This window comes from Solanum pennellii, chromosome 11 (assembly GCF_001406875.1).
Source record: "Solanum pennellii chromosome 11, SPENNV200".
NCBI classification, from domain to species: domain Eukaryota; kingdom Viridiplantae; phylum Streptophyta; class Magnoliopsida; order Solanales; family Solanaceae; genus Solanum; species Solanum pennellii.
In genome coordinates, this window is record NC_028647.1 from 9,011,116 (window position 1) to 9,066,659 (window position 55,544).

Here is a 55,544-nt window from a genome sequence, read left to right on the forward strand (position 1 = left end):
GGTGTCAACATCATCTTCCAAATAAGTACTTAAACTAAGTTGATCATTCATCTTGAAAGGATGTTTCTTCTGCTTTTCACCACAACTATGCGGGTAAGTGATCACAATATCTTCATACTTACAATTTAATTTACAACAAGTAATGATTTTATTCGCAAACTTATCATATTCAATATCTCAATGCACAATCGTCGCAATTATCGCGACCAATTCTTTACTTTTTCAGCGTCAAATATAATGATTGTTGAACTCGACCCATTCACCATTACAATCAACAGATACTACTATCCTCTCTCCCATTAATGATGTCGAAGATACCTGAAAATATTGTAACTTAAAAATAATAAATTGATCATTAAAAAATTATATTAAAATGTCACAACTGTGGTAAGTATTCAACAGCTGCTGAAACAAATATAGCAGTTGCAGCAATTTATTCAACAACAACATTCGTCAATTGTTGTAAAGTACTGAAATAGTCATATCAGTTGCTGAAAATTATTATACATCAATGGCAAGAACAATAATACAAAAATATTTGTTCATACTACCATTTGTTGACCATAAAAAGAGGTATGTCCTCTCATTTTTCAACTATAATTTTTTTTATCTTCTACTCTTCTTGCATTTAAATTTTTTTTGTGTGATTTATTATCATTGAGTGATTTCGAAGTTTAGTGGAATATGAAGCACCATTGTTCTAATTTTAAAAAAAAAGTACCACTATTCTGATGAAGTAAGTCGTTCGATCCTAAAAGGTTATATTCCATAACCTTGAGTACTTAAGAAAATTAAATTTGATGATATAATTATTATTTTTTTGCTTAATATATACATTAGTATGTAATGTTTCAATATATGAAGTTAACATGATGTAGTCTAAATTCATATATTTTTGTTAACAATTTCTTTTGTGATGTAGATATATTATGCTTATGACAAAAGAATGACTTTATTTATCAATGCTACTTACGTAATTTAGATTGTCACGAAGTTTAGTTCAAAATAATTATTACTGTATAAATATTGCCCTTTTTTTTACTTATTTACTACAGTATTTTTTTTAATATTTCAGCATTTTAGACGAGGAAAAGTTTATATAACTTGTAATAACGTCATTTGAAGTTTGTATTAGTTTAATTTTTATTATTTATTAATAAGCTAATTTTTGTGAGATAAATATTTTCATAAATGCAAATATAATATAATATATTTATATATCAAATCTCTCACTTTATACAAACACAAATTATCCATTGTATTTTGTATAAAGCGGGAAAGAAATAAAGACAAAAGAAAACTAGGCAGGAGGAGATTTGTATTTGTGTAATTATAAGTGTATAGGACGAAAATATATGCATTTAAATTTGTATATACAGTTCTCTCTCGTTTTATACAAACACCAACACAATTTATACATTTGTGTTTGTACAAAGTGAGAGAGGCAAAGGAGAGTAGTAAGCGAGATTCAAGGGGGGGGGGAGGCGAATTAATTGAAACTATGGTTATAACATTTATTTTGAATTAATAGTTTGCTATTTTATATAATTCTCCCATTATGATCTTTGTTTGCAACTTATTACATACTTCAACAAATAGACATTTGCAAGATGCAAATTCTGCAATTGCAGTGTCTATAGGCATTCATAATTTGGATATGCTAATTTGGAGCAGAAGGTGAGGGTGTCCAGCAGGGCCTTCTCTGGCTTTCCCTTTTAGCGACGTACTTCATTAGTCGCGAGAATTTCCTCCCTCTCATGTTGTCTCCTCACTAAGCACTCTTCTTGTCATTTCATCCTTTCTTCATATCGTATTTGGCCTGAAGTGTTTCTTTAGCTATGTTTGGAAGGATATAAAGGTACTAACATACATATAGATGGTTCTTTGGTTTGGTTTTTTCATTTACCAAATCAAACAAGCTATGTCGGTTCTATAACTTCATAAACCAAATCAAATCAATAGAAGTGTTGGTTTTTCGGGCAAGGGGTGTCAATTCACTCCCTTTGAAGATGATGCTGATGATAGAATTTGAGATAACTAGCAAAGCGCATATTTCAAAGTTAGACAATAATAACCGGTTAATGAGTACAGAATGATTGTGATCTTATTATATGTATGCATACACTTTCTTTCTTTTGTTTTTGCACACATATAGCTTGAGTCGAAGACAATAGGTTCAGTTGAACTCATAGAACCTGTAGGAGCTATACGCCTTTTACTTGTTTAAGATTGCGGAAGAATGCTCATGGAGATACTCTCTTGCTGTTCTGTTTCCAATGTGAATTCTGATATGTATTACGTGAAGTCTATTTTACCTGTGAACTTTGCTGTTTTGTTTTCAATGTGAATTCTGATATGTATTACCAGAAATCTATTTGCTGAAACAACTAAAAACCACATTGTCTATTACTTTCACAAGACAGGGAGTTCACATAAACAGAAAAGTGATCCTTTTAGTCCATATATACCGTGTAATCGAAATATATGAAAAAGTGATACACAAAGGGCGGTGGCGGGAGGAAAAAGGCCACTTTTTCTATACATTTCGATTACGAGGTTATATATAAATGACTAAAATAGTCTAACCCCAAATATTAAGGACCATTTTGATCATTTAATTGATAACCTTACAATCATTTTTATCTGGTTGTGAGCAACTAATATCAATATCAACAGCTTCGCCTCCACCAAATCAGAACATCTGATCAGTGAACAAGTCATGCAGATCAAAAATACCTTCACAGTCAACGGGAGTTTAGCCGAGGGGGCAAAGGGAGGTATGAGCAGGAGCTGCCCCTGCAGCTGCATATATAACCGGATATTCCGCTATGAGCAGTTGGTGCTTTCCCAACAGAACTGATATCATTGTCTTCGTCCATGGGCTAAGTGACTAATGCTCCTTTTTCGCCTCTTCCTTACCTATAGGAAAATCTTCTCTTACGTCCTTCACCCCCTGCCCCGAAACAAAGAATAGACAGAGATAGAAGGGAAAAGAAGTAAACATTTAAGAATTACCTTTGCCAAATGATTGTTTAGCTATTCAGATGACGAAATTCGCTTATAACCAACTTCAACGCGATCTTTTCTTGTGATGCTATACAAAAAGAAACCAAGGTGTTAAAGCATCAATCTTGCACATTTGTATAATTGTAGTTCTTCACCGGACAATTTGGATGTTCTTGAATGTTAGAATCTGATATATTTAGATATATCATATCACCCCATGTGGACATGTGATGGAATCTCGAGCACCTTATTTCTACATCTCAATTCCTAAGTCTCTTGAAGATTAAGGATGATTCAGGTGGCACAAGGAAGATTTATGCTCCAAATTTGGTATCGCTAGAATATACAGGACGTCTGATTCCTGAACTGAAAGTTGCAAGAGAGTCAAGACAACTAAAGCACTCAAAAATAGATTTGCTTTGCCATAATTTAGATTAGGCATGACTTTGTAAGTTGAACAAATTCCTATCAAACTCGTACTCTTGGTCTCAAGTTTCCAGTCATTTTGACAAAGAAGTAAGTTCCAAGCTGACATTTTAGATATATTAGATATATAGAGCCTTACTTGAGGAGTTTCCAGTGCTTGTGACTGCTTTGCTATTGAGTTGTCATCAGAGGAGACTTAACCTGCAATCAACATGTGATATGGTTATAGTTTCACAGATCGTTGTATATGAAGAATTTGAGTCAGTCTACTTCTCATGAAAGCAAGCCTAGCCATTGACGATTAAATTACTGAGCAGTATCAAAATTCCAATATATGTGAATTTGAAGGTTTGTGATCAGATATATCAATTGTTTTCAATCCTTGAAGCAGTTGACTCTATTTTGAGGTTGGCGTTATGTGCACACAATGTTCTATAGTTCCCTTTCTTTCCTCTTCCTCAACATCTCGGAGCTCAGTTACTCCTTCCTGTGATGAATATTGACATTTAAAATTTAGTACAAGTACCCACTAATAAGGGTAGGTTTGTTTCTGTTGCAGCTTCACAAAGGAAAAAAATTGACTCCTACTGGATCATAATAGGGAATAATAACAAATAGCATTAATGTTATCCTTGAATCAGTCCACTCTTTATCATGAAGTGACAATATGTTTGGTTTATATCTTGAAACCAAACATCAGGTGTTTCAAGTATTCCAGAAGTTCCATGCTATGGTGATAAGGGAGACCAGGTAGAAAGCTAAAGTGTCTCTGCACTGACAATGGAATTTGAGCAGTAATATTCAAGTGTAACTGAGAGTAATTTTTACCATTGTTGAGAAGGATTGCTCAAAAAGGCTAAACTGCTCAAGCAGTTGACTCTATATAGTGGATTCGATTTCATAACATTAAGAGACAAGAAGAGTTGTAATATTTGAGCCATAGCACTTAAGTATAAGCACACTTTCATGAAATGAATGTTCATTTGTGTTGGTCCTCATTATGAAAGACTAAAATAGTCCCACCACATACATTAACCAGCATTTTGATCATTTGATCGATAAAAAAATCTCAACGCTCCAGACACCCTACCCTCATCCCACCCCACTATGAAAACAAACATTCAACTAAAAATGAATCAATCTACAATTATAAGTATATATATGTGTGTTATTCCATTTTGATTGAATACTTATTTTCATAGGTGATACAACTTATAACTGTTGATAAATTCCCTCAGAAGTTTGCTTAGATTGTGCTTTGTGATCATCAGCTAGTTGTGCTCACGTTTTTTGGTACTCTTCTTTAACATGCTTTGTGTTTAGGAAAGTTAATTTTTAGGGATATGGATAGTTCTTCGAAGGGAAAAAGTAAGATCTTTTATGTTTTTCCCTATAAGATTTTTTGTCATGGTTCTTTAAAGCTCTTTTTTTGATCTTCTTTTGATATGCTTTTCCTTGAGTTGAGCATCAGAAATGACCTCTCGACCTCCCAAGGTAGGGTAAGGTCTAGACACTCTACCCACCCTATACCTCACTTGTGGGATTTCACTAAATAGGATGTTGTTGTTGGTTTTGTAAATTTTCTCTTTCTCTGATCCGCTTGATATGTGTTTCCTTAAGCCAAGTGTGTATCGGAAATAGTATCTCTACCTCTCAAGGTTGCGGTAAGGTTTACGCGCACTCTACCGTACCCTTCCCAGACTCACTTGTGGGATTACACTTGGTATGTTGTTGTTTGTTGGTTCTGTAAATATTCTATTCAAATGATCAATAATTTGCTATTTCATGATGTATAAAGGTCATGACACACAAGAGAATGTGTAGTCAATCACAAATGGTTGATTTATATATTGTTTTTGGTGTAGATTCTGAAGAGATCCTAAGTATCAAAGTGATACTGACCTACTTAAATATAATGAGATTCATCTTGTTTCTATCTCAAGAGAGAAAAATTGTGTCAACATTTTCTAGGGACTCTTCTTTAACATGTTTTAGTTGTTGAAAATTAATGTGTAGAGATTTGAGTTTCTCAAATAGGAAAAACAAGAATTGTATAACTTTTCTTTTGATTTCTTGTCTAGGATATACTGTCTTAGCACATTCCCTAGTTTTAAGAAGTTAGATTGTGTTACAAGGGAATCTGAGTTTGTTTATTTTTTTTGAGACAGTAACAACTTGTATTCTATTCCAAAACAAAAACAAGAACATGCCACAACAAGTTACAAATTCCTAATTACAATTGCGGAGCACCAAAAAAAACAAAATTAAGCAGTTCATCTTAATCTTCCGGACGGAATTGCTCTTGTTTTGGAAGCATCTGATATTTCTTTCTTCCCACACAAACCACCAAATTCAAGCCGGAATGATTTTCCATCTTTCTTTATGCCCGGAAATGCCTGCATAACTTCTCTATAACTTCAGAGTCTGCGTAACTTTCCTAGGCATAACCTATTTCATGTCCTTTTGCTTGATAAAGACATTCCACAAAATGTTGGTTATTCTACAGTGAAGGAAGTGACGGTTGACAGTCTCTACTTCTTCTTCACCACATAGAAGGCATCTACGACTCAATTGAATATTTCTGTTCATGAGATTTTCCTGGGCCAAAACTGCCTGCTTAGCAAGGCGCCAGGAAAAACAAGACACCTTGTAGGGATTTTAGTTTTCCATATCAACTTCCATGGCCACCCATTCCACTGACTGTTACAAGGATTAAGTTTTTTGTATGCTCTTCTAAAAACATTTAAATTGTCCCGATTGTGATCTTGCCATCCCAAACTATCTTGTGCATCAATTGTTCCTTTGAACTACCCTAAGACCTTGTAGAACTCCACCAACCTTTGGATCTCCCAGTCATTTTGAGGTCTCTAAAGCTCAGATTCCACTCTTGGTTTGACCACATCTCTGCTTTAGTGGCTCTTTGCTGGTTTAGGGTGAAAATATCCGAGAACATGGTTTTTAAAGATACTTGTTCTAGCCATCTATCTTCCCAAAAAGAGGCTTTCCTACCATTCCCAAATTAAATATTGCAGTTTTCTCTGAGCTTTGACCAATGTTTTCTGATGGCTCTCGAATGACATGATCCGTAAGTGCTAGTGACCGTTTAAGTTATCCAGAGATCCTCCAGTTCATATTTAGCCTGTATTACATCTTTCCACAACTTAAGCAAATCTCCGTAGCCACTTCATCATAAGACACTGATTTTGAATTTTTAAATTCCGTATCCCCATCCCCACAACATATTTACTCTTAATCGAAGTATCCCACTTTACCAAGTGGAATTTCTTGGTTTCACTATTTCCTTCCCACATGATATTCCTCCTCAAAGCATCAAGTCTGTGAATAACACCATCAGGAATAGGGAAAAGTGACATCATATATGTAGGCATAGAGTCTAAAACACTATGGATGAGTGTTAATCTTCCTCCTAAAGAAAGGTACTGGAACTTCCAATTCACCAACCTTTTTTCACATTTTTCAATCACCCATTCCAAATGCCTACAGATTTGCTTTTGGCTCCCGAGGGCATCCCCAAATATGTAGTTGGTAGATATCCTGTCCTTCTGCCCAAAATCTAGCCAGAGAGGGTAATTCAGGGACTTCATTTACTGGATACAAGAAACTCTTGTTCCAATTGATGTGAAGCCTAGAGATAGCTTAAAAAAGAACGAAGATTACCCTTAAATCTTGAGTTGGTTCTTGTTAGCATCACCGAAGACAAGACTTCATGTTTTAAGTGGGTAATCTCCAGATCAGCCCCCACTCTACTGGATACCCTAAAACCTCTCAGCCACGACTTTTCTTGAGCGAAATTCAACATATCATTTAGTCCCTCCATATCATTTCTTGAGTGATTTTCAACATTCATTTTTTCTTTTTCTTTTGATAGCATATGTTGGATTGGCAGGATTTCTTTCCCATTATGTGGTACAAGGCCATAGATTTTTTTTTTGCATCACTAGCAAGAACAAAAATATATATACACAATGATATAATTTTTTCTTATCTTGAGACAAATAGTTTTCTTCTTTTACTCTTCTTTGTTGTTATAAAACCTTCCGTTCGATAGAAAAGGTAAAAAATGCAAATGCTTTCGTAATTGCTCCATATCTCTCAAGACTTGTAGGGTAGTATAACACATGTATCTTCATGTTTGTTCCTTTTACTAGTCACTCATTATTTTCTTAGTATCCATAACTGATTTAAAAGAATGTGTCTTGTTGCGATTGTTATTACTAAGTGTTAGGGGTTACAAAAAATCTTACTTTAGATGCCCAATATTTATGACAATTTTTTGTCATATATTGACACTTGTCTGTTTTCTGAATCCTCTTGAGCTTACATTTTTCATGTTTGAGCTTTCCTTGTAGATCGAAAAGAAAATGAACACTGATTGGACATGCAATAACTCCTTTTGGACTAAGGAGGAGGATAAAATCATTGAGAATACTCTTGCGATCAACAAGGATAACAACAATCTATTGGAGGAAATAACAAAAGCGCTTCCTGAAAAATCGACTAATGATACTAAGGATCATTGAATGTATTAATTGAAGAAATCAATATCATCGAGTCTGGACATGTCACATTACCTAATTATATTAAAAAGCAAAACCAAAATTAATAATCTAAATTGATGTATATATCATTTCTAGATGTAAAATGGTGAAAAGGTTCTTCTGAATTGATGCTTATATCATTTCTTGTATTTGATTGCACGACTGAAATTTCAAAATTTCTTATTTCTCAATGATCACGTCGGTGTGCTTCTAAACATCTCATATATATTTCTAGGTGGATAGACTACATTTTCATATATGTCATAGGTGTATTTGGTCTTTGTGAGAAATATAAGAAAAGAATATTATTGACTTGTTGTTGTGTCTACATTATTTCATTGAGACCCTATTTATAGACCCTATAATACAATCATTTACCAAATAGAATACTATTTAGTATACCTATTACCATTCTAATAAGATTGTATAAACATATTCCTATTCTAATAGGATTGTATAAACCTATTCTATTCCAATAGGACTATATAAACTTAATCCTGTTCTAACACTCCCCCTCAAGCTAGTGCATACAATTCATGTACCTAGCTTGTTACAAATGTAATTAATACAAGCACCGATGAGGGGCTTGGTAAGATATCTGCAAGCTGATCAGTCGACTTCACAAAATTGACCGTCAATTTCAATGTGCTTGGTTTCTCATTAAATACTGGATTTGACACATAACGTTAGTAACACAGAGATAAAATTCCAGTGTTGAACTTCCCAAACCAAACATGCAAAGATTTCTTTAGACCATAGAGTGACTCACATAATCAACATAAAAGACTACTAAATATCTGCAAGTTGATCATCCGACTTCACAAAATTGACAGTCAATCTCAATGTGCTTGGTTTCTCATTAAATACTAGATTTGACACATAATGTCAGTAAACACAGAGATAATATTCCAATGTTACTTCCCAAACCAAATATGCAAAGATTGCTTCAGACCATAGGGTGACTCACATAATCAACATACAAGGCTACTAAACTCCCCCCGAGCAACAAAGTGCTCAAAACTTAGTATAAAGTATATGGATCATGTTGGAATCAATAGAAGAGTCGATATTAAACAAGTCACTGAAAAATTGGCTGGAACATGCTCATATGTCGGAGTATTAGATTCAATGGCTAAAAGTGGTTATAATCTAAGAAATAAAATTATATAGGTAGGTCGAAATGATGTCACGACCCAACTAGAGAAGAGAAATTATATAGGATAGTTTGAATTGATGGAACAACCCCATTGAAAAAGAGAAATAATATTGGTAGGGTCTGAATGATGGCATGACCCTAATGAAAAATAGTAATTATATAGGTAGGATTGCAATGATGGCACAACCCTACACAAATCAGATTTAAGGAGTCACTGGAAAGACGAATGGAACCACGCAAATAAAATCTGAGTCACCAAAAAGACACACGGTGCTACACAACTCAGATATGAGAAAGTAGTTAGGAAAAATCCACTAAACTATACAAATTAAATATGAAAAGTAGTCAAAGGAGATGCACGGTGCTACGCAAATCAGATATTCAAAAATAAGGTAGTCACCGAAAATATGGCACGGTGCTACACAAATTATCTATGAAAAAGTAGTCACTGGAATGATGTCACAGTGCTACACAAATTAAATATGAAAAAAAGTAGTCACCGGAATGATGACGCGGTGCTACAAAAATTAAATATGAAAAAGTAGTCACGAGAATGATGGCACAGTGCTACACAAATTTAGATATAAGAAAGTAGTCACCGAAATGATGGCATGGTGCTACACAAATTAGAATGAAAAAATAATCACCAAAAAATACACGGTGACCCAACTTTTGCTAACATAATCATTAGCCGGACGGGCGGCATATATGGATAATAGCCACCTGCCGGCAGCGCAAGCTCTTTGATTGTTTACCAAGGTCGTAGAGGCTTTGATACCATGTGAGAAATATAAGAAAAGAATATTATTGACTTGTTCTTGTGTCTATATTATTACATTGAGACCCTATTTATAGACCCTATATTACAATCCTTTACCAAATAGAATACTATTTAGTATACCTGTTCTAATAAGATTGTATAAACATATTCCTATTCTAATAGGATTGTATAAACCTATTCCTATTCCAATAGGATTATATAAACTTATTCCTATTCTAACAGTCTTCATAAAAGTTGGGAGATATTTATAAGTAACTTGTAGCTAAGTCAAACGGTGCTTACAAGTATTTCATCTAATTGAAAATAAATATACCATATGACTTTATTATTTATCACTCACTTAAACATATTGTCTTCAGATAATAACAACCATTCTATACCCTGCATGTTCACAAATGAACCACCCAGCACCAAGGTGAGTTTTAATACAACAAGGGTGATAGTTTAGGTAGGTAAAGCGAACAATGATTAGTTGGGTTATGAAACTCGCAAAATGTGATAGTTTGGATGTGTTTTTTTTTTTGACCATTAACTCTTAGTAAGATTATTTCTTATCCGAAAAGACAATAACTCCACAATAAGATGTTGTTATGCCCTTTGTCCCTTGTGACAACTGAAGGAAAATAATTCACATTAAATTGACACAAGCAGCTTGTAAGCAAGCATGTGGAACCTAATAAGCCAAGTAAAGATAAATATGGACTCGAAACTTAATTAGTTGGAAAAAAATATATGCATAATTACTCAATAAAACCTCCTACTAATCACTAGAACTAGACCTAATTTATAGAAAGTTTTTGTTTGTCAATGTCCAATAATTTAAGCCGACAGACTAATAAGGAAAATCTCAGTGCCCAACCTATACCAAGGGTTGGCTTGAAAGTCGACCTTATACTCAAAAGCACCTTTTTAGTAAGGTTGCTTGTTTCCACTCATTAAGATTCGATCTACAAAAGGAGGTGCACGAGGGATACTCAAATTGCTCTCACTATCACTAGAGAAGGTGAGGACGTCTTTCTTTCCTACCTCCAAACAGTTAGCCTAAAGCCTTAAAGGAGAAGGGGAAGAACCATTTATCTAAGTACTCGGTCTTTGTTGGTCGTTGTTCCAGTTGAGCACTCTCTAGTCTTTGTCCAATCCCATCTTAGAATCTTCCAAGATGTTATAGAATTTTCAAAATGCCTCCAAAGAGAATATGTAGCTTTTTTGTTTTATTTAGGCATGGATGAAAGGTTTTAGGGTAGCCTCCAAGTAATCCTAATGGACCCTTGGGCTTAAAACATGTGGGTGGACCATTTTGTAGAGGCCCAACCTAGCCCAACTTAAGTCATGTAATTTGACTTAAATAATTATTCCGGCTTTATTAACCCAAAATGTTCACTTGGGTCAATATGTCTTGAATTTATAACTTGTTCAAATTTTGTAACGGCTTAATCCCATAAAATTTTACATGCCTTGATATTAACAAATTGCCTTTTCAGTACTGGATTGTAACTGTTGGTATTATTTGTGTTTGTTAGATTCTTCTATATTAATATTTTGGGTATTTTGAGTTGAAACTATAACTCGAACAATTGAAAGGAGGAAATATGGCTATAAATTATGAGGGTAAGACAATTTTGGTTTCAGCGAATGAGTTTGCGTTGTCCTCTCAGTATCAACAATCCCTTAAAGAATTCACTTCAGTTACTACCCTTGTTGATCCAAGAAAAGCATATACAGTCTCCTCTTTGAACAACTGGGTAATTGATACACGTACTAGTAATTACATGACACGAAATCTTAATATATTTTCTACCTTTCGATCACAAAAAGCACCCTCTCAAGTAATGGTATGTATTAAAGCCACACTAGAACTTGAATCCTAGAGACCCTCTTTTGATTTTGTAGGATGTCCAACAGTCTATAGAAGAAAATGAATGGTTACAGAGACCATTTCCAAAAGAGGAAGTGTTATTGATCATCAACCAGTATGATGAGGACAAAGCACCAGACACTGATGACTTCACTATGGATTTCTTCAAGAAATGTTGGGATATTTTGAAAGAGGACTGAATGTTGAGTACGAAAAATTCCCATCAGAAGAGTGCGTTTGAGAAATCATTTAATTTTACACTGATTGCTTCAATCCCAAAGAAACCTGATGCAATTGAGCTAAAGACTTTAGACCTATCAGTTTGATAGGAGTAGTCTATAAAATCATCTCCAAGTTGCTAACTGAGAGAATGAAGACAGTGATAGTGAAATTGGTTGATATGAACACCAAATGCTTTTTTTAAGATGCACGCAAATAATGGATGCAGCATTGTTGGCTAATGAAATGGTTAACTACAGGGTAAGGCAGAAAGAACCTAGGAGTCTATGCAAGCTAGAAATTGAGAAAACCTATGACCATGTTAATTGGAATTTCCTTCTAAAAAAACTAAAGGACATGGGGTTTGGTAGCAAGTGGATTGGCTGGATCAATAACTGCATTTCAAGTGTGAAGTTTTCCCTCCTCATAAATGTAAACACTGAAGGATTCTTCCAATCTTAGAGAGGTCTTAGACAGGGAGATCCATATCCCTATTCCTATTCTTAATAGCCATGGAGGGGTTGAATCAGGAAGGCAGAGACTAATGGGTGGGAGATATTTAGTGCACTTGCTGGGAGAGGGAAGGAGCTGGAGATCACACACTTATTCTATGTTGATGATACTCTTATATTCTATGAGGCAAAGGAGGCAAAAATTAGACACATCAGGGCTATACTCACTAATTAGTAGAGCATTTCAAGCCTCCGTGTCAATTGGCTGAACAGTCATCTCCTCCATATCAACCAAATTGACAATTTTCTTGGGCTAGTTGAGACATTAAGTTGCTAGGTAGATATCTAAAATATCTGGAACTACCTTTGGGTGCTAAGAACAAAGAGCTGGAAGTGTGCAATGTGGTGTTGGAGAGATGAGGGCGGAAACAAGCCCGATGAAGAAGCTAGTATTTGTCCCTAGGTGGTAGGGTGACCTTCATCAAATCAGTATTAGATGGATCATTTACTTATATGATGAGTTTCCAGTCCCCAAGAACATTGAGAAGAAAATAAATAGGCTCAGGAGATCTTTTCTTTGGCAAGGAAACAAGGAAAGGGAAGGCTACAACTTGGTGAAGTGGGACACTCTCACACTTAGCAAAAACCAAGGAGGCTAGGATTGAAGGACCTAAGTCTATAAAACAGTAGCTTACTCCAAAAGTGGCTATGGACATTCTGTATAGAAAATAGAGCCTTATAGAAGATATTTATATCAGGAAAGTATGGTTTATTTAACCGTTGGACAACTGAAGTGGTGATGGGCACATTTGGGTGCAGTGTCTGGAAGACCATTAGAAGACTATTGCCACATTTCAAAAACAACATATGTATTAGTGTAAGGGATGGGAGGAAGAAAGAGTTCTTGAATGAAATATAGATAGAGGAAGACAGTTTGAGAAACCTATTACCTCTTCTATATACATTGAGTATGCAGAACAATGACACTATGGAACAAGCCTGGAGTCAAGACGGTTGGAATCTAGTATTTAGGAGAGCATTGAATGATTGTGAAAGTGAGGAGGTTGCCAAGCTATTAGGGGTTCTTAATGATTTCCTAAGTACTTCTTAAAGGTTTGATAAGCCAATATGGAAAATACACAACAAAAGTATATATTGAAATCATGCTATTGAAAGATGAACTATAATGTCCCACTAATTGAACCAACCTTAGCAGACATATTAATAGTTATCTGGACCAACCTTAACAAGTGTTATTAATGCCATTTGGCTCCAATATAAAAACACTCATGAACTTGCAAACACTATATCAAAGAAAATCTTTAGTATAAACGTTTAAAAGTCGACCTGCAGGACAAGTATAAGTTATTCAAAGGAAAGAACTGGTCACCTAATTTAAATGTGCTTCAGTCAATCAGACAGCTTGATAGAAGTTGTCATCTTGGATAAGACCCTTTTTTGCTATATGGGACTCCTCATTTCCCATCAAAAAGGTAAAATGGATAGTCTTGACTGATCTGTATTAATAAAGAAATATACATACATTTCACTAGCTGAATATCCTACATCTGAGTATCTTTACAAAGTAAAAAGGCAAATTCAGAAGAAAAATTGAACTAAAAAAAGCTAAAACACAACTTAATTACCTCGAGTTTCAAAGGAGCTGGTCATTGATTAACCACAATCATATGAGCTCTAGTAAAATCCTGTCCAAAAATATCATGAATACAAAGGTAAATAGTGGGAGAACAACAACATAGTGGGAGAAGTGATAGCTTTTTAATCTTCTAGCCCATAGATACACTCTTCTATTAGTTCAAGTTTAGTCTTATAGCCAGGCGCCAACATCCTTCATATGATGGTTAAATATCCCAACACATCATATATCATGTAGTACTGAGGATGCTTCCTATCTTTAGATACAAAACAGTGCGGATATCCAGAAGTATCAGTCCAACTACAGACAACCTCCTTTGACAATCCCACTTTGTGCATCCCTCTTCTGACGTTATCGACAGACTGCCAGTTTCCTTCCTCTGCATAATATATTTGAAAGCAGAATATGATAACCAGAAATTATCACTCCCCTATAATTCAAGCAGCTTACTGGAAACAATTTTCCCCATATCAAAGTTTCTATGCACTCTGCAGGCTGCAAGGAATGATTCCCATCTTCCCAAGACATTACCCTCAACACCCAACAGTTCAGAAAAATTATGAGCTTCATCGAACCGTCCAACTCTCCCTACATGTCAACCACACAAGGATAGCGCTCTGCTGATGGCTGAATCCCAGATTTTTCACCCATCAGCTCAAATATTTAAAGGCCTGTATCAACCAATCCGGTGTAGCTGCAAGTAGACAGGACTGCTACAAAGGTAACAACATCTGGTTCTAAAGCATTCTGCCGTAAAGAGTAGAACATGGTTACACCTAGAATATGTGGCTATCATAGCATTAAGCGAAATAACTTGTGAATCCGTGCATTTCTTTATCAGACATGCATGTAGCTGTGTAAACTCCAAATGCTGCAACTGTGAAGTTGCCCTAAGAGCAGATACAAATGTCACATCATCAGTAGTAACAGCATCCTCTGCTTCTACAGCTTAAAAGATGAGATCAACAGCTTTAAAAGGAAATTTGTTCTAAATGTACCCGCTAATCATAGAGTTCCAGATCTCAGTAATTCATTCACAAGTATTCTCAAATATTCTGGTCATCAAATCAACGCAACCAAGCTCAGCATACATAACAATGGCAGCACTAACAAAAAACAAGTCATTTACATATGCATTACCCAATTTCGCAAGCAACCCATAAATAACATCAGCAACTCTAACATCCCTTATTTCTGATACAGTAGGAAAAACATTAATAAGACTAACAGTTGGCTTAATGCCTTATCTCATCATCATAACAAAACACCTCACTGCTTCCGAAATCCTCTTCCTTTTCACATACCATGAAAAAATAGTAATCCACGCAACAACATTTCTTTGATGCATAGTTCTAAACACCCTTTAAACTAAAGCACAATCAGAACCATTATCCAATGTAAGACAAGTAGCAGAGTACATATTCTACAAAGAATTACTAACAATCCTACAAGTATGAATCCCAGAAAACAAAATGTGGCGATGCACGGCTTTACCTACAAGAATCCCTTTGGTCTCTGCGCAAGCCTTAAGAACAGAGTAATAAGTATACTGATCACATACGGATGAATCCACATGTTTCAATTTAGAATAGAATAAAATGGCTTCATGGGGCATGTTATTACAGATAAACCCAATTATTATTGTGTTCCAAAGGACAGTTGATGGTTGAGGAATTGTATCGAACAGTTGGCAGGCGAGATGGGGTTGTCCTTGTCTGCACGATTCGCTTAAACATAAGCGAATTGTTCTGGGTTTTGAGTCTGTAAGAGTGCACTCTTGGTCGGTGAGGAGTAGAGAAGAGTAATTTGGGAGATGGGTTAAGCTCAAAAATGGAGACTGAGAAAGTTGAAGGAAGAGGAAGAAGACAATGGTTTGGTCTTACAAATACTCATTCACTTCAATATTTCAATTTGTTTGTCTAGTTTTGACATTAACAAGTAATTCCTCCGTTTAAAAAGAATGACCTAGTTTGACTTTTTTATCTTTTTTTTTACACTAGTAACATTGTATTTCAGTCAGTACTTAGGTAGTACTGAAAAACCATGTTTACAAAAAGAAGAAAAGATTAAAGTCCTTCCAATGCTAAACCAGGAACTAGATGGACCCTAAACCATCTATAATTGACTCAGTCTCATTGGAGTAGACATTTGTACACCAAAAACAGAACAACAAAATACATTTAAGCTTGACTTCCTGCAGGTTGTTGTCCCTATTTTCAAAACATCTATCATTCTCTCTCTCCATATAGTCCACCATATACAAGCAGGTATTATCCTCCATCTTTCTCTGTTTGTAGCCTCAACTCCAGCCTCCTCCCAACTGAAAAGTATCATCAATCTTACTAGGCATTCTCCAGGAAATGCCACTGAGATTAAGGAAAATCTGCCACAGTTGAACAGAGAAAAAGGTGTTTTACTGTCTCTGTATCCTTACCACATAAGGAGCATCTGTTGCATAAAGATATACCTCTCTTGGCCACATTGTCCAATGTCAGAACTGCTTCATTGGCTAGCAGCCAGGTGAAGCATGCCACTTTTTGTGGCACTTTGACTCTCCAAATGTGCTTCCAAGGCCATTTGAAATCTTGATTCTCCATAAGACTTGTTTGTTTATATCCTTCCTTCACCCTGTATCTTCCTTTGTTGTGCCCATGCCACCATAAATAGTCTTCACCTGGTTGGATCCTTGGGAACTCTCCAGTAGTTTGAAAAGTTCAATCATTCTGGGACTTTTTAATCTTGTGGTTCTAAATCAAAGTTAAGTTAAACAGAGGGAGTAATTGTTTTTTAAAAGAGGAAATTAATTAGTCTATATCTATTTATGTTTATATTTATCTATATATCTATATCTATATCGATATTCTATATTACCTTAAAAGCATTAACTCCCTTTGAAGATGATGTTGATGATAAGATTTGAGATAACTAGCAAAGCGCTATTTCAAAGTTAGACAAGTGATGGAGTGTAAGAAGAGCGTAAAAAAAACTTAATCCTTGTAACAGTCACAGGAATAGGTGGCCATGGAAGTTCATATGGAAAACTAAAATCCCCTACAAGATGTCTAGTTTTACTTGGCTCCTTGCTAAGCAGACAGTTTTGACCCAAAAAAATCACATGAAAAGAAATATTCAACTGAGTCCTAGGTGCCTTCTATGTGGTGAAGAAGAAGTAGAGACTATCAACCATCACTTCCTTCACTGTAGAATAACCAACATTTTGTGGAATGTCTTTATCAAGTAGAAGGATATGAAATGGGTTATGCCTAGGAAAGTTACGCAGACTCTAAAGTTATGGAGCAATAATGCAAGCATTTCCGGACATAAAGAAAGATGGAAAATCATTCCAGCTTGCATCTGGTGGTCCGTGTGGAAAGAAAGAAATCTCAAATGCTTCTAAAACAAGAGCAATTCCATCCAGAAGATTAAGATGAACTGCTTAGTTTTGTTTCTTTTTTGGTGTAAACAGGAGTAAATGGTAGATCTAGAATCAATTAAAGATGTTTTAGGTTCCTTATAAATTTTGCTATAGGATTAAAGATCTTCCTGGTACGCTCCACAATTGTAATTAGGAATCTGTAACTTGTTGTGGCAGGTTCTGGTTTTTGTTTTGGAACAGAATACAAGTTGTTACCGTCTCAAAAAAAAAGAAGTTAAACAATAATAACCGGTTAATGAGTACAGAATGATTGTGATCTTATTATATGTATGCATACATTTTCTTTCTTTTGTTTTTGCTCACATATAGCTTGAGTCGAAAACAATAGGTTCAGTTGAACTCATAGAACCTGTGGGAGCTATACGCCTTTTACTTGTTTAAGATGGGGAAGAATGCTCATGGAGATACTCTTGCTGTTTTGTCTCCAACGTGAATTCTAATATATATTACATGAAATATATTTTACCTGTAAACTCTGCTGCTTTATTTTCAATGTGAATCTGATATGTATTACCAGAAATCTATTTGCTGAAACAACTAAAAACCACATTGGCTATTACTTTCACAAGACAGGGAGTTCACATAATATGTCAGAAGGGGGTGTTTAAACAGATGATCCTTCTAAAAGAGGGGGATTCTAACAACCTTTCTAGTTATTTCATTCTGAAAAGTGATCGTTTTAGTCCATATATACCATGTAATCGAAAGTCCTTCATGTATGAAAAAGTGATATTATAAGGGCGGTGTCGGGAGGAAAAAGGCCACTTTTTCTACACATTTCCAACACGAGGTATATATAAATGACTGAAATAGTCTAACCCCATACATTAAGGACCATATTTGATCATTTAATTGACAAATAAATCTTCAAAAAACCAAGTGCAATATCGATATTAACAACCTATATGGTTGTGAGCAACTAATATCAATATTAACAGCTTCTCCTCCCCCAAATCAGAACATCTGATCAGTGAACAGGTCATGCAGATCAAAAATACCTTCGAAGTCAACAGGAGTTCAGCCGAGGGGGCAAAGGGAGGTATAAGCAGGAGCTGCCCCTGCAGCTGCATATATAACGGACATTCCGCTATGAGCAGTTGCTGCTTTCCCAACATCAAAAATGGAACTAATATCATTGTCTTTGTCCATGGGCTCAGTGACTAATGCTCCTTTTTCACCTCTTCCTTACATGTAGGAAAATCTTTTGTTATGTCCTTTTTCACCTCTTCCTTAAATATTTGGTATTAATTGGATCGGAAAAAACTGTGGAACTCAGAAGTTGGAATTAATATTTTGTATTATATTGGTGATGCAGTTAAGACCAAATACACCTATGACATCTATGAAGATGTACTCCATCCACCTAGAAGTACAATAATATATGATATGTTCATGCACACACCAACGTGGTCATTGAGAATAAGAAATTTTGGAATTCCGATTTAGTAAAAATGTAATAAGCCGTGCAATCAATTACAAGAAATGATATAAACATCAATTCAGATTATTAATGTCGTCATCTGTACTGGAAATTGACTTGTGTTCTTGTTCTGTCCAAGAAGCACCTTCTAGTCATTCTACATGTGCTTTTAAATTCTGGTTTTGCATTTCAGGATTATACGGACTTGATGGCGTTGATATCTTCAATTAATATATTATAGTGATCCTTAATATCATCAGTCGATTTTAGCGGAAGTGTTTTTGTCATTTCCTCTAATAGATTGTTGTTATCCTCCTTGGTCGCAAAGGGTATTTCCAAAGATTTAATCCTGCTCCTTAGTTCAGAAGAAAGTAGTGCATGTCTGATCGTTGTTCATTTTCTTTTAGACATTCAAGGAAAGCTCAAAGAAAATAAACACTAATCGAATATTCTTCTTCTGGACTAAGGAAAAGAATTAAATTTTTGAGAATACTCTTATGATCAACAAGGATAACAACGGCAAAAGCACTTCCAGGGAAATCGGCTGATGATATTAAGGATTATTGTAATGTAATAATTGAAGATATCAATGTCATCAAGTCTGGATGTGTCACATTACCTAATTATCCTGAAATGCAAAACAAGAATAAATAATCTGAATTGATGTTTAAATCTTTTTTGTAGATGTAGCATGGCAAAAATGGGCTTCTTGCATAGAACAAAAACTGCTTCAGTACAATTATTGAGGACGACATAAATAATTCGAATTGATGTTTATATAATTTCTTGTATTTGATACTTACATTTTTACAAAATGGAATTTCAAATTTTCTTTTTTTTTCAATGACCACGTTGGTTTGCTTCAAAACATCACATATATTATTATATTTTTAGGTGGATAGAGTACATCTTCATATATGTCATAGATGTATTTAGTCTTCCTAAAAACTTCCGTTGTAAGTTAGCCTTCCATTAATCCTAATAGCCCCTTTGGCTTAAAACATGTGGCTCGGTCATTTTGTAGAGGCCCAACCTAGCCCAATGTAGTTGGATTTGACTTAAGTCATGCAATCTTGACATAAATAATTAATCCGGCTTTATTAACCCAAAATGTTGACTTGGTTCAATATGTCTTGAATTTATAACTTTGTTCAAATATTGTATGGACTTAATACCATAAAATTTTGCATGTCTTGACATTAACAAATTGCATTTTCAGTCCTGGATTGTATCTGTTGGTATTGTTTGTGTTTGTTGGCTTCTCCTAAATTGATATTTTGGGTATTATGATTTGGAAACTATAACTCAAACAACTGGCAAGGAGGAAATATGGCTATACATTATGAGGGTAAGACAATTTTGGTTTCAACGGATGAGTTTGCAGAGTCCTCTCAGTATCGAGAATCCCTTAAAGAATTCACTTCAGTTGCTACCCTTGTTGATTCAAGAAAAGCATTATGCGATCTCTTCTTTGAATAAATGGGTAATTGATTCAGGTGCTACAAATTACATATACGCAATCCTAATATATTTTCTACCTTTTGATAACACAAAAAAAATCAATCTACAATTATAAGTATATATATGTGTGATTCCTTTTTTGTTGAATAATTATTTATTTTGAATAATTATTTCCATAGGTCATACAGCGTATAACTGTAGCATGATTCACTAAGAAGTTTGCTTTAATTGGTGCTTTGATCATCAAGTTATGCTAGTTGTGCGGATGTTTTTTGATACTTTTCTTTAACATGCTTTGTATTTAGGAAAGTTAGTTTTTAGAGAAATGATTAGTTCTTTGAAGGGAAAACTTAAGATATTTCATGTCTTTCCCTTTAAGATTTTTTTGTCATGGTTCTATAAAGCTTTCATTTTTTATATGTTTTTCCTTGTGTTGCATATATGACGGACATTCCGCTATGAGCAGTTGGTGCTTTCCCAACATAAAAAATGGAACTAATATCATTGTCTTTGTCCATAGCCTTAGTGAAAAATGCTCCTTTTTCACCTTTCCCTTACATGTAGGAAAATCTTCTCTTATGTCCTTTTTCACCTCTTCCTTAAATATTTGGTATTAATTGGATCGGGAAAAACTGTGGAACTCAGAAGTTGGAATTAATATTTTATATTAATTTCATCGGAAAAAATTGTGGAACTCAGTAGTTGGATTTAATATTTTGTATTATATTGGTGATGCAGTGAAGACCAGATACACCTGTGGCATCTATGAAGATATACTCTATCCACCTAGAAGTATAATAATATATGAGATGTTCAGACGCACACCAACCTGCAACGTGGTCATTGAGAAGTAAGAATTTTGAAATTCCGATTTAGTAAAAATGTAATAAGTCGTGCAATCAATTACAAGAAATGATATAAACATCAATTCAGATTATTAATGTCGTCTTCAAGAAATGTATTGGAAACTGACTTGGTTCTGTCCAAGAAGCCACTTCTAAGTCATTCTACATGCGCGTTTGAACTTTGGTTTTGCATTTAAGGATAATTAGACATATACAGACTTGATGGCATTGATATCTTAATTAAGATATTATAATGATCCTTAATATCATTAGTCAATTTTCCAGGAAGTGCTTTTGTCATTTCCTCCAATAGATTGTTGTTATCCTCCTTGGTCGCAAAGTGTATTCTCAAAGGGTTTATCCTCCTCCTTAGTCCAAAAGGAAATATTGTATGTCCGATCGGTGTTCATTTTCTTTTAGATGTTCAAGGAAAGCTTAAAGAAAATGAACATTGATCAAACATGCTTCTTTTGGACTAAGGAGAAGAAATAAATCTTTGAGTATACTCTTACGGTCAACAAGGATAACAAGAAGTCATCAAGTGTGGATGTGTCACATTACCTAATTATCCTCAAATGCAAAACCAAAATAAATAATCTGAATTGATGTTTAAATCTTTTTTGTAGACGGGCTTCTTGGACAGAACAGAATCACGGGTCACAGGTTAGTTTCAGCACACTTCTAATTAATGTTTATATAATTTCTTGTATTTGATTGCACATATTTCATTTTTACAAAATGGGATTTCAAAAGTTCTTATTTCTTAATGACCACGTTGGTGTGCTTCTAAACATCTCATATATTATTAAATTTCTTCCTAAAAACTTCTGTTGTAAGTTAGCCTTCCATTAATCCTAATAGCCCCTTGGGCTTAAAACATGTGGCTACGGCATTTTGTAGAGGCCCAACCTAGCCCAATGTAGTTGGATTTGACTTAAGTCATGCAATCTTGACATAAATAATTAATCCGGCTTTATTAACCCAAAATGTTGACTTGGTTCAATATGTCTTCAATTTATAACTTTGTTCAAATTTTGTGTGGACTTAATACCATAAAATTTTGTATGTCTTGATATTAACAAATTGCATTTTCAGTCCTGGAATGTATCTGTTGGTATTGTTTGTGTTTGTTGGCTTCTCCTAAATTGATATTGTGGGTATTATGATTTGGAAACTATAACTCAAACAACTGGCAAGGAGGAAATATGGCTATACATTATGAGGGTAAGACAATTTTGGTTTCAACGGATGAGTTTGCAGAGTCCTCTCAGTATCGAGAATCCCTTAAAGAATTCACTTCAGTTGCTACCCTTGTTGATTCAAGAAAAGCATTATGCAATCTCTTCTTTGAATAAGGGTAATTGATCCAGGTGCTATAAATTACATATACGCAATCCTAATATATTTTCTACCTTTTGATAATACAAAAAAAATCAATCTACAATTATAAGTATATATGTGTGTGATTCCTTTTTTGTTGAATAATTATTTCCATAGGTCATACAACTTATAACTGTAGAGTGATTCACTAAGAAATTTGCTCTGATTGGTGCTTTGTGAACATCAAGTTTTGCTAGTTGTCCGGATGTTTTTTGAAACTTTTCTTTAACATGCTTTATATTTAGGAAAGTTAGTTTTTAGAGAAATAATTAGTTGTTTGAAGGGAAAAAGTAAGATCTTTCCTGTCTTTCCCTTTAAGATTTTTTGTCATGGTTCTATAAAGCTTTCTTTTTTTATATGCTTTTCGTTTTGTTGAGGGTTAGTCGGTCAGAGAAGTCAGAAATGACATCTCTACCTCCCAAGGTAGGGTAAGGTCTATAGACACTCTACCCTCCCCATATATCATTGTGGGATTTCACTAGATATGATTTTGTTGTTGGTTCAATCTTTCCTTTCTCGGATATACTTTATATGTTTTTCTTTGAGTCAAGCGTGTATCAGAAATAGCCACTCTACCTCTGAAAGTAAGGTAAGGTCTACATACACTACTCACTTGTGGGATTACACTTGGTATGTTGTTGTGCGTTGGTACTGTAAATCTTCCATTCAAATGATTACTTATTTGTTATTTCATGATGTATAAAGTTAAAGACGACAGAAGAGAATGTGCACTCAATCAAGATGGTAGATTTATATATTTGTTCTTGGTGTAGATTCTGAAAAAAATGCAAAGTGACACTGACCTACTTAAATATCAAGAGATTCATCTTAGTTCTATCTTCAAAGAGAAAAAATGTGTCACGTTTTTAAGGACTCTTCTTCAACATGGTTTCCGTTGTTTAAAGTTAATGTGTAGAGATTTAAGTTTCTCAAAAAGAAAAAACAAGAATTTTTATAGTTTTACTTTTGATTTGTTGTCCAGGATATATTTTGTCTTAGCACATTCCCTAGTTTTAAGTGCTTAAATTATGTTACAATTAAATCTGGGGTTTTCCTTTTCTTTTTATAACATATGTTGGATTGACAAGATTTCTTTCCCGTTAAGTGGTTCAAGGCAAAAGATATTTTTTTTTGCATTACTCTAAGAACAAAAATATATACTCAATGATATAATTTTATCTTGAGACAATAGTTTTCTTCTTTGTACTTTCTTTCTTATTATAAAACAATCTATCCGACAGAAAAGGTAAAGAGAGCAAATGCTTTAATAATATGCATTATATCTCTAGGGACTTATGTGTTAGTATTCCACATGTATTTCATATTTGTCTCTTTTAACTAGTCACTTATTATTTTTCTTAGTATCCATAGCTGATTTAAGAGAATGTGTCTTGCCGCGATTGTTTCTGATTTCCAAGTGTCGGGGGCTACAAAAAATCTTATTTTCGATGCCTAATATTTCTTATAGTTTTTGGTCATATATTGACACTTATCCACTTTCTGAATCCTCTTGAAAAGCTTACCTTTTTCATGTTTGAGCTTTCCTTGTAGATCCTAAAGAAAATGAATATTGATTAAACATGCAAAAACTCCTCCTAGACTAAGGAGGAGGATAAAATCTTTGAGAATACTCTTGCGATCAACAAGGATAACAACAATCTATTGGAGGAAATGGCAAAAGCACTTCCTGGGAAATCGACTGATGATTATAATGTATTAATTGAAGATATATAGAGTCTAAATATGTCACATTACTTAATTATCTTGAAATGCAAAACGAAAATTAATTGAATTGATGTTTATATCATTTTTTTTAATGTAGAACGGCAAAGGGGGCTTCTTGGATAGAATAGGAACATAAATTAGTGTCAATACAGTTCTTGAGGATGACATTATTAATTTGAATTGATGTTTATATTATTTCTTGTATTTGATTGCACGACTTCCATTTTTACTAATATAGAATTTCAAAAATTCTTATTCCTTAATAACCACGTTGGTGTGTTGCTAAACATCGCATATATTATTATATTTCTAAGTGGATAGAGTACATCTTCATATATTATTATATTTCTAGGTGGATAGAGTACATATTCATATATGTCATAGATATATTTGGTCTTCATAAAAGATTCAGTTCTAGAGATACTTTTGAGTAACCTGTTGCTAAGACAAGCGGTGCTTACACGTATTTCCTCTAATTGAATATCCCCTTTCATGTCGGCAATACATCATCATTGAAATAGACTAGGGCGAAAACATGTTGTTCGGGACAATGAATGTTCTAGTATGCTTATCCCTCCTTTAGTGATTTAGATCTGGTTTCTTTTTGGTGTTGTCGCGATTTGATGAGTTTTGCTCAATATTGAATTAATACTGTTTTGTGGATGCATGTTCTTGATGTCAAATAAATTTGGTATTTGACTATCGACTACAATTATTTTGTTGGGTGAATTGTTCGCTAATTTGTTGGAATCAAATATTATTGATGACCTTCTGAAGCTAGGCTATTCTTAAGTTTTTTATCGAGGTGAACCGGTTAAGGGAGACAATTTCAAATCTAATGATGTGAAAGAAGTATGTAATAGAACAAATAAATGAAATTTGGCTTCTACATTGCATTAACATGATCATGATATAAGATGTACGCATGCCTGCGCTGGGCTTGTACAATCTTCATTGGACCAATCATGCCTAACCTATACCAAGGGTTAGCTTGAAAGTCGGCCTTACTCAACAAGCACCTTTCTTAGTGAGGTTGCTTGTTTCCACTCATTAAGATTCTATCTACAAAAGGAGGTGCACGAGGGACACTCAAATTGCTCTCACTGACACTAGAGAAGGTGAGGACATCTTTCTTTACTACCTCCATACAGTTCGCCTTTAGGAGAAGGGGAGGAATAGTAATCTAAGTATTGGTCTTTGTTGGTCGTTGTTCCAATTGATCACTCTCTTGTCTTTGTCCAATTTCATCATAGAATCTTCCAATATGTTAAAGAATTTTCAATATGCCTCCAAAGAGAATATGTAGCCTTTTTATTTTATAGAGGCATGGATGAAGGATTTAGGGTAGCCTCCAAGTAATCAATGGACCCTTGGGCTTAAAACATGTGGGTGGACCATTATGTAGAGGCCTAACCTAGCCCAATGTAGTGGGATTTGACTTAAGTCATGCAATCTTGACTTAAATAATTAATCCGACTTTATTAACCCAAAATGTTGACTTCGTCTTGCATTTATAAGTTCCTTCAAATTTTGCATTTCTTGATATTAACAAATTGTCTTTTTAGTACTGGATTGTGTCTGTTGGTATTGTTTGTGTTTGTTAGCTTCACCTATATTGATATTTTGGGTATTTCGAGTTGGAAACTAGAACTCAAACAATTGGAAAGGAGGAAATATGGCTATAAATTATTAGGGTAAGACAATTATGGCTTCAGCGAATGAGTTTGTGTAGTCCTCTTAGTACCAAGAATCCCTTTAAGAATCACTTGAGTTACTACCCTTGTTGATTCAAGAAAAGCATATGCAGTCTCCTCTTTGAACAACTAGGTGATAGATACAGATACTAAAAATTACATGACATGTATCCTAATATATTTTCTACCATTCGGTCACACAAAGCACCCTCTCAAGTAATGGTAGTTGATGGCTTAACACATAACATTGTGGGATTTGGAACCATTAAAGCTACCTCCTCTATTGCCATGTCATCTGTATTAAATGCCAGACTCTACTCAAAACTTGAATCCTAGAGACCTTCTTTTGATATTGTAGGATGTCCAGCAGTCTTTAGAAAAAAATGAATGGTTGCAACTCTATATGTATATTTACTCAATAAAACCTCTTACTAATCACTAGAACTAGACCTAGTTTAAAGAAAGTTTTTGTTTGTCAATGTCCAATAATTTAAGCCCACGGCCTAATAAGGAAATTTCAGAGATTATCTTATCGATATAATATTTTGTAGATTCAGAACTATTTTCACAAATGAAAAACTCCACTTATGCCAGTTCCATTGATATTCACATACTATAATTAGCTGAACCGATCTTAGCAGACATACTAATAGTAATCTGGATCAATCTTAACAAGTGTTATTAATGCCATTTGGCACCAAAATAAGAATACTCACGAACTTGCAAACACTATATCAAAGAATATCCTCAATACAATAGTTTAAAAGTCGACCTGCAGGACAAGTATAAGTTATTAAAAGGAAAGAACTGGTCACCTAATTTAAATGTGCAATCAGAGAGCTTGATAGAAGTTGTCATCTTGGATAAGACCCTTCTTTTGCTATCTGGGACTCCTCGTTTCCCACCAAAAAGTTAAAATGGATATTCTTGACTGATCTGTATTAATAAAGAAATATACTTACATTTCACTAACTGACTATACTACATCTGACTATCTTTACAAACTAAAAAAAACATAATTCATAAGAAAAAACTAAACTAAAAAAGCTAAAACACAACTTAATTACCTCGAGTTTCAAAGGCAGCTGGTCATTGACAAACTTCAATCAAATGAACTCTAGCAAAATCATGTCCAAAAATATCATGAATACAAAGGTACATAGTGAGAGAACAACAACATAGTGGGAGAACTAATAGCTTATAGCCAGCATCCTTCATATTGATGGTTTAATATCCCAACATATCATATATTAGTTCAAGTACTGAGGATGCTTCTTATCTTTAAATACAAAACAGTGTGGATATCCAGAAGTATCAATCCAACTACACCAACCTCCTTTGACAATCCCATTTCGCGCATTCTTCTTCTGACGTTATCTACACACTGACAGTTTCCTTCCTCTGCATATATATTTGAAAGCAGAACATGATAACCAGAAATTCCGTCATTCCCCTCTAATTCAAGCAGCTTACTGGAAACAATTTTCCCCAATTCAAAATTTATATGCACTCTGCAGGCAGCAAGGAGTGATCCCCATTTTCCTAAGACATTATCTACAACACTCAACAGTTCAGAAAAATTATGAGCTTCATCCAACCATCAAACTCTCCCTAAAATATCAACCACACACGCATAGTGTTCTGCTGATGGCTGAATCCCGTATTCTTCACCCATCATCTCAAATATTTAAAGCCTGTATCAACCAATCCGGTGTAGCTGCAAGTTTACAGGACTGCTACAAAGGTAACAGCATCTGGTTCTAAACCATGCTGCCGCAAAGAGTAGAACAGTGTTAGAGCTTTCCTACCCATCCCATGAAGACCATATCCCAAACTCATAATCAATTATTCCTGATTTTGATTACATGTCTACCATAGCAGAAACAAGTTAAGCACTGTTTTCAAACAAATTGCGAATTGCAAACAATATAGCTGCTTGCCTATTGCTATACTTCCTGATTGGCTGCATAGAGGATTGATGCTAACGTCACAGCATTTGGCTTCAAATTCTTCTCTAGCATCTCCTTGAAGACAACAAAGGATTGTTTAATTAATCCATTTTGAGTGTTTCCAGTAATCATAGCATCCCACGTGGCTTGATCTTTATCATTTGTGAAGTTCGACTGGAATATAGCTTGTGCTTCCCTAATCATATTACATTTGGCATACATGTCTATTGTGCCTCAGAAGATAAGCATGGGTCTGTTAACCAATTTCCTTGTCCCTAAGATTTGATAGCGCAGAAAGCAGGATGCAATTGTTATATCATCAATTGCAACCCCAAGATTTTGCATCTCATATGCAAGCATGAAAGCCTCTTTATCCAGTCCGTTCTGTACCAAATCAGCAACTCTAACATCCCCTATTTCTGATACAGCAGGAAAAACATTAATAAACCTAACAACAATTGGCTTAATACCTAATCTCATCATCATAACAAAACACCTCACTGCTTTCGAAAACCTCTTCCTTTTCACATACCATCAAAAAATAGTAATCCACGCAACAACATTTCTTTCATGCATAGTTCTAAACACCCTTTAAACTAAACCACAATCAGAACCATTATCCAATGTAAGACAAGTAGCAGAGTACATATTCAACAAAGAATTACCAACAATCCTACTAGTATGAATCCCAGAACGCAGAATGTGGCAATGCACAGCTTTACCTACAAGAATCCGTTTGGTATCCGCGCAAGCCTTGAGAACAGAGGAATAAGTATGAACCCACATGTTTCAATCGAGCATTGAATGAAATGGCTTCATGGGGCATGTCATTACAGATAAACCCAATTATTGTTGTGTTCCAAAGGAGAGTTGATGGTTGAGGAATTGTATCGAACAGTTGGCGGGCGAGATGGGGTTGGCCTTGTCTGCTCGATTGCTTAAACGAAAGCGAATTGTTCTGGGTTTTTGAGTCTGTAAGAGTGCATTCATGGTCGATGAGGGGGTAGAGAAGAGTAATTTGGGAGATGGGTTAAGCACAAAAATGGAGACTGAGAAAGTTAGAAAATTGAGGAGGAGGTGACAATTGTCTTCAAATTAAAATTGGTGAAAAAATAAAGGTTTGATTAAAGTTAAATTCTTTTATACTTAGTGATTAAGTTAAATTGGGATCTAAAATATAATATTTAAAATTTTTAAATTTTTAAAGTATTTAAAATAAATTCAATTTCTCATTGTATTTCTTTTTCTTTTATATTGTTGCGACAAGTTAGGGATCGTCTCTTCATCTTTGTTTGTCTTCTTAGTTTGTCGTCTGTCATTTTCGTCTTTGTTTGTCGTCTTCTTCGTCATTCCCGTCATCTACAAAAAAGGTAACTCTCTTTTTCTTTTTTTTCATTGTTAGGGTTTTAAGAGTGTAAAGGTTGAAAGATTGATTGGATTGTTTTTGTTTATGATTCTTTTTGTTATTTTTGTCCAAATTATCACTTGCATTGCTGAAAAGATTTCTGAAGTTTATTGAGAATTCTCTATCTGAAAATGTTTGTGATGCTGAATCTTAGTTTAGAGAAATTAGAGAGTGAAATTGTTGTTGCTTTTCGGTTTTTGCTGTAGCCTTTTCAACAAGTGTTTTCTTTGCTTAATTAGTTGTTAATTGTTTAAGTTGTTATAACAATTGCTGAAATAATCTTTAAATGCAACAATTGTTTTATCATATTTTTATTATAATTATTATTTTACATGTATATTGTGCATTCATGGATAATTCAATACATCTAGTGAAATGAAAATGAAATTTTTTACTAAGTTTGTACCTAAGATATTAACCGAGGATGATAAGATTGAATAGCTTGAGGTGGAGGAGCATCTTCTCCAATTGTTGAGAGAGTTTTTAGTGGTGTTGGTGATGGAGGAAGAGGAGAATTTACTCCAAATATTGATGGATGTACTGTTGGTGTTGATTTCGAAAGAGGAGAAGACTTCGATGATATTAGTGGTGGTTTTGGAGTAGGAATATCTTCTCTGATCGATGAGAATGTTCCTTGTCTTCAAGAAACTCCATGCCCTAAGGAGACGATAGATTCATTGAATGTCAGGATATAGTCTTTAGAGAAAATTATCGTCAGCATGATTGCTAAGACTGAGTCTTTAGAGAAAGCTATCGTCACCATGAAGTCTAAGAGAGGTATTAGGACTTCATCAAAGATCTCTCATCTATATACTCCCGACTATGTTAAAAGAACAAAGAGACAAAATTCAGAGGCCTTGTCAAGTCCTAGAAAAAAAAGAAGGGAAAAGTGAATGAGATCATTATCGAAAAAGAATTGGTGTCCGAAGATAGTGAAGGTAAAATTATTTTCTAATCATCTTTCTAAGATTTGTCTTGTATATATATACATATATATTCCATTTTTACATGTGAAGTTTTTTAATATTACAGTTGATTCCAATTCAAAAGGAGTTGAAAGAGTGATGAAGAAGGGGCTGCTTGTGAATATGCATTTTTACCACTATTTTGCTGCACTTTTAATTCACATTTGTTGTACATTAGTGAATATGGTATTTTAAATTTTATGAATTGAAGGAGCTCTTGTTGATATGCATTTTTATCACTATTTTGCTACAATTTTAATTCACTTTTGTTGTACATTAGTGAATATGGTATTTTGAATTTGATGAATTGAAAGAGCTGCTTATGAATATGCAATTTTACCACTATTTTGTTGCACTTCTAATTCACTTTTGTTGTATATTAGTGAATATGATATTTTGAATTGTACATCGTGATGTTGTTCTATTAAACAAGTTGTTGCATTTTTTTTACAGCAATTACTGAAATTTTCTACAACAATTAAGCAAATTGTTGCACTTTTCGTAGCAATTGCTACAATTCTCTACAACAATTAAACAAGTTGTATTGTTTTACAACAATTTCTTAAATTTCTACAACAAACACGAAATTATTGTACTTCTCAGAGCAGTTTATGAACTTTTCTAATGCAAGTAAGAAAGTTATTGTACTTTATATGGCAACTAGTTAATAACCTCAACCCCTTTGAATTAATTTGTTGTTAGAAATGGCTCATGGGATCATTTCACTTTTAAAAGATTTTGTATTCGAGGCACATGAATAAAACAAGAAAAAAATTGATAGCGTGTTTCCTAAACCTTGAACCACACCAGAAATATCATTTTTTTCGTAGTTTCACGCCTTAGCTATCAATACAGGTGGAGTATCAACATATTTGTGGAGAATCAACACATCGTGACACACAACATAATATTGAAATTAACCACCATAGTATCAAATCATGAGTATGTCACACATTCAACAAAATCATTCATGAACAAAGACTGGGAACTTGGCTAACAAAACAAACAAACCAAAAGAAATGCTCATATTCCCAAACAGACATTCACATCAAAACACAATGTTATATTACTGCTACTACTACTTCAACATTTGTTTCCATCTATTCAACTTCAACTTCAAAAACATTTCCGCTCCAAATATCACGATAGATTACTTCTACTTTAGGTGATAGATGCCAAAATTTTGATACCTTAGCAAGTATCTTTGATCGTCTTTTGGGACGTGAATATGAGTCAATAGTCACTCTCACCAACACTGGGGACTTGCAAACAAAAGCTTAACAAACTGCATCTGTGGCGCTCTCCCGTAGAAGTATTCTAGCTTAACTTCCCTGAGGTGATTAAATGTGACATCGGAGAAACGTTCAAGTTCAAGAAATTCTGCAGTAGCATCATCATCTTCAGTGAAAAGCTAAGAAAAATAACAAGAAGTTAACTCCCAGGTTATTGAGTATCTAAGATCACGTTTTACAAAAGAAGCCACTAACAACATAATACCCAATAAAATCCCACAAGTGGAGTCTGGGGAGGGTAGAATGTACACAGACCTTACCACTATCTCAAATGCAACAAATCCAATTACAAAGAAGACAGTGACGAACCTTTAGTTCAAGATATTCCAAGTATGAGAAGCTTCTTATCAACGAAAAACAGCATAATGTATCATATATATCCTCCAGCAAAATATCACGCACATAAAACCGTTTGACTCGGCTATGATCAAAAGGAAGTCTTGTTGGTGCTTCATCTGGTTTTGCACATTCAAACTACAAAAAAAACACCAAATTTCCACATTAGTCAACCCAAAAGAATCTCCATGTATGAAAATGTAAGTAATACAAACAAATCTAAGTAGAGTGAGTATTATTGAATCCATCCCATTGTTTTAGTCAACTTTAGCTATACAATTGGTACAAGCAATTGTTAAAAATGAATAGTAATTGGAGTTGAAAAGAAAAGATTTGGTAGTTGGCAAATTGGTAAGATTTGCAACCATTTTTGACTTTGCTATGTTTACATATGTCATTAGTGACATAGGTATGGTTTTATCTTTCTATAAATAGAGCATTCTTGCTCATTTGTAGAACACACCACGTTAGAGAGAAAAACCATTTTGAGAGCAAAGTGAGGTATTCCATAGACTATACAAGAAAATAGTCTGTGAAGAAAAATAGAGTGTGAGAGATATTTTAGTAAGACGGAAACCAAAAGAGTGTTGTTCCTTTTGAGTGTGTAGTAGTCACTTTGAGTATTGTATTCGTGACTACACAGTGTAAAATTCCTTACTATAGTAATATCAATTGCTCCTCTTAATCCGTGGTTTTTTCCCTTACTCAGAAGGGTTTCCACGTAAAATTCTTGGTGTCGTTATTTTCCCATTTTATTTCCATTACTTTTACCATATATACTTTTGTGCTTGTCCGCGTTTTCCCAACAAACTGGTATCAGAGCCAAGGTTTTATCTGAGTATGCTCTGTGGTTGCAGCACAGTCTGAACTTCCACATCAGAAAAGATTTACTTTGATTTGCGATAACTATTTTTTTGGGGGAAAACAATGGAAGCCAACACAAGTAGAATGGTTACTTTGAATGGTGTTAATTATGCCATTTGGAAGGGAAAAATGGAAGATCTGCTTTATGTTAAGAATTTTTACAAACCAGTATTTACCACTGTAAAGCCTGATAATAAAACAGATGAAGAGTGGAATCTATTGCATAGACAGGTTTGTGGATATATTAGGCAATGGGTCGACGATTATGTGTTGAACCATATTTCTGGGGAAACAAATGCTCGAACCCTATGGGAGCATCTTGAAAGTTTGTATGCTCGAAAGACTGGCAACAACAAAATATTCTTAATAAAGAAGATGTTGAGTTTGAAATATCATGATGGTTCTCCGATGACAGACCATCTGAATAATTTTCAGGGGATTATGAACCAATTATCTGCTATGGGCATCAAATTTGATGAAGAAATTCAAGGCTTGCTTCTACTTGGTTCCCTACCAGATTCATGGGAAACATTTAGAACGTCATTGTCAAATTCTGCTCCGGATGGTGTGATCTCTATGGATTCCGCCAAGAGTAGTGTCTTGAACGAAGAGATGAGAAGAAAAACTCAAGGTTCCTCTTCGTCGGATGTCCTGATAACTGGCCCCAGGGGGAGAAATAAAACTCGTGGTTCTCAGCATAGAGAACAAAATAGGAGCAAATCCAAAGGCAGACTTAAGGATATTGAGTGCTATCATTGTGGCATGAAAGGGCACACAAAGAAGTTCTGCAGGAAGTTGAAGAGGGAGAACAAAAACAAAGAGGAAACTAAAGAAGATGGCAATGAAAATTGCCTAGCCACCGTCACCACCGAAGATCTTGTTACCGTTCTTGATGCAAACATGATAAATATTGCTTGTGATGAGTCAAGCTGGGTTGTGGACACTGGTGCCGCATCTCATGTGACATCAAGGAAGGATTTTTTCTCTTCCTACACTCCTGGTGATTTTGGAACCTTGAGTATGGGTAATGAGACTGTTTCTAGGGTGGTTGGTATTGGTACAATTTGTTTGGAAACTAGTGTTGGAACTAAACTAGTTTTGAACAATGTGAAACATGCTCCTGATGTTCGTCTGCACCTAATTTCTGTTGGTGTTTTAGATGATGAAGGATATGTTAGTACCAACGGTGATGGAAAATGGAAGCTCATTAAGGGTTCCTTGGTTGTGGCTCGTGGTAACAAACGTCGTGGTCTATACTGGACTACGGCCTCTGCTTGTGTTGATATGGTGAATGCGGTTGAGAGCGATAGCTCTTCAACATTATGGCACAAGAGGCTTAGCCACATTAGCGAGAAAGGACTTAATGTTCTAGCCAAGAAGAAATTATTGTCAAATTTCCAAAGTGCTAAATTAGAAAAATGTGAGCACTGCTTGGCTGGTAAACAAAATAGAGTTTCCTTTAAGTCCTACCCTCCTTCGAGAAAGACAGAGTTGCTTGAGTTAGTGCACTCTGATTTATGTGGTCCAATGAAGACAAAGACATTGGGTGGTGCACTTTACTTTGTCACTTTCATTGATGATTGCTCGAGAAAACTTTGGGTCTATGTCTTGAAGACTAAAGACCAAGTGTTAGGTGTCTTTAAGCAGTTTCAGGCTTCAGTTGAAAGAGAAACTGGAAAGAAATTGAAATGTATTCGTACTGATAATGGTGGTGAATATTGTGGACCATTTGACGAATACTGCAAGCATCAAGGTATTAGACACCAGAAGACTCCTCCCAAGACTCCTCAGCTTAATGGTTTGGCTGAGAGGATGAACAGGACCTTGATGGAAAGAGTTAGATGTTTGCTTTCTGAAGCAAAGTTGCCAAACTCATTTTGGGGTGAGGCTTTATTGACCGCTGCACATGTTATTAATCTATCTCCTGCTGTTGCTTTGCAAAGTGATGTACCAAATAGTGTTTGGTATGGAAAGGATGTTTCCTATGACCATTTGAGAGTATTTGGTTGCAAAGCTTTTGTACATGTGCCGAAAGATGAGAGGTCAAAGTTAGATGCCAAGACAAGGCAATGCATCTTCATTGGATATGGCCTAGATGAATTTGGTTACAGGCTATATGATCCAATTGAAAAGAAACTTGTGAGAAGCCGTGATATTATTTTCATGGAGAATCAAACAATTGAAGATATTGACAAAGCGGAGAAGGTAGAATCTTCAAATTTTGATGGTATAGTTCATCATGATGAAGTTCCTCACACAAGTGTGCATGATGTTGTTGGGTTTGATAATCATGGTGACGCCCAGAATCATGTATCGAATCAACATGTTGATGTTGATAATAACAATGATATTGTTATTGATGATCCTGTTGCTCATGAAGTTGTGGACGAATCAAATATTCCGCTTCGGAGGTCCACAAGACAGCGGTTTCCTTCCTCCCGTTATTCACCCAATGAGTATGTGTTACTCACTGACGGGGGAGAACCTGAATGTTATGAGGAGGCCATGGAAGATGAGCACAAGAATCAATGGATTGAAGCCATGCAAGACGAGATGAAGTCTTTGCATGAGAACCACACTTATGAGTTGGTAAAATTGCCCAAGGGCATGAGAGCTTTGAAGAACAAGTGGGTGTTCAAAGTTAAAGTTGAAGAACACAACTTGAAGCCCAGGTACAAAGCTAGATTGGTTGTTAAGGGATTCGGTCAAAGGAAAGGTATTGACTTTGACGAAATATTTTCTCCTGTTGTGAAAATGTCCTCGATTCGCACAGTTCTAGGTTTGGCTGCTAGTCTTAATTTAGAGATTGAGCAGATGGATGTGAAGACGGCTTTCCTTCACGGTGACCTAGAAGAAGAGATTTATATGGAACAACCTGAGGGCTTCAAAGTAGATGGTAAAGAAAATTTTGTATGCAAACTCAAAAAGAGTCTCTATGGCCTAAAACAAGCTCCTAGACAGTGGTACAAAAAGTTTGAATATGTTATGGGGGAGCAAGGCTATAAGAAGACTTCTTCAGATCATTGCGTATTTGTACAAAAATTTTCTGACAATGATTTTATCATCCTTTTGTTGTATGTGGATGATATGTTGATTGTGGGCAAAAATACTTCCAAGATTGACGAGCTAAAGAAAGAGTTGTGTAAGTCTTTTTCTATGAAAGACTTGGGTCATGCCAAGCAAATTTTGGGCATGAGAATTACTCGTCTTAGAGATAAAAGGAAGATTTATTTGTCCCAAAAGAAGTACATTGAATGCGTACTGGAGCGCTTCAATATGAAGAATGCTAAACCTGTTAGTATACCTCTTGCTGGTCATATGAAGTTGAGCAAGAAGATGTGTCCTACAGCTAGGGAGGAAAAAGAGAACATGGCCAAAGTTCCATATTCCTCCGTCGTCGGAAGTCTAATGTATGCAATGGTGTGCACTAGACCTGATATTGCTCACGCAGTTGGTGTTGTCAGTAGATTTCTCGAAAATCCGGGAAAAGAGCATTGGGAAGCTGTGAAATGGATACTCAGGTATCTTAGAGGAAGCTCAGATGAATGCTTGTGTTTTGGAGCATCAAATCCAATCTTGAAAGGCTATACAGATTCTGATATGGCAGGTGACCTTGATAACAGAAAATCCACTACTGGATATTTGTTTACTTTTTCAGGGGGAGCTATATCATGTAGTCAAAGTTGCAGAAGTGTGTTGCACTATCTACAACTGAAGCTGAGTATATTGCGGCTACTGAAGCCGGCAAGGAGATGATATGGCTAAAGCGATTTCTTCAAGAGCTTAGTTTGAATCAGATGGAGTATACTGTCTATTGTGACAGTCAAAGTGCAATAGACTTGAGTAAGAACTCCATGTACCATGCAAGAACAAAACACATTGACGTCAGATATCATTGGATTCTTGAGAAAGTGGAGAATGAATCATTTCACGTCAAAAAGATTCACACAAGTGAAAATCCTGCAGATATGCTGACCAAGATGATACCAAAAGACAAGTTCGAGTTATGCAAAGAACTTGTGGGTATGAGCTCTCTCTAAAGAAGTTGAAGATACCTTCTTCCAGTAAATGGGACTGGAGGGGGAGATTTGTTGAATCCATCCCATTGTTTTAGTCAACTTTAGCTATTCAATTTGTACAAGCAATTGTTAAAAATGAATAGTAATTGGAGTTGAAAAGAAAAGATTTGGTAGTTGGCAAGATTTGCAACCATTTTTGACTTTGCTATGTTTACATATGTCATTAGTGACATAGGTATGATTTTATCCTTCTATAAATAGAGCATTCTTGCTCATTTGTAGAACACACCACGTTAGAGAGAAAAACCATTTTGAGAGCAAAGTGAGGTATTCCATAGACTATACAAGAAAATAGTCTGTGAAGAAAAATAGAGTGTGAGCGATATTTTAGTAAGACGGAACCAAAAGAGTGTTGTTCCTTTTGAGTGTGTAGTAGTCACTTTGAGTATTGTATTCGTGACTACACAGTGTAAAATTCCTTACTATAGTAATATCAATTGCTCCTCTTAGTCCGTGGTTTTTTCCCTTACTCAGAAGGGTTTCAACGTAAAATTCTTGGTGTCGTTATTTTCCCATTTTATTTCCATTACTTTACCGTATATATTTTTGTGCTTGTCCGCGTTTTCCCAACAAGTACTACTTTATACTTGTTATTTATAAAATCAGAAAGTAGGATTTGAGGGGGCTAGAGTTATATGTAGACCTTATGACCTTAACCCTACCTAAGAGGTTGGTAGAGAGTTTATTTCCGATAGATCATCAACTCAACAACATATTTTAAAAGTGAGCAACATAAACACCTTACATTAATACTCCACAAATACATTTGTGAGTTCAAAAGAGTAGAAACCTAGAATCACATTTTATATTAGCTTGTTCTTATTCTTCTACTAAGCTCTTATAGAGAAACAATAATAAGGTTATTTAAACTCATAAAAATAAGCATAAGAAGCTATATAAATGCAGAAAACACAAGAATCTTATAAATCTAGCTAAAAAAATAAATAAAAAAATTACCCTTTTGGAGTATCTTGAATCTCAATCGCCAGAGGGAGAAGTGAATTGGGAAAAACAACATAGAGAGAAGTTATGCCTTGTCCATCTATATACTATTTAGGTGTCGTTTGGACTTTATTGATTTGAAATAAAACTTATGGAAAGTTGTAATTTGTCGGGACATATAATCTTTACTCTCCACGTTTTTTTTTATATGTATCTTTTTCTATAAATAACTAGTGTACTTAGTCATGCCTTGCGCGGTTATGAAATGAATTAAAAAATATTTAATACTAAATCATAAAAGATAAGTTATGAAAAATCGATTAAATATATCTATATTTTGTAACAATAGTTATTTCAAGTCATCTCCAATGTACATACTCTTTAGTTGAACCTTTTTAGTTTTTTACATCAATTTTTTTTTATTTCGGACTTCTTCCTCCTCTTTGTTATAACTTCATCACTACATACTTTCTAGTATTTATATTTCACCAACCTAAAAAATTATCATATCAAAATTACTAAAAAAGTTAATTAAAATTAAAAAAACAAAATAATGTTAGAAAGAAAATATACATTCCTAAGAATATTAAGAGGATTAAGGATGTGACTTTAATATTTTTGACATTTGTATACTATGAACAAAATAATGAATATTAATCATATAAAATGATAAAACAATCCGAAATAAAGTTATTGAGATATTTATTTTTATAATAAGTTCAATAATAAGTAGGAAGAAAAGAAAAACAAAAAAAAAAATCACCAAAGTATAGAGAGAAAGTACCACACTATTCTAGTCCAACAATTATTATATAGATAGATAGATAGACTTTTAAGAATAGCCAATTTCTTTTCTAGGAAAATCAACACATTATTTTAGAAGAAAAAGTTAACATTTACCCGGTATAAAAAAGAATAATATATGTAACGCTTCAAACTTTATCGAACAATATTGTTCTTGGAAAATACATACCTTATATTTGAAAAATAACTAATTATCGCCAAAAAATATTCTCTTCATTTTGTCAAACTTGTACAAAATTAATCTGACAATGTCATAAAAAACGTCTTCACCTCGTCCTCGTGTTTGGCTACTATAACAAAAAAAGAAATTATGTAAAACATATCTATAATCTTCATGAACATGGTAGCCATGCATATTTCCGCATCACTTTTTCTATATTCTCTCTCTTAGTTATTAAATACATGATCAATGAAGAAAAAGAAGAAGAAGTAAACAAATACGAAAAAATGAAGGAAACATGAAAATAAATAGCAACACAACTCCATATATAATTGTTATTTATAGATCGTTTGAGTCCTAAGAATTAGATAGAAGAAAGTTGAGAAGACATTATTGAAGTGGAGAATGCAAAAAGATGGAAGTTTTTGCTGTAAGTCATGAATTATAATTGAATATAATAAATATGGTAGATTTTAAAATTATTAAATAAATAATTAATAAAAAAATAATATGAAGAAATTTAAAACAAATTATCAAAAAACAAAAAAATGAATCCTCATTTTAGAAGCATGCCACATCAGCAACCCTATGATTCAGTTTTATATTATTATATAGATTTCAATAGACATTTAAGAATAACATTGATGTACTTATAACATATAAATATTGATCTTTAGTAGAAGAGATAATCTAAAAAATCAAAATAAAATGGCAAATCAAATTCTAATGCATTTTAATGCAGTTTAGGACAATTAAGTTTTGAAATAAACACAGAAACAAAAAGTAAAAAGAAAAAAGAAAGGAAAAGAAATGATTTAAGAAATTGCATAACATTATTGATGAATTCAAAGAAAGAAATTTAAAAATTAATAGCATCAATGATGAAATGATTTAAATATGGGCGTATTTAATAATTCAATTTTGAGGTAGAATTTTCTGTCTTTTCAAATTTGGAAAAGTATTTTTAAAAAAAGAAAATAATAAATAAACTTCCAAATAATTTTCAATAATTATTTAAGAGAAATATAGAGAAAATGTCAAAATAAAATTGATTAAAATAAACAAATATCTGAAATAAGAAGGTTGTCATCTTTTTCTAATTTTAATTTTATTATTACACATATACATAAAATGAATCTTTAGCCGAAGAAGTGATCTAAATTAAAAAAAAGTTAAATTTTATAAAAAAAATATATATGTGATTCTTATCATGTTATAATAACAAATATCTTGTAAAAAACAATCAAAAAAGGTAAAAAAATTATTTAAAAAAAAGCGCATTAAGGAAATGATATAAATGAAAGTAATAATCGAAATGAAGTAAGAAAAATAATATGATTGATGATGAATGGAACTAAATGTAGTCACTTTGATATTCAGTAAAATTTAAAGGTAAAATTTTTAGTTTTTAAAAATAAAAAATTATTAAATTTAAAAACAAATAAAGCATTGCGTGTCTGACGAGTCATCAAAAATGCCTCCCAGGATTGATGATCCTTCATTTCCACCATTGTTGTCACCAACGTGATGCAGTAGTAGGTTTGTCAAATAGTCGTGGGTTCGAGTGTAGCAAACGAATAAAGGCGGGTAAAAGAAATAAAAATCTCAATAGAAACAACAAAAGTTTGGTAGAGTTACTTTTCATCTTTTGAAGTCGTAGTAGATTATATAGAACATGTTTCATAAAAAATGTATGATAAAATAATCGAGGTGTACCCAAATTAGTATTATCATTGATTATAGGAGAAGTTCATTTATGATTGAGTTGAGGAGCAACTTGATCACAAGTGGCTGGAATATTCAATACACAGTAATTGAGTTGACTTTTTATACATGCTCATTCAGGGATAAGTACTGGAAACTCGAAAGAAAAGAAAAGAGTAACTAATTTCATTAAATCTTTCTTATGATGTAAATTTATAATATCAACTTTAATATACGAATCACCATTATAATGGGATTAAACATAGACCCCTTGTTTATATATTGGAGCAAGGGCAGATTTTCAATTTATGATGTATAATGTATATTGTATTAAGCATACCATACTTGTATAATACAAGCAAATATCTTTTTCACAAGTTGTTGCTAATGAATACTAAATCCGGGACTGCAAAAATACTCGCTAAGCACTCAAACAGGGCAAAAAGGAAATTATAGTCTGTCAGACAGCCATGAGACCATCTGAGGCCTGAATCAGGTCTAAGAACGATCATCTACTGCAACCACAGCTCGAGGAGCCATGGATGGCTGTTAATCACACTCTGGTCAGATGGCCATGCTTCATCAACCAAACTTGGAATCCTGTCTCCTTAGAAATCAAGGATCAGTGGTACGAGCCTATAGAACAGATCCTGTTCAAGTAAGGTCGTGACATATGCTACTGGCACGAAGCCTCATAAAGCTGGAGCTTATGTATTGCACTGCCGATGTGGGAGCAGTATGTTGGCCCCTGACGCAGCGTCGCTGACTACTACGCAATCTCCAAGTCTCAAGTGCAACAAAAGCTTAGATGATTTTTGATTCATTACAGAAAAATCACTAATTTGGTAAACCAATTCCCAGTAGGAAGAACGGTTAGTAACTGGCTCATAGTAGTAAACCAGAAATCTTTTTGAAGAAAATATATACATATGCAGAGGAAGAAAAAAATCATTCAATTCCAAAAAATAAGGAAAACTCCTCTATCACTTTAGAAAAGTCACAACCTTTCAGAAATATCACAATCTTTCAAAAAAATCACAATCCTTCCGAAAAGTCACAAACTTTTAAGAAAAATGACAACCTTTCATTTTTTTCATTTACACCTTTTTAAACCCAATAAGAACCGAAGGAAACAGAATGCACTGCCTACAATAAGTTCAGTAGCAAAGCCTAATAGTTTCTCAGTATTTCATTCGACAATCAATCAAAACACCAGTAGAGATGGCCCGAACCAAAGTGAAAGTGAATAAACAGCAATACTATAAATCAAGAATGGCAGAGATCTCCAAGGTCAATACAATCAATAATATCAAAGAAACAAATTATAACAAAAGTATTTCGAAAAGGGTGATGAAGTTGAAGTGGGAAGTCACGAAGATGGATTCGTAGGTTCTTACTATAGAGCAACTATTCTTTCTATGATTGACCTGTTGAATCCATCCCATTTTTTGGTCAACTTTAGCTATTCAATTGGTACAAGCAATTGTTAAAAAGGAATAGTAATTGGAGTTGAAAAGAAAAGATTTGGTAGTTGGCAAATTGGTAAGATTTGCATCCATTTTTGACTTTGCTATATTTACCTATGTCATTAGTGACATAAGCATGGTTTTATCCTTCTATAAATAGAGCATTCTTGCTCATTTGTAGAACACACCATGTTAGAGAGAAAAACCATTTTGAGAGCAAAGTGAGGTATTCCATAGACTATACAAGAAAATAGTCTGTGAAGAAAAATAGAGTGTGAGCGATATTTTAGTAAGACGGAAACCAAAAGAGTGTTGTTCCTTTTGAGTGTGTAGTAGTCACTTTGAGTATTGTATTCGTGACTACACAGTGTAAAATTCCTTACTATAGTAATATCAATTGCTCCTCTTAGTCCGTGGTTTTTTCCCTTATTCAGAAGGGTTTCCACGTAAAATTCTTGGTGTCGTTATTTTCCCATTTTATTTCCATTACTTTACCGTATATATTTTTGTGCTTGTCCGCGTTTTCCCAACAAACTGGTATCAGAGCCAAGGTTTTATCTGAGTATGCTCTGTGGTTGCAGCACAGTCTGAACTTCCACATCAGAAAAGATTTACTTTGATTTGCGATAACTATATTTTTTGGGGAAAACAATGGAAGCCAACACAAGTAGAATGGTTACTTTGAATGGTGTTAATTATGCCATTTGGAAGGGAAAAATGGAAGATCTGCTTTATGTTAAGAATTTTTACAAACCAGTATTTACCACTGTAAAGCCTGATAATAAAACACATGAAAAGTGGAATCTGTTGCATAGACAGGTCTGTGGATTCATTAGGCAATGGGTCGACGATAATGTGTTGAACCATATTTCTGGGGAAACACATGCTCGAACCCTATGGGAGCATCTTGAAAGTTTGTATGCTCGAAAGACTGGCAACAACAAAATGTTCTTAATAAAGCAGATGTTGAGTTTGAAGTATCATGATGGTTCTCCGATGACAGACCATCTGAATAATTTTCAGGGGATAATGAACCAATTATCTGCTATGGGCATCAAATTTGATGAAGAAATTCAAGGCTTGCTTCTACTTGGTTCCCTACCAGATTCTTGGGAAACATTTAGAACGTCATTGTCAAATTCTGCTCCGGATGGTGTGATCTCTATGGATTCCGCCAAGAGTAGTGTCTTGAACGAAGAGATGAGAAGAAAAACTCAAGGTTCCTCTTCGTCGGATGTCCTGATAACTGGCCCCAGGGGGAGAAATAAAACTCGTGGTTCTCAGCATAGAGAACAAAATAGGAGCAAATCCAAAGGCAGACTTAAGGATATTGAGTGCTATCATTGTGGCATGAAAGGGCACACAAAGAAGTTCTGCAGGAAGTTGAAGAGGGAGAACAAAAACAAAGAGGAAACTAAAGAAGATGGCAATGAAAATTGCCTAGCCACCGTCACCACCGAAGATCTTGTTACCGTTCTTGATGCAAACATGATAAATATTGCTTGTGATGAGTCAAGCTGGGTTGTGGACACTGGTGCCGCATCTCATGTGACATCAAGGAAGGATTTTTTCTCTTCCTACACTCCTGGTGATTTTGGAACCTTGAGTATGGGTAATGAGACTGTTTCTAGGGTGGTTGGTATTGGTACAATTTGTTTGGAAACTAGTGTTGGAACTAAACTAGTTTTGAACAATGTGAAACATGCTCCTGATGTTCGTCTGCACCTAATTTCTGTTGGTGTTTTAGATGATAAAGGATATGTTAGTACCAACGGTGATGGAAAATGGAAGCTCATTAAGGGTTCCTTGGTTGTGGCTCGTGGTAACAAACGTCGTGGTCTATACTGGACTACGGCCTCTGCTTGTGTTGATATGGTGAATGCGGTTGAGAGCGATAGCTCTTCAACATTATGGCACAAGAGGCTTAGCCACATTAGCGAGAAAGGACTTAATATTCTAGCCAAGAAGAAATTATTGTCAAATTTCCAAAGTTCTAAATTAGAAAAATGTGAGCACTGCTTGGCTGGTAAACAAAATAGAGTTTCCTTTAAGTCCTACCCTCCTTCGAGAAAGACAGAGTTGCTTGAGTTAGTGCACTCTGATTTATGTGGTCCAATGAAGACAAAGACATTGGGTGGTGCACTTTACTTTGTCACTTTCATTGATGATTGCTCGAGAAAACTTTGGGTCTATGTCTTGAAGACTAAAGACCAAGTGTTAGGTGTCTTTAAGCAGTTTCAGGCTTCAGTTGAAAGAGAAACTGGAAAGAAAGTGAAATGTATTCGTACTGATAATGGTGGTGAATATTGTGGACCATTTGACGAATACTGCAAGCATCAAGGTATTAGACACCAGAAGACTCCTCCCAAGACTCCTCAGCTTAATGGTTTGGCTGAGAGGATGAACAGGACCTTGATGGAAAGAGTTAGATGTTTGCTTTCTGAAGCAAAGTTGCCAAACTCATTTTGGGGTGAGGCTTTATTGACCGCTGCACATGTTATTAATCTATCTCCTGCTGTTGCTTTGCAAAGTGATGTACCAAATAGTGTTTGGTATGGAAAGGATGTTTCCTATGACCATTTGAGAGTATTTGGTTGCAAAGCTTTTGTACATGTGCCGAAAGATGAGAGGTCAAAGTTAGATGCCAAGACAAGGCAATGCATCTTCATTGGATATGGCCTAGATGAATTTGGTTACAGGCTATATGATCCAATTGAAAAGAAACTTGTGAGAAGCCGTGATATTATTTTCATGGAGAATCAAACAATTGAAGATATTGACAAAGCGGAGAAGGTAGAATCTTCAAATTTTGATGGTATAGTTCATCATGATGAAGTTCCTCACACAAGTGTGCATGATGTTGTTGGGTTTGATAATCATGGTGACGCCCAGAATCATGTATCGAATCAACATGTTGATGTTGATAATAACAATGATATTGTTATTGATGATCCTGTTGCTCATGAAGTTGTGGACGAATCAAATATTCCGCTTCGGAGGTCCACAAGACAGCGGTTTCCTTCCTCCCGTTATTCACCCAATGAGTATGTGTTACTCACTGACGGGGGAGAACCTGAATGTTATGAGGAGGCCATGGAAGATGAGCACAAGAATCAATGGATTGAAGCCATGCAAGACGAGATGAAGTCTTTGCATGAGAACCACACTTATGAGTTGGTAAAATTGCCCAAGGGCATGAGAGCTTTGAAGAACAAGTGGGTGTTCAAAGTTAAAGTTGAAGAACACAACTTGAAGCCCAGGTACAAAGCTAGATTGGTTGTTAAGGGATTCGGTCAAAGGAAAGGTATTGACTTTGACGAAATATTTTCTCCTGTTGTGAAAATGTCCTCGATTCGCACAGTTCTAGGTTTGGCTGCTAGTCTTAATTTAGAGATTGAGCAGATGGATGTGAAGACGGCTTTCCTTCACGGTGACCTAGAAGAAGAGATTTATATGGAACAACCTGAGGGCTTCAAAGTAGATGGTAAAGAAAATTTTGTATGCAAACTCAAAAAGAGTCTCTATGGCCTAAAACAAGCTCCCAGACAGTGGTACAAAAAGTTTGAATCTGTTATGGGGGAGCAAGGCTATAAGAAGACTTCTTCAGATCATTGCGTATTTGTACAAAAATTTTCTGACAAAGATTTTATCATCCTTTTGTTGTATGTGGATGATATGTTGATTGTGGGCAAGAATACTTCCAAGATTGACGAGCTGAAGAAAGAGTTGTGTAAGTCTTTTTCTATGAAAGACTTGGGTCATGCCAAGCAAATTTTGGGCATGAGAATTACTCGTCTTAGAGATAAAAGGAAGATTTATTTGTCCCAGAAGAAGTACATTGAACGCGTATTGAAGCGCTTCAATATGAAGAATGCGAAGCCTGTAAGTATACCTCTTGCTGGTCATATGATGTTGAGCAAGAAGATGTGTCCTACAGCTAGGGAGGAAAAAGAGAACATGACCAAAGTTCCATATTCCTCCGTTGTCGGAAGTCTAATGTATGCAATGGTGTGCACTAGACCTGATATTGCTCATGCAGTTGGTGTTGTCAGTAGATTTCTCGAAAATCCGGGAAAAGAGCATTGGGAAGCTGTGAAATGGATACTCAGGTATCTTAGAGGAAGCTCAGATGAATGCTTGTGTTTTGGAGCATCAAATCCAATCTTGAAAGGCTATACAGATTCTGATATGGCAGGTGACCTTGATAATAGAAAATCCACTACTGGATATTTGTTTACTTTTTCAGGGGGAACTATATCATGGCAGTCAAAGTTGCAGAAATGTGTTGCACTATCTACAACTGAAGCTGAGTATATTGCGGCTACTGAAGCCGGCAAGGAGATGATATGGCTAAAGCGATTTCTTCAAGAGCTTGGTTTGAATCAGATGGAGTATATTGTCTATTGTGACAGTCAGAGTGCAATAGACTTGAGCAAGAACTCCATGTACCATGCAAGAACAAAACACATTGACGTCAGATATCATTGGATTCGTGAGAAAGTGGAGAATGAATCATTTCACGTCAAAAAGATTCACACAAGTGAAAATCCTGCAGATATGCTGACCAAGATGATACCGAAAGACAAGTTCGAGTTATGCAAAGAACTTGTGGGTATGAGCTCTCTCTAAAGAAGTTGAAGATACCTTCTTCCAGTAAATGGGACTGGAGGGGGAGATTTGTTGAATCCATCCCATTTTTTTGTCAACTTTAGCTATTCAATTGGTACAAGCAATTGTTAAAAAGGAATAGTAATTGGAGTTGAAAAGAAAAGATTTGGTAGTTGGCAAATTGGTAAGATTTGCAACCATTTTTGACTTTGCTATATTTACCTATGTCATTAGTGACATAAGCATGGTTTTATCCTTCTATAAATAGAGCATTCTTGCTCATTTGTAGAACACACCAAGTTAGAGAGAAAAACCATTTTGAGAGCAAAGTGAGGTATTCCATAGACTATACAAGAAAATAGTCTGTGAAGAAAAATAGAGTGTGAGCGATATTTTAGTAAGACGGAAACCAAAAGAGTGTTGTTCCTTTTGAGTGTGTAGTAGTCACTTTGAGTATTGTATTAGTGACTACACAGTGTAAAATTCCTTACTATAGTAATATCAGTTGCTCCTCTTGGCTCGTGGTTTTTTCCCTTATTCAGAAGGGTTTCCACGTAAAATTCTTGGTGTCGTTATTTTCCCATTTTATTTCCATTCCTTTTACCGTATATTCTTTTGTGCTTGTCCGCGTTTTCCCAACATGACCCAAATCATTACATCGTCAAGTACAAGACTCTGTCAACTGATGATGAATCTGAACTGCTGGAGGAGGTGATCCCTACAATCGAGGTCCTCCCTGTTCTTCCTCATCGAGATGGAACAATGTCAGAACACGGATTCCATTTATATGATATAGTAGATGTGTATGCCAATGATGGATGGTGGTTTGGATGTATCAGTGCCATAATTGGAGAAGAGTATTATATCTATTTCCCTTCAACTGAAGATAACATTGCATACCCTTCTCATGTCTTGAGATTTCATCAAGAATGGTCTAACTGCGAGTGTCTTCCTGATATCAATTTATGCATGTGATCCTCTATGTCTTCCTTCTATTCTTCCTGTAATGATATCACTATTTTCACATCAAAGTTCAATTCTCTCTTCAGCATTTATCAGGTAAGATTTTGCATGTTTTAATTGAGCTTGTTTTTTTTCCGTCATTTTTATTTTCATCAAAGTTGAAGTTTCAAATTTGTTTTGGCTGAGCGAATGTTCCTTTATTTTTCCATTTGAGATTTTCTTATTGATGTTGGATTATCCTTTTGATTGAGTGATTAAGTTTGATTTAGGTGTGTGAATATATGAAATTTGATTTGGGTATTGTGGGGTATGGAGGTTTATAAGAGATGGATAAGAAGGAACAAAGATTTTGTGCATCAATTGGATTCTATTGCCAATGTAAGAACCCTTTTTTTTTAAAAAAAAAATAATTTAAAGCTCTCTGCTTGTTTATGGTGTGAAATCAAGAATGAAATTGGATTTCATTTTTAATATGATGGATAGATGTAGTTTATAAATTTCATTTTTGTGCCTAAATGGGTTGTTTCCCTTTAAAAGTTTGTATCTTTGAGTAGTTTTGTGTTTGTTTGAGCTTAATCGAAAACAATGACATACATCAGCTTATCTTCCTTTGTTCATATATGAAAAATTCATATATTTTCACATGCAGTAGATTTTGGTTGTCTTTGTTACATGTAGTATTAGTTTGAGCTTCCAATTTACATTGTGATTTATTTTAGTTTGAGTTTCTTTATCAAAATTATTTTAACCTTCCTCTGTTCATATATGGTTTTCCCCCATCTAAATTAATTTTCTCGGTTTTTGTGATGTTTGATTTTTCTTGTGTATTGGAGTCCCAATAATTTTGTGGAGTAGCTACAGCAATAGTCATCAGCTACTTATCAGCACAAATCAACTTCCCCCATTTAGGTTCATGGAAAGCTGGTTTTTTCTAATCAAGTAAAGAGCCTTATTGTTGATTTTCAGCATCAAGACTATTGCTGGACAGTAAATACAGAACAACTACTTCACATGTTGAAACGATCATGGCTTTAAAATTATTTTATTTTATTTTTTATTATGACTTCTACATCATTAACTGAAGCTATGCTGCCCCAAAAGAAAATAAAGGAGATATATCAGTATTTTTCTATAATAACAGATACTTTTCTATCCTATAAAATTCTTGCACTACTTCCATTCCATGTGGACCGCCATATAGTTGCAGGAGTGTAATTCCAAACTTTGATAGAGACTTTCCACAACCCTAATTTGTACCAGTAGTGTAGTAACTCAAGAGTCGACCAGGGCATGATCTAACTGTGTTTCAAAATGCTAAAGAGGTTCATGGAATGCCTGTAGCTGTCCAAGTTATACACTTCTGCTCATTTGGTGTTCTATTCTTGATTTCTTTCACATTTTATTGTGTTTTGTTAGATGCAGTAACCTTTTGTTTATCAGAATTCCTATTATCAATGTGTATTTTGGCACGGCCTCTTTGAAAAGAAAAGTTAGCAACCTTTAATTTTGGGATCAACTTAATTGTCTGTGTAGATAAGGCCAAATAGTATAACAGATGTTGTTTGATGAATACAAATTACAAAAATACTGAATTCATTCTACAATTATTTCATGGTGCAGGGTGAAGGTAAGGATTTGCAATTATTACAATTAAGGCTTCGGCTACAAGTATGTTCTTTCCTATCCGTTATAGTGATTTCTTTTTCTCTCACTCCTCATTTTATCTCCTTCGTTAGTAGTTGTTCAGTCACTTTGTTCTGCTCCATTTTGATTGATAGAAGATTTGAGTGTGTCTGAGGAGTTGAAGGATACAAAGTTATTGTCTTGCTACTGATGAAGAGGAAAATAACTAGAAAATTAACAGAAATGTGTTTAGACAAAGTAAGAAACTATTAGTAGCTGGTATAAGTGGAAACATGATCTTATTATTGAAAAAACTTTTTCTTGAAACTATCTTAAACTTTTCAAAGGTAGACAACATATCGTATTATATTATTTAACCTCATATATCTTTCTATTTCATACCATTCTTCTTTCATTATTATGTTGGCTTGCATATTTTAATCTCAGTTACCAGCCATGACAAAAAGATTGAATATCAACAAAATCGACGAGAACACAGAAGAATGGACTTGTAAAGTTCAAGTGGTAGATAAAGGCCATCCTCGAATCAACAGGGAGAGAAACAAGAAATATCAATTGATGATATTACAAGACGAAGAGGCATTTATCACTTAACTAACAAATACTCATCTACTTTCACAAATTAGTTTGTAGCAAAATAAATATGTTGCATATCATTTTTACTTTGTTTTTTAATGGTTGTAATCTGTCTTCATTCATTTATCTTTAATTCAATGCTCTTCTACTTAGTTGAAATATTGTTGCTTGTGAGTTTTGATGTGAAACACTTTTGTCACTCTAAATTTACATTTTACTCTTCTTTATTTAATAGACATATTTTCTATTACAGAAAAGTTACAGATTGGGTTAAATGTTGTTGGTTCTCTTTGTAGAATTTAGGGAAAGTTGAATTTTTACGTTGAAGTTTGTTCTGTTGCTTGTGGGTTTTGATATGAAGCACGTTTTCTCATTTTAAATCTAAGTTTTACTCCTCTTTCTTTTGTAGACATAATTTGTGTTATAGGGAAGTTAGTTACTGTTTGGGTTCGATGCTGTTGATTTTCTTTGCGAAATATAGAAAAAATTGAATCGAAATCTGTGTGGATACCAATCCATTTAAGAAACTGAATTGCTTCTTTAAGCGAACTCTCATGTAAATATTTAGAAATGATCAGTGCTGAGAGATCATAGAATAAATGAAATATTATTATACAAATAGTGTGGGAGGATAGATACTTAACAAAATTATCTGTCAACTGATTTTGTAAACGCACAGGAAAACCTAATAAATATGTGAACTGATATTGAGAATTAGTTTTTGTGCTAAAAGTGTTGCTTAATGTTGTTGATGTGTTCCTTAAATAATTATTTGCAAAATCAGTACTTACATATTTTATTGTAATCTTCATTCTGTCGATCCATATTTCATATGCTTTAAATTTTATATACCCCATAAAAAAATAACTATTCCCAACAATTCAAACCACTTTTGAATTTCTATACTAACTATATGATATTTCACTTACCTTATATTTTTCTAACTTCATTAAATTTCTCATAGGAAACTCAAATACAAGTTATCATATATGGTACAAATATCGCATATTATGTAAATGAGTTTGTTCCTTTCCAAACATATTTGCTATCGGGGGCATTTTTCTCCGAGTCAACCAAGGCGTATGGAAATTCTCTTCATCAATTCAGCTGGACAAGCAATAGATCAAGTTATACCCCCTGAACCACCATTGCTGCCACCGACGCTGCTAAAATCTACATCGTTTGACAGTTTTGCCTATCAAGCTATAGGCTCTGAATTCTGTACTTCTCAAATATCTTAGCACTATACTTACCACACATATAATTCATTTTTCATGACTATTACAGCTTACTAATAACTCTTTAATTTCTGCAAGATATTCTTGCCCTCGTGATAAATGGTAGCCCTCCATCATATTCCTCAAATCGGAGCAAAATTCAAGAATTCATTGTCATCGACTATGAGTAAGACTTTCCAACTTTTCAAAACTGAAAATTGTTATCTAAAACTAGAGATGCTAAGTCATGTACGAAGCAATCATCTTTTCCTTTATAGCTATACACCAACTGTCAAGAAAGCTGAGTTTTTATGTTTCCAGCAGAATATATTAATCTACTGAACTGACAAACAATCAATAATTAGTACAATTTTTTGATTTGATTTAAAGTTAATAAATCTGAAATTCTGGTAGATTAGTTACAAAAATATTTGTATAAAGAACTTCGTTCATCAACCTTGACACAAACATGGTTTGTTGCTTCTGTGTTGACTATATTTACTATTGTTTCGCTGCTCATGGAACAATGCATTCACAAGTTATCTAATGTAAGTAAAGTTCTCTTTTGCATGTCTGCATTGTGTAGTATTATTGGTTTTATTAACTTATATCATAAATAAAATAGCCTCTCTAACTTTGAAATAGGAGTAAATTAGTACCAAAGAATTCATAGTCTACTATAATACAAAAGAATAATGTAATTTTCAAGCCAAATGAATTTTGACTGACTTAAACATACAACCTTTTCAAGTCATTCAAACTTTTGCTTTGGAAATCACCCCAGCGCATCTTTGTATTTTATAACAGTTTCTGTTTTGGATCATCAGGAAACTATGTTCTTGCAGATTCCGCCATAAGCCAATTGTGTCTAACACAAGTATACAATTTACTTTAGTTCCTGCACAAATAGTTTTTGTTTCTTATCTTGATTCTAAATAAGCCATTAACGAAAAAGATGCGTGAAACATTGAGATGCCTCTCTGTAAATGTTTGTAGAGTCGACAAATTCATCAACTATTTGAAGAAAATCTGGCATACCATCCCCTTTTTGTACCTTCTGGACTGTCTAATAAGGAAGAGATGACATATATTTTTGAAAATCAGAAAAGTCATGTCTTTTGTATTGTCTTTGAAATTACTGATTTGGTGCAGCAGACGTGATAGATGTTAATGCTTTTCAGTAATATCAACTTGCAGTATTACCTAGCCATAATGACCATATATACTAATGCACTTTTATCTTACCGTAAATGTAAATGTACGTTTGTTGAACCATATTATATCCTTCTGTTTTCTTTGAGCTTGTGTCATATAACTAGATTTATTAATGACTTGTCGTGTCATCTTCCTTTGACCCTCTTTCTTGGAAAGTAAATATTTTTTAAAAAAACTCCCTTCTCTGTGATTTCAAGCATCTTGTATTTGAATATTACCTTGCTATGGTATCTGGCTTGCTCTAAGAATCTAAAATTTCACTCAATTAGACAAAGTTTTTTGGTGCATCTAATTCTTGATTGATAATGTTGCCCAAAAGTGAAAAGAAAACAATAAATAAGGAGAAAAGGATAAGTTGGATACTACATTTTGATTAAAAAGTTTCCAACTATGGTGTGGATTATTCTAATTTTCGGATGCTTCACCATAGAATAGTTCGATTCAATCCACCTTCTTTTTCGGTGCACTCTCTTTATATCTCCGACACACAAGGAAGGACGCGGTGGGAAGGAAGCAGCCCTAGCCTCTTAGAGTATCGGGTTTATCTAATTGTGGTGTATTTGAACTTACACTAGATCAACTGTTATTGATGTTTGATTATCCTTTTGATTGACTGATTAAATTTGATCTAGGTGTGTGAATATACTAAATCTGATTATAGGGACATAGTAATGGTTAACTTGTAATCTCATTCTTATGAGGAATGTCATGCACATTGTTGGTATTCAAGAGTGGCAAATATCATATGTCAAGACTCATAGACAACACTTACCAGCCACTTGAATGGAAGAATTAGCTAATTGTGCAAGTTGCTTACAGTAATAACTTCTCTAAAATGATTGCAACACCTAACTATTTGAACAATCTAGGTATGCTTATTATGTCTTTGTTTAGCCAGAATTCTTCTTCTTTGATTCTCCTACTTTCAAGAATACCCTTCAATAAGAGAAGGGATTGTCAACTTCAGGTCAAAAGTCAGCCGTTGAAAACCTACTGCTAACATGTGCACATATGTCATGGTTGAATGAGTAGAACCAACTAAAAGGATCTCATAGTGTTCACCAAGGTCTTGCGATTTCAGTTTTGTCTTTAATTTGACCTTAATATGAAAACAACAGTAAAAATATTGCATCCTACTTTGATGATGTTCATTTTATTTGTGTATATACAACAATAGTAACACATTTTTCTTTACTTCCTTTCGTGAACATTTTTCCAATTTTGCTTGTATATATGTAAGTTATGATCTATTATAACTCACTCTCTGGGAATAATTCATTGACCTATATGGAAATAAACTTCTCACACATCTGAAAGAGCTTCAAGAATTCCCAGTAATTATTGCCAGAAAAGTGGCCAAACCAAAATCATCTTCAGGTAAAGTAAACATATTAACAATTTCTCCTACAACACATATTGATCAAATTAACACCAACTATTATATAAATTGCAGGTCTTTCAAATAGATCTGGTACAACAATCCAGATTGATCTCCCACACCTACAAGCTATCGCGCACTAAAGACATCATATTCAAAATATACCTCTCCATAAACAAATGAATGTATTCACATCTTTAACATTTTTTACATACAGGTCCGATGAAATAAAACCGCTTCTCAACACATACGCAACAAAAAAGCACCACAACTACAGGCTCTCATTTGTTAGTGCCATTTGAAGAACACATAGTGCCTATTGTCAACATCCAGCAACAACCTTTGGTATACGCATCATCTACATCTTAAATTTGTTTATGAATTGAAATGTTAATACAATTTACCATTTCATATGCATGCCTAGGGCCAAATATTCCACGTGCAAGCTCAATTATCAATATTCAATGAAATTCAAAAATTTTGTGTCTTAGTCTGCTCCGATTGCAAGCAATTTTTTTCAAGAATTTGATCACAGAGAAGATTCTATTGTACAACCTGGCGTCGACCAACACATCTCACACCTAGGTATGAGAATCATATCAGTGAGATCAATAACTGCATAACCATAAGACCCTTGTTATGAAATCTCTTACATTATCCAATGTGGAATAAATATATTTTGGGTTATCAAAAGATGGCTAACTAAATAAGAATTTTCTATTAAAAACTATTTTTGAACATAACCATATTGACTTTTGCCCAGATGTCAGTTTGAAGTAACCATCCAAACATGCATACGTAGTGAAAGAAGGATATTTGGAGTTTCTTAGTTTGCTTACTCTTGTATAACTTTTGCTCTGTCTGAATTTTCACTGTTGAAGCCCATTGAATTGTGAAGGCATATTGTTTTGGTTAACAAGTGATTTTGCAGTCCGTAGTTTGGGACTTGGAAAAGCATGGGATCATTGTGGTCAGATGTAGTTTGAGATAATCAAGCAAAAAGAAATGAAGGTCAAAGAAATAGTGGTTCGCATTTAAGCTAACATATTCAAGGAATTTGAAGTAGTGCACTTGAACCTTTAAAATTTGAATGCATAGCCACATTGCATGAAGCTTGACAATTTTACTATCCTCAAGTGAGGTACTGACGATTTACTTTGCATTATCTTTTACAATTGTAAGACATGTAAAAAATGATATGTTATTTAATCTTTGTCCACTGTTAGAAACGATGAAGGTTAGTTGAAACTTCTCTCTTTGTTTGATCTTTTGTAGTCTTTGTTATAAATGTAGTTACAATGTTCGAATCTCATTAATTTGTGAGGGATTATTTTATATAACTAATTGATAATTTTTTACTTTTTTTTTCCATGTTTTTTCCTATTTATGTTTCAAGTTCAAATAAAATTATAGTTATTCAATGTATATCTCTCTTCTCAAAACAGTTAAACCAAATAGACTAAGAATGTAACATATTGACAAACTTTTATAAATTAAAGATGTTTCATCCCGGTAGAGTTGTCGTCATTATTTTCACGTATGCAACCACACTCAAGCATTTATGTGGTAAATTAAAGACATTATTTCCAAATTCACTCATATCTAATATAGAGGAAGATAGCGAAAACATTTGAGGCAGATAAAGTATTTTAGTAAGTGAAAATAGAAAATACTTGTATTGTCAAAGTATTAATTGAAATATTTCTAGCAAATGGTATATTCAGTTATATTTGAAAAGAATTAAGATAGCCAGTGTTTTACCACATTTTTAATGATTCATTTGCTACTTAATAAAAATTATATACATTACGGGTGTGTTTGGTATGGAGGAAAATGTTTTCCTGGAAAACAAGTAGATTTTGGACTTATTTTCTCATGTTTGGTTGGTGAGTAGAAAATATTTTC

General features: G+C 34.4%; 1 non-coding gene and 4 pseudogenes across 1 annotated transcript; 2 read left to right on the forward strand and 3 right to left on the reverse strand.

Annotated features, from left to right (window-relative positions):
- Nucleotides 1-13,849: 13,849 nt before the first annotated feature.
- Nucleotides 13,850-15,316, reverse strand: LOC107003621 (annotated as a pseudogene).
- An 11,208-nt stretch (nucleotides 15,317-26,524) lies between these two features.
- Nucleotides 26,525-29,099, reverse strand: LOC107003622 (annotated as a pseudogene).
- Nucleotides 29,100-41,026: 11,927 nt separating this feature from the next.
- On the reverse strand, nucleotides 41,027-41,240 carry LOC114074992. The gene has a single exon (XR_003575369.1). It is a non-coding gene; the product is annotated as a small nucleolar RNA U3 (small nucleolar RNA).
- Nucleotides 41,241-41,793: 553 nt separating this feature from the next.
- LOC114074867 lies at nucleotides 41,794-47,738 on the forward strand (annotated as a pseudogene).
- A 1,935-nt stretch (nucleotides 47,739-49,673) lies between these two features.
- LOC107003623 lies at nucleotides 49,674-54,130 on the forward strand (annotated as a pseudogene).
- Nucleotides 54,131-55,544: the final 1,414 nt, after the last annotated feature.